At 38.1% G+C, this 55,225-nt stretch overlaps 4 protein-coding genes and 2 long non-coding RNA genes across 10 annotated transcripts in view; 2 read left to right on the forward strand and 4 right to left on the reverse strand.

Moving 5' to 3' along the window:
* The first annotated feature begins 1,029 nt into the window (after nucleotides 1-1,029).
* LOC131311163 (uncharacterized) lies at nucleotides 1,030-6,067 on the forward strand. The gene is made up of 2 exons (XR_009195421.1): nucleotides 1,030-1,339; nucleotides 3,260-6,067. It is a non-coding gene; the product is annotated as an uncharacterized LOC131311163 (long non-coding RNA).
* LOC131311161 (transcription factor MYB124-like) lies at nucleotides 1,514-8,185 on the reverse strand. Of its 2 annotated transcripts, none has more exons than XM_058338505.1 (12): nucleotides 7,492-8,185; nucleotides 7,345-7,391; nucleotides 6,817-6,873; nucleotides 6,651-6,723; nucleotides 6,262-6,317; nucleotides 6,006-6,185; nucleotides 5,741-5,925; nucleotides 5,375-5,520; nucleotides 4,825-4,967; nucleotides 4,525-4,742; nucleotides 4,265-4,410; nucleotides 1,514-2,302 (listed from the first exon to the last, which is right to left on the reverse strand). In XM_058338505.1, the coding sequence occupies exons 1-12, from the start codon at nucleotides 7,537-7,539 to the stop codon at nucleotides 2,192-2,194; spliced, it is 1,410 nt and encodes a 469-aa protein (XP_058194488.1). In that variant the 5' UTR covers nucleotides 7,540-8,185; the 3' UTR covers nucleotides 1,514-2,191. The 2 variants fall into 2 exon arrangements, with proteins under 2 accessions (XP_058194488.1, XP_058194487.1); XM_058338504.1 differs by having other exon boundaries at nucleotides 5,375-5,526.
* Nucleotides 8,186-12,778: 4,593 nt separating this feature from the next.
* LOC131311478 (uncharacterized) lies at nucleotides 12,779-24,524 on the reverse strand. Of its 2 annotated transcripts, none has more exons than XM_058338966.1 (2): nucleotides 23,848-24,524; nucleotides 12,779-12,856 (listed from the first exon to the last, which is right to left on the reverse strand). In XM_058338966.1, the coding sequence occupies exon 1, from the start codon at nucleotides 24,461-24,463 to the stop codon at nucleotides 23,876-23,878; it is 588 nt and encodes a 195-aa protein (XP_058194949.1). In that variant the 5' UTR covers nucleotides 24,464-24,524; the 3' UTR covers nucleotides 12,779-12,856; nucleotides 23,848-23,875. The 2 variants fall into 2 exon arrangements, with proteins under 2 accessions (XP_058194949.1, XP_058194948.1); XM_058338965.1 differs by lacking the exon at nucleotides 12,779-12,856 and adding an exon at nucleotides 18,731-19,414.
* Nucleotides 24,525-36,632: 12,108 nt separating this feature from the next.
* Nucleotides 36,633-37,445, forward strand: LOC131311500 (uncharacterized). Its single transcript, XR_009195495.1, has 2 exons — nucleotides 36,633-36,792; nucleotides 36,909-37,445. It is a non-coding gene; the product is annotated as an uncharacterized LOC131311500 (long non-coding RNA).
* Nucleotides 37,076-40,048, reverse strand: LOC131311499 (homeobox-leucine zipper protein ATHB-13-like). The gene is made up of 3 exons (XM_058338994.1): nucleotides 39,620-40,048; nucleotides 38,902-39,302; nucleotides 37,076-38,015 (listed from the first exon to the last, which is right to left on the reverse strand). The coding sequence occupies exons 1-3, from the start codon at nucleotides 39,747-39,749 to the stop codon at nucleotides 37,590-37,592; spliced, it is 957 nt and encodes a 318-aa protein (XP_058194977.1). The 5' UTR covers nucleotides 39,750-40,048; the 3' UTR covers nucleotides 37,076-37,589.
* Nucleotides 40,049-55,143: 15,095 nt separating this feature from the next.
* Nucleotides 55,144-55,225, reverse strand: part of LOC131311057 (sucrose transport protein SUC3) — a 9,308-nt gene continuing 9,226 nt past the window's right edge. For all 3 annotated transcript variants that reach the window (XM_058338374.1, XM_058338375.1, XM_058338377.1), the window contains one exon: nucleotides 55,144-55,225. This exon is cut by the window's right edge and continues 510 nt beyond it. The gene's annotated coding sequence lies outside the window, so the exon portion shown is untranslated.

Below are 55,225 nucleotides of genomic sequence, written 5' to 3' on the forward strand. Positions count from 1 at the left end.
TCTCAATCTCCTTTTTAGAGTCTAGTATTCTATTTTGAGTTGTCCCTTAATAACTGTCCATTTTGTAAAATTGGTGAATAAAAATTAGTGCATTTTTCATTTTGTTCCTAAAAGTAAGTTTCATTTGAAAAATTAGTGAATAAAAAAAGTGTAATGATGATGTCTTTATAGAGGGTAAGCAGAGAAAGTGTAGGTAAAAGTTGATGTAAAATGTGCAATGATACGTTTCCTTAATAAGTCGGAGTTACGAAGCTGTACATTTAAAAAGAAACAGAGAGAGTAATAAATTGCATGCAAGAAAATTCATTTGTTCTTAAAATTTTCTTTTGCAGCGCGACTCCACTTTCTAATCTTCACTTTCTAGGGAAACTTTTTGGAAAACTTTTAGGACACATTACATTAGTACTATATATAAACCAAAGGTAAATCATACATTGATAACCACGTTATAGTGATACATCTGTCTTCCAATTTATATTTGCATAATGATTCTAACCCATTCAAAAACTTTAGAACAAATGTTTCCCTGCCTAATGTCATAAATTCTATTGCTATTTGGCATCACCGCGTCGTTGGAAACTCGCAGTGAGTATCAATAGCGAGTTCTTAGTTTATATATATAATTTCATCTCTTACTTGGTGGCCTCGCTCGTCGAGTGAATCCTAGTTCCGTCCCTGGCCAATCCTATTTCCGGTCCCTGACCAATGATGACAAAGAGAATCAAGAGATGTATTCTAACAGTTACACATGCAAGGGAGCCCCATGTTTCGGCCATTCTTTTGACCCAATATATTTTATGAGCTTTATCTTCAAAGGAATGGAAGAGGCATTTAATTGATCCAGTGGCAATCCTCACTTTTTCCTTAAAGTTGCCTAAACATTAGGTACGATTCTTGAGTGGTTGGGCCATGCCGGAGGGACCATGAAGCCAGTCCATTTACCTGTTTATCCCTACATCTACCATTGAAAGTTTTCATCACAAGGTCAAAATGAGTCATCTTGTACATACCATTTTCTACAGAGAGAGAGAGAGAGAGAGAGAGAGAGAGAGAGAGAGAGAGAGAGCATCACTTTATTTTGTACAGGGTTCCCTCCCTCTTTAACCCAAAGCTTTTGCTTTGGTCATAATAATGACACTTGTCGACCACCACCATGCCCATGGCTGACCAGCTTAAATTCACAAGATTTCTCAGACCCCTCTCCTCCCCCACAACACAGCCCCAATCAGAGATCTCAGAGAACTTCAAAGTGGGAAGAAAGAAAACAAAAAACAGAGAGGAAAAGCAAAGTTTCTATCCCATGGCCATGGCCATGCATCTTTACATGATTTTCATGTCTGTAAGTTCCATTTTGCTTATCTTCCTCTTCTTATAACTTGAACTTCCAATGTAATTTTTCAGTCTCAGAATTGTCCCAAATTTCTATCATTTTGTCTTGAGCTGTTATTTTTCTGATCCTGATATTAGATTGATCTCAATTCTCAGGTAAGTGCATAAGTAGACAAGAGTAAAATTTCTGCACACACAAAACCATCTCGCATTCTCCACTTCAACCAAGAATGTAATAAGTCACATTACATGAAAACGTTTGAACAAAAAACCCAGAAAAAACTTATTCTATACCTCTGCACACCTAAAAAAAAAAAATCAAAAAATAGGAGTTCAATCAACTTATTGATCCTCCTTTCCACACCCCTATCCTCAAGGGGCTTATATAGGCGACGTGCCGTTGTGTAATTACAATCTCAAATAGTAGGACACACTGTAGGTTCTGTACAGAAAGAAACCCAAAACCAAAAACTATTGTGGGAAGAGGAACACCCTTATCCAAAATCCCAACATTGAAGAATAAAATGGGATGACACACTCTGAAAGGGCTAGTAACTAATGTGAATATCAGGGATGGTAGTTCTAATAAGAACGCAGAACATACCATTAGATCTGTGATGTAGTGCCAGAATGAATGTGCCGTAGCATTCAAAACTGGAACGCAGATCTTGATCTGTGACACAATACCAGAATGAATGCACCGTAGCATTCGAGACTGAAGCAGATCTTTAAAGGCCTCTTTGGAGAGGGGAAAAACAAAACTCAGGTTGAATCACTGCGATCCATAGGAAATGGAACTGAGAAAGAGAAGGAATAAGGATGGCTGAAAACTTTTGTAAGTGGTTACAATCAGTAAGATTGATTATAGACTCTGGAGGAGAGCCCTTCTGCAGGGTGGAGGTTGTGAAGCATTGTTGGTTGGATTACAGGATGGTGACTCCATTCGAAGTGCTTTCAGAAGGAATTGCCTCTCCTGGACAATACATCAAAATATATGTTGTCATTTAACACAAACTGACATGATGAAGGTATGCAGAGTTTACAACAAATATGAAATATCATAATCCACAGGTAAACAAGGATTTTGACTGTTAACAAGGTGTGAATAAAAAGTGGTGGGGGGGTAGGGTTGGAAAGAGCAAAGGAAAGGAGTATTGAATACTATCCGACTTAATCTTTTAGCTGCAACTTACTCAGAACATGGGGCAAGCATGCAGACCAGTGCTTGAAATAATTGACCATCTTTAATTTATGAGATCTTTTACTTCTTTAATATGATTTTGTTAAACTTAAGAACGCTTATTTGAGTCACTCGATTGCAAAAAAGTAAGATAACCAATTATGTTGAGACAATGGCTGAAACAGGAAGCAAACAATCACAATGCCATAAACCTACTCAACTTACTATACTGTTGTGTAATGTAATATGGATGTAAAATAATCCAACTCAACATCAAGCAATGAATGAATAGGGCACTCAAGGTCATACTGATACACTAGATTTGGAGGTGATGATTAAGACAAATCAAGCTAACAATGTCCAACTCACTATAACATGTGTTATTTGCTATGTTGTCCAACAAGAAGAACCAAGTCACAACAATCGTTTGTCAATGTATGGGACACAACACGTGACGTGTCCACCATATTTTAAAATTTCGGTTGGTTGGACATCTTGGGGACCCAACAGGGTGAGTTTTATTAATTTTAAAAGCTTTTGTACAGTAAATATTTATAACTTCAACTGTATTGGGCCAAAGGTGTAGTATAAACCATGTGTATGTGTACAAGCATACACCAGCGGTTGACAATACAAACGACAGGAGACCAAACTTGAATATTTAGCGGTTATAATGTAGGGTTGCATAACTAAAAATATTGTTTCCAACATTTGTTGCGTCTCCGACCGTATATGTGCTGTACATTCCAGGTCTCAACAAACAACTACTTGGAATTGACTACATGGATACCTATCCTGCAGCTGACTCTATCGAAAAGGGCAATTCATCACCAGTTAAGTCGCCTCTGCAAAGTGGGAAGATGAAGAATTTTTTGAGAAGAATGTTACTCTTATTTTACTACTGACTAAGCTTTATCAGTGATACTTTCTTCACTAATAATGTTTGCTAATCTCTGCAGACCTGTGAAAAGTCGTGAGTTAGGTGAGATTACACTTAGAACACTGCCTTATTAGATGACTTCATGCTACAAACAAAGGACTTTCTTATACTGATGCTTTTCACAAAGTTTAGTTTCTCTTTTGCCAATTGATTACTTTTATGCAGTGAAGTTCTGATAGATAGGTCATATGCATCTCCACTTCTTTTTTTCATTTGGTCAAAGGTGCATTTAGTACCCATTTCTGTGGGAAAGCAGGACCTTTTTGTATGGGTTGCTAGTTAATAGAAGATTATTCTAGACCAAAGGATTAGGCCATGCAAGTTTTCAGACTGAGCGGTCGTTTAAACTATACAACTTGTAAAGTTGATCCCGGAACTTAGCATATGTTGGGGTCACATAGGGGTCTGCATGAACTCAGATAGCGGGCTGCATCTTATGCCAATGTCGGTTGCTTCTCTGTAATCATGTTAAGTGCTAATTATAAGTGCAATTGAGACAAGGGGCGGGACAACTGCTGTAAGCAGGTACAGGTACTTTCATGCCAACCCACAAGCAGGCTGAAGTCTTACCAATGGGAAGTGTATCAGCAAACAGAGTGTCCTAGTAGTATCACTATCAAAGGTTTGAAAACTCTATAAATGCTACTTCCGCCACTGGTGGTTTGACATCAAAAGCTATCTCGATATCTTTCAGTGTCATCATTTTTGTTTGTGCCCTGGTGACATGAAGCATACTGCTTCTGCTACTGCAGACTTAATAATAAACAAATACTTAACAGAAAGAAAAAAACAGATTATGATAGGACACAACTTACACTTTCTGAAAATTTTGGGCTGGGAACTGCTGTGGATAGGGATCTGAATATTGGTGTTACTTGGAGAGGAGAACCAAACTCTGTATTTGAGAAGGCAGCGATCATTCCATCATGATCATTTACATCATCACATGATGGCAACATATCTGCAGCAATTTGAGAACAAATCTGAAAACACTGCTGCAGTATTCTACCAAATACATGATAACAGAAATAAACTACTGTATGCCAGTGCTCACTAAATAAAAAGATACTAGTACCTTGAGCACAGGTCGCCCCAGAGAGAACCATTTCACAAACACCAATGCTATTTTGGTCTCCTATAGGAGTTGATTGCGACTCTAACAAAGTGTCCTGATTTTGTGCACATAGCTTGCCCTGACTGTGTCGCATTTTATCACCTGCTGTCTGGGCGATAAGGGTTGATCCTGTACTGAAGTCAGAGCTTCCTTGGGACTCCTCAAATAGATCCGGTTGTCTATAGTAACACACAAACATATTGTTTATATTACGAACAAAAAATGCTTCAAGCTGATCATTGGTGAGCTTCTCTTTCTTACCTCCAAGATGGCTGATTGCAATGACTACCACTTTTTAAGTCCTCTACCAAGTCTTTAAAATTCTCAAATTGAAAATCCATATCAGATAATTTGATACCGAGCATATCGCTCCCTTTGTTTTGATTGAGGAATTCTTGAAGAACCTGAATGCCACATATTTGGTGTATATTAGACTACATCTATGGTTTAGAACTTTAGCAATTAACATAGTCTATCAAAACCCTGGCAATACAACCCTACTTTTGACATATTTCTGATAGGAATCCACACAATAAGTACAATCCTTGAATGGTTCTATGACTATCAAAAATTAAACCAAACTGTTGCTAGATAATGGTTTCCATCAGTGTAAGTGTGCAACCAATAAGAATTAAGAAGTAGTTGATTGAAAGAAATGAATTGGCTTTGTTGCTCAATACCGTTGAAGCATTAAACTGACAGTGAATATCTGTCCAGTGTGCCTAGAGACTCGAGAAGTTTCCTTGCAATGGACGATCCAACGAATAGAACTACCAAAATGACAAGAAACCCGACCCCTACTTTTCCTCACCTTCCATGCATTTTCAAGACTCTGGTCTGTGTTCTCCATATTAACCTTGACTGCTAAAGAGCTGAGCAGTTCTGCTTGCTGCATCAATGCAAGTATCCTTGGATCATCCTTTTTGAGAAATGTCCCTTGAATCTTGTCATTAGTTACTGTACCTTGAAAAGAAAGGAAGATCCACATTGTCACATCTATTTAATCAAGGATGAGGAATAATTATCAAAGTCTAGCGTTTCTAAAAATACCAACTCCGAGAACTTTTGTTGCCTGTTCAATAAAATAACAGATGCAGTGATATGTACATGTTGCACAATGAACCATCTACTTTGACAAAATACTGAGTTCATTTTCCAAAAAGGTTTAGTGACTCACCATCAGTGGGGTTCTCCTTGGAGTTGCTGACATGATGCTGACTTGGCATGTTTCCTACATTGTGGAAGTTTTGCACCAGTACTGTGAATGGAGGTCTTAGCTGCTGATTTGTTGTTATTCCACATTCTCCAGTTAATGTTTCTCCATTGTTGCACTTCTCTGTCAGATCAGAGAGATGGGTCCTCCTAAATCACAACAATAGAGTTATTTTTGTAACATATTTTTGCATATTCTCTTGTAATTTGGGCATGCAACGCTATTGTACCTCATCTTCTTCAAAGATATTGCAGTATCTGATATTCCAGCTGGGTTGAACCCATCTTCTAAGATGACCCTTTTGTTATTCGAATTGATGTACAAGGTGGTATTCTCTTTTGCTAAGGCTTCATGTTTTGCTCTCTTCTTGCAAAGGGTGGAAAATCTATTCTTCACAGCGTTATCAGTTCTGTAAGCAGAAACTAGTTTAGACTACCACCAACTTTTCCATTGTAAAGCGAGAAACAAGTACTTATTTCATTTACCTCCCTGAAACGACCTTTGCTATTTCAGTCCATCTGTTACCAAATATTTTTTGAGCCTGCAGTTGATCTTAAGATGTTAGATTCCCAAAAGACTATGGGGAGGATATCCTCATCTGATTGAAAAGATATACATATATACACACCGGTGTTATCTGTTCCTAGATCTGGAAAGATTTCTAAATTTGGTCTAATACAGTTCAAACTCAAACCTTGCTCATGCTGTGAAAGCAGGTTAATTGACTAACTAATGGTTGGACAAATATAGTTCTACAGAGTTCCAAACAAAACCTGATACTGGTGTTAGAAAAGCATACTAGTTTGGCAGCATTGATATACAGCAACTTTGAGTCTAATAAGTTTGCAATGAACTGTGGAAAAACACCAATTACCTCACATAAGAGCACGTCTTCCTCTGGAGACCATCCCCCCTTCTTGAAATCAGAATTCAAATACGTGTACCATCTGCAATGGTAGGTTTGCATCCACATCTAAGAAACAAAAATCAAAAAAGTAATTGGAAAGGACAAAGGAGAGCATAATTGGTATTCCATTAACCTTCTTCTGCATTGCCTAGTTGTTTTATCCTTGAAATTTGAGGCAATGATTGCCCAACTGCACATATAAACACAATAAAAAAGCAATCACTCTCATAAACCAAGCTAGATTGATTCACATTTTCACTCCACCCATACAAAAATACTCCTAGAAGATAAATAACACGACAATTGTCAAATCATCCAACTCAAACCCAATTGACAATGATTGGAGAGGCCGTCCAGGCTCATATACTAGTTTTGGAGGTTATAATAAACCAACTTGAGACGAGCTCCAACACTCTCCCCGCACATGCGACCCTGAGGAGCACGTGGAGAGCGGGAGAGTTAACCAAAGGATCATAACATACACAACAAAACAAGGTGCCCTGAATGAACAAACAACGGGCAATCCATCAAAAGATTATTGTTCAAAAGCCTCCGAAAACCGCTCTGATACCATATGCCACCATATTACATAATACACTGGGAGGAACAAGTAGGATGCTAAAACCAAAAAACAAAAGGAAAAGGAAAAAAAAAGCTCTACTTTTCAGTTCCATGGATTTGAATTTGCTCGCGAAGTATATCATCCTCCTGCAAATCAAAAACTCCAAATCAGACATTTATCAGAATCAGTCAATGAGAACACACACACACAAAACAGAGGACCAAAAGAAGAAGAAGAAGAAGAGACCTCTTGAGACCAGGAAACGATGTGTCTCTCCTTTTTCATATTCTCCATTGCTGCTGCTTTGGTCTTTCTTCAACCAAGCTCCTCCTCATGCTAAAGTTAGAGAGTCTTTATACTAAGAGAAAAAGAACGCAACGCAAAAAGAGCTCGTTTTCCCTCTCCTTTTTTTCCCCTTTTACGGTGTTGCTTCAAAACGGAAATACCCAAAGGCTATGAGGAGGCCTTCTTTTAGGGCACCGAAATTGCCTCGGATTCGATCCTTTTTCCACTCGCCTTTGGGTCTAAACTTACACAGAATCTAAACAAAAACAGTTTACACACTAATTGTCATCAACCCTATTTATGATCCGATTGGAACAGTGATGTTTCAAAGTTTTTTTCCTCGAAAATCGAGAAAAAGGTAGAGGGTATGGGCATATACGCTTGTGTAAGTAATAAGTAGGAGCATACGAAATCCGATAGTAGACGTAGAGATCTAATAAGAGATTGAGATAACTACTACTAAAAGTGAGGAGGGGGGCTGGGATTGGAGGAGAGAGAAACGACCCACGCCGAGTGTGGAGGAAGAAGAGAGATGATGGATAGGGCGATCGGTTTGATTTTGATTATTTCATTCCATTTTTCTACTACTCTCTCTCTCTCTCTCTCTCTGAAAAAGGCTGGCTTTATTACTACAAGTAAAATACTCTCTCTCTCTGAACAGTCCAAAATATTGATGGAATATAAAGCAACGGATCCTTTGCTTTTGAGCGCGGGGTGTGAAGGGGAGTTTGAAAAATAACGCTGAAATCCACGAGAGTATAATGAATGAACCCACTTCACCACCAACACAGTGCTGCGCATTTTCTATTACTCAACTCTCGTGCGTGCGTGTGTACGTATTTGGAGATGGTTTTTTTTTTTTTTAACGGCTCATGTGTTTGGGCCGATTTTCGCGCACCTCGATTAATTCTCTGTGGATAATCTCATCATCTACTTGCAGAGAGGCTTAAACGGTGGAGAGATCTGAGAATATTAGAATTGAATTGAACGTGTGTCAGAAATGACGATCGAAGAAACTGAGCAATGAGAATTACAGTAGAAGGCAGCAGGTTTAGTTTGGAAAATAACTTACGGAAGATTTAAGGGTAAGTCATTTTCATTCAATTGATGAAAAATATTCTAATTTTTTACACAACCAAATACCGAAAAATAAGTAAAACATTTTACCGAAAAATATTTTATGCCCAAACAAACGGAGCCGTCGTCCAAATTTTTTAGTAAAAACGCCCCTAAATAAGTTTCAAGCCATTATCACTAGGCCCCTTGGGGTTGTTTCTTGAAATAGTACTGCCTCCCTGTTTTTTCTCGATGTCAAGCTTATGCGCACCCACAACTTATTTTGGGGACCAGTTTCATTGTTTACAGGCGATGTCTCAATTAAAATCAAAACAAAACTCAGTACAAACTGCCCCAAAGGAGATTTCAGTAGCACCTAAGAGATATCAAACCCGAAACCTTAGGAGGGGAAAAACTCTCAAGTCCCGGGCCTTAGACAGCCACGCCTCCCTGTTTTGTTTTTCAAAAAACAGTACATAACGTTCTTCGTGACTCAACCTCCACATCAATTAACTAAGTAAAAAGGTATTGATGAATTGTTTCATGAGTGAGTTTCCCTGTTGTTCACACGCTCCAGTGTGTGACTTTTTAAATTCGTGGCGTGAATGGATGGATGAAAATGAAGTGCGTTTTAGTTTTGCGTTTCAAATTTGGTGATATGGTCTTTGTTGTTTCGTTTTAATTTTTCTTATGAAGCACACAAACGTCCCACGATTCTATTTAACATTGTTAATCGTTTATTTTATAGGTCTCGATACAAGTATCCTTCATGCATAAAATTTGGTCAATCGTACATCAGTATCCGTCCATACGAAGCATTTATGTCAATAGAGCAATGCACGGGTAGACTCTGGCCATTCTTTCTTCCCCATTTTATTTTATTTTTTTGCAGAAAAATATAATTCGGCAAAAAAAAAAAATTGGTTTTCAATCAACTTGACTTTTAATAACTTAGACGATAAAAACATATTGAGACTTATAAAATGAACGGTTCTACTCGTTAAATGAAAACTTGGTAGGTTTCATTTCCCGCCACATGAGGAATCACACAAATGTTTGTCACACGAGAGGGGCTCAACTCGATTCCCGACATTCCTATTCTTTTCGGAAACAAAAATGCAAATGATCAAAACTACCGCGGAAGCAGAATTTCTGTTTTCATGGTAGAAATATCAATTAATGCTTGAAATTTCCCCTGATTTTTTTGACCTTTTGGGGTCGGTGGTAACATAATTCAACTGAATGATCGATGACAGCAAGGGATTGACTACAAATTCTCCCGATTATTGAGTGATTTAAGTAGGTGATGGGTACTGATGGTGAAACCATTGAATTTCTTGTCAATTATGGTTTGGCGATTGGTTGGGTTATAATATTTTTATTTGATTTGAATGTGAATTGACTTGATTTAGAGTCGTGTCTTTTTAGTGACACCTGTTCACCTTGGATGAACGCATCCTTTATGAACAAGTGGGTCATTTCCCTTGGGAACAGTCACCAGTTGGTTTATAAATAGAATGTTGCTCGTCATTCGCGATAGATTTGTAGAGGTGTTTATGTTCTTATTTTCATAGATTCAAAGTCAATTCATTTTGAGATAATACAAAACACGAATCTGTCTTTAAGTACAGAGTGTCACACACTAACACTCGCCTTGATCTCACCAATTTGTTTCCATAAGCTAGCATATGTTTCCAACAAGATGCAGCTCACTGTAGAACGATGCAGTGCACCGCCATAGCCATCCAAAAGTGTTTTTAATTGTCCGGATTAAAAACGAACTCTTTCATGGAAAAGTTTACTCTTCTCTGGAAGAGTTTGTTTTTAATCTAGACCATTAATTGTCAAGATAGACGGTCCTTGTGTCGAAATCCAAGGTCTCGACGCTATCTACAACTTTCATGGAGAATTTTGTATATTGTATAGTCGCTCATTGTTTATCAAATTAAGTCATGAATTTGGACTAGTTTTGGCGAAGATACACCTAATTATGCCTTTCAAACCATAATTTCATATCTATCTATACGTTCTTGAAAAACATTTTCATACGTTTTGCCAACAATATGGAGGCTAACAAATTTTCATCCGACGTTAATATTTTACATTCAACATAATGTAAGGGCCTCACAAATCGAGCTCGCTTTTAGGCCATCAAGAATTCAGAACAGACCGTGATTATTGATATGACAATAAGAAAAAATAGCTAGGATACACTTTAACACGGACCCAAGACAAGACAAGACAAGTAATCTCAGTGCAAAATGGTCTTGGGATAATGATTCCCTAATCCATTGTAGTAACGAAACAAACAAACTCAAATAGTACTTAATTCCTAAATTAATCATTCATCTTATCTAACCCTACATGATTAATATTTGTGCCTCAAAAGGCCACTGCTTAATGCAGTTGGTCAGTCATTGCCTCTCCTTTGTGGAAGGTCTTGGGTTCGTGCCCCACAGAGGGCAGGCCCTTTAGGGGACCAGGGCTATGGATAGCTTCTGGTTTCTCCGTGCTAACTCTAACGCCCCCGCTGATGTATATCGCCGTGGCAAAAAAAAAAAAAAAAGGCCTGGGTGTCATTGTCAATGATCAGTTAAACCCATGACCCGTTAACAGGTCTTAATCCAATTTGAGTAGTTCGAAATTTGTCATCAATGGATGGGTTAGAATGATGAAGTTGTTTTCAATAAACTCTTACTAATACCACAAACTACGATCTACCTTCGGACTACATTACGATCACAACAATTTATTCGCTAACTGCCACACTAAAAATTACAATTGCCGATACAGAATTACTAACGATGCACCAAATTTTAATCTGCCGCACCAAAAAATACTAACGCCACACCAAATTTAATTGATGACACACCATCTTTTGTCGTATATGCATACATACACATACATAGTTGATATGCAATTAGAAGTGGAGTAATGGGTGTGTTGAATTTCAGTCTAAATAAATAGGTTGAGTTGAATATGAGTACGAAATATGAATAACCCAACCCCTCGATAACACACGTCCAAACCTACCCGTTGCACCCCTTACCAGCCGGCGAAAACTTGACTCTTTTTTTTCCTCTGACTGATCAAATTTGTCTGGCCTCCAACGAATAAAAAGTCCTCTGGGATGTGCTTTCACATTAGTATAGTTGACATTTTGTTTTTATTTTTTTCCGAAAGATAGGCAGCCAGCCGCTATGTTGGATACCAAATTAGCATAAGAATCAATTTGCCGTGTACAATCTTCCAAAAGAACTCATGAAGAAGTAGCCCTCCATTGCGCTATTAACAATATACTCTTAGCAAATTTCCTCTATCATGAATTGACCAACACCTAATTGTGAAGGAGTATTTTACTTCAGGTACTGTTGAGTGTGCATGTCAAAAGGGATTCTCTCTCTCTCTCTCTCTCTCTCTCTCTCTCTCTCTCAATCAAAAGGGGATGATATATATCTTGTCCATGCATCTTTTTGTAAGGGGAGCTGCTGTGAGCAAACACAGAAGCGTGCAGCTGTGTCCCATCTCACCGTCCGTCTCAGCAATCAATAGTTCGGATTTAAAAAAAAACTCTTCCAGGATTAACTCTTCCCTGAAAGAGTTCTCTTAAATCCGGACCGTCCCAAAGCACCTTTGGGTGGTAAGATTGTGCGCTGCTTTGTTTGCTCACGGCAGCCGCCCGCTTCCCATCTTTTCATACGGCCAGATGGGTGGAGCCATGCCATGGTGCGAATGAGAAATACTCCCATTGGAATTGTGCAAATGGCCCCGTCCTATTTGTCTCTTTTCTTGACAGCGAAGTCTCCCGCCAAAAGAGATTCATTGATTCAAGCAAGGAAGTTTTAAAAAACAAAGAAATATATATATATACATATAGACAAGTAGCTAGTCCCTTCCATACACGTCAATCAATTAATGATGAAGATGAATATACAATGCAGGGGCAGGGGATGTGGGCATACAAACAAATATGCTTTTGGAACAGGGGAATCAAAAAATGTTGATGCAAAAGGGTGGAAGAAGATAGAGAGGACTGAGAGGGGGGGAAAGACTAAAGAGTGAAGAAGGGTCGGTGGTATTTGTCCCACAAAAATTAAAGTTTTTCCTGGCCCCTAACAAAAGGATTCAGCTAGGGAACCCCCAAATGGAGTACTAAAAGAAATCAAAAGCTAGCACCAACACATAAGACCACCACCAAACAGCCTTTGTCACTCAAATGTGCCATATATGTATGGCTCATCAGTCAGTCCACCATCACTGCGCCGTGCAACTGTTTCATGATCACTAGAATTGTCATATCACACTGTAAAGTAGATATATGCACGTACTAATGTTTAATGTTATGATCTTTTATGCATAAGTTATGAACTCAAAGCGATTCAAGAGGCGCATACGGTACGCACATTCAAACATGGGGGTTTATAGAATTCCTAAATACATAATTAACTACAGTTTATATTATAATAATAGACGCACGGTAGGGCCTACAACGGCGGTGGTGCTTCCACCCACCGTTTCCCCTGCCGGTGGAAAGAATTTAATCTCTATATCTAGAGTACAATACTCTCGATCGAAAGGCTCCATACCATAAGAAAGCAGCCATCAAAGAGCCAAACACATCCACCCCATATAAAAACAAAGACTCGACCTTATTGAGAGAACCCTATGCAAAATTGCTTTCCTATATTTTCTCCTTCACTTTTCAAAGTTGAAAAAAATGACCTACACAGAGCCACTTCTAACCCTACACGAGCTCTCATTTTCAAAAGGGAAAAATTCCTCTCTCCACTTCCCTCCTTCCTTTCATTATGCCTTAATTTTGTCATCTTCCAGTCTCTGTCTCTGATTGAACAAATTAATACGTAAGCCATTTAGCCCTTGAATCCTGGGTCGTCCCTCTTGTCCGGGCTCGAAAAAAGTATATTATATACTAATCTCTCTTTTAGTATGTGATTTGGTTATATATTCATTCTTCATTATTCAAAGGAAATGAGAAAAGTGATCAGTATATATTCAAACCATTCCAATTCTTGGAGCCCAATGTAGTGATGATGAGGTTGAATGTGATCATGGCATTCCTAGTTTAAGTACCAGGAGCTGATGAACAATTGAGCATTCTGATGGCATCTCTCTGTTCTCTAGGTGTCCGTCTTGGGTACATAATGAATAATCACTTTTCGCTCATGAGTTTACTACTATTTCACAGATGGGTAAAACTTGGAGAGAGAGAGAGAGAGAGAGAGAGAGAGAGAGAGAGAGAGAGTAGAAACACAATACAGAAACAGAATAATATAAGACCCTGTGCAACCAACAAATAGTCAAAAAAAAATTATTGGAAAATGTAAAAAAGCTTCTTTGTGCTCTCTTCCTTTTTCTCACTAAGGTTTGTGACAAACAGTATTGCGGGTAATTTACGCTCACTTTGGACGACAGTAATTTTAATGGAGAATGGGAATGTGATTCCATTTTTTCATGATTCTTGCATTTGGAACCGACTAGAATGGAAATGTATTCAACCAGAAATCACATGATCAAATTAAGTAAGAATCTGATCCCTACCATCCCTCAAGGAAATCCTAGATTCCTCGCTCAATCCATTATAAAACCAAAAAAAAAAAAGGGGAAATGTTTGACTCTGGAAAATTTTCAAATAGCTAACTAGTAGATAAACTGAATTAGTACAAACACCAGAATAGAATTACTTCGGGTATCGAATTACAAGAGTTACTCTCTCTGGGTATCGAATTACAAGGAATTTGTTTCCCAATAATCAAATTCATATTCCAACCGAATATCATGGGCATCCAAACATAGCCATTAGAGTACTAGAAATAAAACCAGATCAAGGAGTTAGTAAACCAGTAGGTCATCATAGAAATTAATAGCTATAAATACATCTGTAAGAGCATCTGCAATGGGAATAATCAAAATCGATAACCAAAATGTGTCACGTCAGCATTTGATTATCCATTTAGTTTATAATCAAACCTAACAAACTTGATCTCCACATTGGTTATTTTTGTATCCCTATAAAAAAAAACCCCTACAATACGCAATGCATCTATGTCCAATTGCAAACGAGTTCCAATCACGCACCCGACCACACCAAATTATTCGTCTCGATGAGACGATTCTAATGTGAGGTGTTTTTAATTTTTTTGTTTTAAATTTGGTTATTGGGTTTAGTTATTGAGTTTTGGTTATTGGTAAAAGTTGTTAAGTTTGGTTATTCAAAGGTCAAAATTTGATGAGTTGCTAAGAGGTTGCTAAGTTTGGTTATTACAATGTGAGCACTTTTTTGAGCAAACATTGCTAACTTTAGCAACCTTTTAGTTTTGATTATTACATTGTGGATGCTAATAAGCCTAATCACAGAGTGTTTAATTTATTTTCAGTTTCCACCATCCTTGTGCATAAAATTGAAGCCAGAAAAATGAAGGTATATATGATTAATCAATAGGGAAGAGGGGGTGAGTGGAGCTCAGTGGGGAGGACCAAGTTCCCAAAAGATTATAGCCAGCATTAGTGTGGGGCTTAGGGCGTAATCTCTCTTTTGATAAACTGCTCATTATGTCAAGTGACGCGGCCACCCCACGAATTCGAGAGTGCCAAGTGTCTCCGCGCCTTCCCTCGGGCACTTTTTGTTTTTTTTTTTAAGACAAAAAAGGGAAAACTAAGAAAACATGTGGGCCTTTTCTAGAGCTAACACTGTAAACATAAAGGTAATCAAATAATGATTTAGTACTTGGTATTCAATGAGCTTATCATAACCTTGGATTGATTTGGTCCAAGTTTGGCAGGTTTTAGGCGTTGGGGTCTAGATCGCTCTTCATCACTAATCATGTCTATTGAATGTTTTGTAATCAATAGCACATCTAAGAATCCTAATAGCTATGATAATCCTCAAAATGAAGGTTTTCATGGAGTAATTATTAATTTATTTAGGTTCATCATAAACCCAGGACTTTTGATTAGGAGATTTAAGAGTTTACTCCTTCCTAAGGTTAGCTTTGAAATCTAATCACCAAGGTTCTACAAAATCTTATGGGGTCAGTCCATACGGGCTTTTGCCCCGTCTTTAATCGAACTCTCTAGTTGATAGTGGGATGAGGAATTAATTGAGGTACGCGTAAACTCGCCCAAAAAAAATCATCTATATCATTATGATAGATAGTCTAGATGATTATACTCACTATCTATAAATTCCTTTTCTACCCTTGATACATTTAGATAATATAGAACTTCCTTTCTATTGCCACTGCCCATATTCTAAGAACAGAGGAGTATGCACTCATGCATAGGTTGAGGGCCGTAAACAAGCCGAGCCAAGCTTTGTTGAGCTCAAGCTTGGCTTGGCTCGTTTATTAAACGAGCTAAAAATTTGGGCGGCTCGTTAAGGCATTTACTAAACGAGCCTCTTTACTAGTGCCGAGCCTCCCTTAACGAGCCGAGCTTTTGTCGAACGGGGCTCCGCTCGTTTACTAAACGAGGTTGAGCCAAGCCAAGCCAAGCTTCCGAGCTGCTCAGTTCCTTTACAGGCCCAGGTCAACCTCATCTTCCCATAACCTTACTCGCACAACAAGTAAACCACGAGAGAGCAAAATACATTTTGGTTATGTTGTTTTGATGTCGCTAATGCAACACATTTTGCTGCTTTCCAGTTCTTTACTGTCTTTGTAGGGGTACAAAGTTCCCTTTGTGACTCCAAAATTCTATTTTCACCGCAATCTCATAAAAGGGTCCGACCATTGCTTATCTTTCTACTCTCTAGTCTTCGAAGCGCAAAAGGAGATCGGAAAAAAAAAATGGAACAAAAAGAAAAAGAGAAAGGAAAAATTAAAGCGCAAAAAAGTAGCCAATATGAATCCAGAAAGAACAAAAAGATTTGGCACAACTTAACCTCTAACAATTGATAAGAACAGTGCCTCTAATATCTGCCGTACCAATGCTACCATTCAACTCCAAAATTCAAACGTCTCGTGTGGGAGAAAATTTGATCTATTTTCAACGGACGCACAAGCTGGTCCGGACATCCGGTCATCAAAAACTGGCGAGAAATGGATGCTTGAAGCTACAACACACGTTTTTCAGAAAGGAAAACAAATTGTCTGGGACAACTTCGTTCAATCAAACTACCTTAACAAAGAGTACAAGGCAAATCCTGTGCAATTCTTATCCAATGAAACTCATAAGCAATTCATGTAATTTCTTATAATACTCCATAAAACATAACTTTCCAAAGGGTAAATCCCTCTTTTCTCCGTATAGGGCCCTTTTAAGCAGTCTAATTGGTGCTCCCATAGCTATTTCTTTTTTGCTCAATCAACGTAGAAAGAAAGACAATATGATAACAAAGTGGGCAGGAAAAGAGACTAATATTTTTACCCTACAAAATAAAGGATGATCATGTAGAACAAAGAAATTAACAAGGCAAAACAACGGGTACAAGTCACTTTCTGCGTTTTCTTTTTCTCTTTTCCCTTCTCCCAGCCTTCTTTCTTTCACGCGGCTTAATTTTATCACATCCTAATTTGACCTTGTTTCTCTGCTGGCCACATGATAAATTGAAAAAAAGTACGAATATTTTAGGTGTTTTTGTGCGATATTAGTACGTCTCAAAACTTGGTTCTATCGATTTTCTGGACTACTATTATTCAGATATTTTGGGTGGGAAACCAGAGGACAATCTTAAGAATTATGAAGCAAAAGATTGGGTTTATCTTCGCTTAGTTTCAGCTCATTCTGATATCGGTAAGCCCTTGATCGACTCATTCATTTTATCCTGTCATCATCAAGGATGAATACCGAACAAGCCCGTATATATAGGAGTTACTTAGGTATTTAACCCCACCATCAGACCTGACTCCGCACCTGTTTGTAGTGGATCTTTTTGTTGTAAGATTAAGGGGGTTGAAACTTCAAAGTTGGCAAAGTCAAGAGTGCGAGCCAACACATACAAAAGAAAAAAAAAAATCAAAAAACACATAGCTAGGCCATGCTAGAATACTTAGGTTTCCTTTTGTTTCTACTAGTACTTTGTTTTACCTAAAGTAAAAGGAAAACATTTGAAAATATACTTAATCCCAAATAAAGGGGGAGGAGAAAAGGGGGAATCAAAACAAAAGACCCCACGTGTGGAATGAAGTACTGGAGGAGGAGCTTAAGGAATTATTCTCTTCTTTATCCATTTTTAACTTTATCTTAGTGTAGGGTTATTCTGCTTGGGATTCCTACATCTGGGTGGGGCAGCCCCTGAGAGCAACCTTTTCTGGAGGGGATGTGTGGGATCTCAACTGCACTCACTTTCTCTTCCCAATCTTATATGCATCTTTTTCTGCAAACCACGCTCTTGTTAAAGAGAAAGGTTTTGGGAATCCTATGCCTCCCCTCTCCCTTCATAATCCTATCTCTCCTTTTTTCCGACTCTAAGACAGCTTATGCGCACCTCGACTAGCTCCCTCTCCGGTCCAATCAAAGGAAAGGCCATCTACGCCGAGATTGGAGATTTCTTAAGAAATTCTTTTTCTCCAGTTTGACCCCAAGAATAAAACTCCGGTTGTGTGGGGAGCAAATTCACCGACCAACCAGTCTAACCCTTAGGGCTATGTTACCATCACTTGGCTCTTAGTGTTGTATACCTTTCGAGGTAACCAGATTCCTATAAATATTATAACAACAGTATATTTGTCCCTCTCTTTTCAGTTCTAAACTTCTGATAAACTTAATTTCGTCACGCATAAGAGATACTGAGAGTAGCCTCATTTTCATGATGGCAAAGCACAATTTTCCTCAACTCCAGATATTTTTTTATGTGTATCGAGACTCTTATGATGTGCAAGTATATCACAGATAAGAGAGCAAAAGACCATACAATGCAAATGCTTCACACAGCAGACAAGTAGATATTACACTGTTGTGTAACTTAGGTATGTTATTGTTAGTACATTGGACAGGCCATTCGTGTTTTCAAATGACTAGTCCGGTCCGGCTTCAATTTCATAATCAAGGACTCCGGAGCACTTTTACAACCAGTTACGATACAAACGTCTCGAATTGATCCTGTTTAATCCAAGGTTTGTATTGTTTGGTATTTGCTGCTTTCACCTATCCACGATGGACCAACAACCTATTTGAGGATGGGATGCATATAAACCACATAAGTAACACAGAGCCCTTGACAAAAATGAGTATGTTGCATCATACATGTGGTTGATACTTGATGCTTGTCTTGAAAAGGAAAGTTTGTTACATAATAGAGCCTGGAAGGGGTAAAGTTACTGAGACCAACATACTATTTCTTTCTAAAAATGGGTCTCTCTCTCTTTAACATCTTTTAATAAAGATGTACTCCAATGCAGGACACGTCTAACTGTACCAACCTGCTCTGCCACAAGTTGGTCATTTTTCTTTTCTTTTTTTATAACTAGATGTCTGGACCAGATTACGCCGCCGGTCCTAAAGTTAACGACCGGACAAACCAACCGGTTGCAGCAATGTTTGGAATGTTTGGCACAGAGGATTCGAACTTGCTCTACACCTCTACCACAAACTTGACTAGACACCACCTCAAATCCCAAAAGAATATTGTACTTGTGCTTTTTCAGGGAGGTAACCCAACCAAAAAAATTTCTCTATATAACAGAAAACGAAAAGAAATACTGAGCAGTGGTCAAAAATCAAAGTGAATCAGTAAGCCCCAGCCCTACCTCTTTTAAGATTTTTTGTTGGCCCATTTTTCTCCTTTCATCTAATTTTTCACTGGCAGAATATGTAGGGATGACAACAACTCATCAACTTGGAACAGAATCCATGTGATAATAACAGATAGCTTTAGGCCGATCCAAAAAAAAAAACAAAAACAGATGGCTTTAGACTTCAATACTTAATTTACTTTTTAAACACAAAATATGAAATTAGGCTGAGGGGAAGGACCCGGGATGCCACCACTCTAGGATTTTGAATTGGGAGGGGTTAGAAAATAATTATAAACAATTAAGCAAGAAAAATGTAATGTAATAGCTAACAACATGCAGTAATATCACTTGGAACCATATTAATTTTTATATTGTGAGCACAACGAAAACCATTAGAAGGATCTCTTAATAAATGAGCAGAAGCCTTATTTGTCATAGACTAAGAAGCAAGGATACGGATACAGACACAGGACACCACAATTCTAAACAAATGGGGACACGGACACAACGGGAGACACGGCAAAAGTTATGTGAACATATCAAAGGCATGATGATAGTAGGGTCAGGGATATCCCTGCCCTCCGAACCGGACGTGAAGGTCTCCCCTCATCTGGCTCTCTGCAGGGTAATCTCCACTCACTGCTTCCCCTAATAGGTCAGACTGTCTAATGACATTACATTCCCCTCTCCAATTTCCATGGACCACGGCTCAAACTCAAGTGAGAGATACGCATTTGGAGCTCAAGCCTATGTGCTTTTCAGCTTTACTCTACAAACATAGAACTTAAGAACTTCAGTCACGTGACCGGTTTTCAATAACTACTTACTTTTACAGTGAATCAAATATGGTTAGGTCCTAAGCAGTTAAAATTACCATAGCTCAGATGTATATCACTGAAGTAGATAGGTAGTACTGATTGAGCTTTTTAATTTCCATTATTCTGTAGTTGATGACAGTTTAATGACATTACATTTCCCTCTCCAAGCTCCGTGGACCACTACTCAAACTTCAGTCACGTGACCGGTTTTCAATAACTACTTACTTTTACAGCGAATCAATATGGTTAGGTCCTAAGCAGTTAAAATTACCATAGCTCAGATGTATATCACTGAAGTAGATAGGTAGTTCTGATTGAGCTTTTTAATTTCCATATTCTGTAGTTGATGTCAGTCTAATGACATTACATTCCCCTCTCCAAGCTCCGTGGGCCACCACTCAAACTCAAGTGAGAGATACACCTTTGCAGCTCAAGCTAATGTGCTTTTCAGCTTTACTCTACCAACACGCCACTTAAGAACTTCACTCATGATATTTATGCAGGTAGTAATGATGGAGCCAGGGGTTGAACCCCGTGTGCCATTTGTTGGCATAGGGTCCATGGAATACGAAGAGTTATGAAGACAAAACCATGATGGTCAAGTAGTGATCATGCCTTGTTCATACTGCGCATATTTAAGCTTATATACCATCCAATGGTTAGACTAGGACTGTGTCTGCATATCCATACGTAGCAATGAAATTGAGTCAGATTGGCTGCTTATGCTCCAAGGTTCAGACATAATTAACTAAGATGTTCATACGAGTGTTCCTGCTTCACGTATCCGTGTCAGGCACAAACAAGTCCAGACACGCACTGGCGATGCCATACATTAGTTTATGGGGTCAAATGGTCAATTGATCCCTTCAACTTTTGAATTCAAACTACAAATATTATGTATATTTTGTAAATTCTGAATGAAATTTCTCATTTGACCCATTAATCTATGTACACAAGTATGTCATAATACGATATTTGGGTTAGTATATACTTTCTATGTACAAATGTATGGTACCAAAGTATTGTACACGTTAGAGACATGCTAGGGACATGCTATGATTCCCTCAAGACATGAGAGGGTATGGTAGGAACTCTGATGACATGTTACAGACACGTCAGAATGCAATTTTTAAAAGGTTTGGGTAGAGGGTCATCCATATGAATAGGTTGCCAATTCCTTAAGCTTTACAATTATGACCGAATCGTGTTAAAATTGCATTCAGACCTATTACACTCATTCAAATATACTTTTTCATGTACTTTAGAGATCATGAACAAAACAGAGTGATTCACGATTTTATTTGATCCACGATTCAGAAAAGGACCATTTCGATTATCGATTTGATTCGACAACCTTGCTCTATGCATAACACTAAATATTAGTTACAAACTCATGACACAATGTACCAAGTGCATGGCAAATTCATCGACCGGTAGATGATGGAGAGTAGTACAATTTTGCCAAAGCCTGGATATGTTACTCATTTAATGCTAAAATTGTCAAATAATAAGAAATAGAACCGCTGGCTAGTCACCGCCTACCTGATTGATCCCCGTCTAATTCCCGATTAATGTACAAAACACTTGCGCCAAAGGGAGAAAAAAAGAGTCAAGTTGCGAGACTTTCGACAGACCCAATTGTTAACTTTCATAAGCCGGGTCGTTTCCGTATCTTCTTCCATCTCCTTGGGATCTTTATTTCCAGTTACCTACTTTTTAGTGGACCTGATCAACCCCTTGACCCTAAAATCTAAGCGTTGGGTGGCCACCTTGTGCATAGGCCGACTTTTAGAACACTGATTGGCATTAGCCTATACTTCCTATGTACAAAAGTATCATAAATGCTAGGGACATGCTATGATACGCTGGAGACATGAGAGGATAGGTTAGGAACATGGGAGGACATGTTACAGGCACATTAGAATGCAAATTTTAAGGGGTTTGGGCAGAGGGTCGTCGATAGGAATAGGTTGCCTATTCCTTAAGCTTTACAATCATAACCAAATCATATAGTATTGCATTATGAAATTTAACACTCATTTCAAATATACTTTTGCATGTATTCTCAAATTCATGACAGAATCACAGCAATAACTCTTCGAAATGATTCACGATTCAGAAAAGGATCATTTTGATTCTCGATTTCATTCACGATTTGAAATCCTTGCACTATGCACAACATTAAAACTTAGTTACAAGCTCATGACACAACGTGCCAAGCCCATGGCAAATCCATGGACCGATGGGTGCTGGAGAGTAATACAATTTTGCCAAAGCCTATATCTAGTATTCTTCTCACACAGTCACCTCTCCTCTCAGTTAATATTGTTGGAAAATTTCCAGATTAGTGAATGGAAATTGGGGCACACGGAGGATCAACGAGGCAACTGAAGGGTCCCTCTTTTGGGTTCATTGTATCCGGACGAGTACTCTAATTTCCAGCAATTTTCAGCTAGTTATTGGCCTCATAATGCATGGTTTATGGCAAAATTGAATCACCAATTCATTCAACAGTTTTTTCTCTATTCAAAGCTATGTATTCAAGGCCCAGAATTGAATTTCAGGCTGTTACAAGAGTCACCTGAGGTATATATATTGTGCAATCCCGTATTGCATTCTTCACTAGTCGACGAAATATTCCAAGTCCATTCCGATATTGTTCTTGTATGAGAGAGAGGCAAACGTAGCATTCAGTTCGCCAAGGCGGCTTTCCGGTGGTGTTCTGATAGCCGTGGTCTAACCGTTCTATCCTGAGAGACAGACGCATGTCAACCTCCAACACCCAACAGTGAGGCGGTAATCTGTTTTAAGGAGACCGATTCAGGGTTTGGTTCGGTGTTACAATTATCTTTACATTTCGTTTTCTGTTCATGTAACTTGTAATCTGTAATTCATTTATATTGTTAATGGAATTGTACTCTAGAATTTCTGATCCTATCACAATTTTGGTAACAAATATTTCATCCGAAACCAAGCCTGTAAAACTAACATTGAAGTACTCCGCTAGTAAACAAGTGACTTAAGTACACATTTTTAACTAGTCTTCCTGTTATGGCTAAACAAACACATGGGTTAGAGCCGCAAGGGCCCAATTATCAAAGATATTGGAGGCACTATATTATGGTTAATCTCATAGTATCGCAATATTTTCAACCTCAAGTGTCAGCCACATTCCTTCCTAAGCAATATTTTTGAAACGAGGGATCAGCTTCAACATAATTTGCAGGTAAAAACTAGTCCAATTGCCATCTATATATTGGCACTCGCCTCTGTTATTAGTCATTCTTTGTTAGGACCACCTATTTTGTATTACAACAAAAGAAACATGTACCATTGGACCTACAGCTCGTTCAGATGGTGAGAAAGGGAGTGATAAGAAACGGGAGCCCTTCCTCACTAAATCTCATCATTTTTGGTGAGATTGGGTGAGAAACGGGAAGGGCCAATCAAAACATTTCTTTTTCGTACTTTTCTCTCCATTTCCTACCAAAATGTTCAATCCAAATGAGGGCTTTCACAAGAAAACATAACCCTTTCTTTTCTCATGAAACCCCTTCATGAAACCCCTCCATCCAAAGGGGCTGTTAGGCATGAACAACACAAGGTTTGGGAATTCCTACTGACAGAGACAATCCCACCTCTTAACAACCCAAAACCAAGCAAAACCCCAAAGCGCATAATTACACAAGAATTACCAAAATTCAACTGCTTCACCAAATTAGCAATAAATTGAAAAGCAATTTACATACCTCATTGAAAAAAAAGGAACCAAAATCATCAAACCCCTTTGGTCCCACTTTGTTTCAACACAGCAGGTATCTTGGCCAACTCAAGACAGTACTTGGCAATCTCCCTAAACTTGGGCACACTCCTCAAGTCCACCTTGGTCCCATCCTTCAAGGTAATGATAACGTCACCCCACTCCCCCACGAACCTCGGCACCACCTGCACGTCCTTGATCACGACGTACGAGAAATCGCTCCTTTCTTGCCCCGTCAAGCCCGAAATGACCGTCACCCTCACGTTAGTGAACCTGTACCTCAGAAAGAAGGCCCGGAACACCGCGGCCAGGGTGAGGGGGAGCCACAGGAGAGTGAAACCCAGGAGGAGGTTGGCCACCAGGTCGCCATAGTGGGCCCCGCCGTCGAAGTAGATGGTTTCTCCGGCGGGTTTGGGGGCGCCGGCGGCGGAGGTGGGTTTGGAAGTGGGTTTGGAGGAAACGTGGAGGTGAGTGATTGGTTTGCGGGTTTTGTTCCTTTCAGAGGGGAACTTGGTGGAGGGTAGTTTGGGAATGTTGGGGAGAGTATGTGAGGGGTGGTGGGTGGTGGGGGAGAGGAGGAGGGCGGAGGCGGAGGTGGAGACCATGGCCGTGGCTTATCCGTTGGGAGGATAAGAGAGAGCGTGTGTGTTGATGGATAGTATTGTGAATAATTTCTTTTTTGTTTTGATTAATATTTTTTTTTTTTTTTGTAGGAGAGAGCTTGCGTGGCAGTTCATTGGCCAATGGTTTTGTTAATTTGCAGTCCACCGCATGTTAGTATTATGGAAGAGAAATTACTATTATTTTGAGAAATAATTTTGCCACTCTTTTTTTTAATGTCACTTTCCTGTAAATATATTTTTGGTGCAAAAATATATTTGCAGGAGAGTGACATTAACAAAAAAAAGAGTGGCAAAATCAGCGGCCATTATTTTCTCAAAGATGTTAGGAAACAACATCAAACACAACCGCGCGCATACATATGGCACCAACACATACTACTGTGTGTGGGCTCCATATGTATATAAGTGAATGTTGTATTTGAATGATTATGTATGTAACACTTTTAAATCATTCTTTGCTCTTGGAGCAAGGACATGTGCCGCTACCAAATTTGCTATTACTTCAAATACTTACATCACACACACTCGCAAGTAAGGTAGGCTCCATATAATTAATTGAGATGGGACCCACCTCATTTGTGAGTATGTACGCAAGTGTTTGTAGGATTGTTCGCAGTTGGAGAGTTTTTTTGTGCCCTTACATGTGATGTGTTGTGATTGATATGAAATATTGCTCCAAGAACACTCAATAACATTTCCGATACAGAAGAGCTCAAGCAAATGAGTAGTTGTTAAGTGCCCCAAAGTTCCTCTTTAATGAACTCAAGTTACATTGGAGCTCGAGCTCAATAAAAATTTGATGAGCTAAGCTCACTAGATTTGAATCAAGCTCAAATATGTTCATGAATCTTAACAAGCCAAAAAAATTAAATATTTGTACTACAATATAGGAGTAGGTCTCAACTGCAAACAATTTTTATATTATCTACATAAATGGGTTCACCATGTATAAAATTATAAAAACATATAAAGTAGTAGTTAACAACACTTATAAAATTACATATGAGTTGTGAATTATCGTGGATGATCCACTTGTGAGACAAAGCTTTAAATTGGTAGATAAATGTATAGTTAGAATAGTATTCATATTTATGGCTCCTTTTGAAAGGTTGCCTCTAAAACAGTTGGTTCCGATGTATTGAGACACATCGAGTTTAAGAAAAATAAATAAAGAGCAAAAACGAGAAAACAACGATATGATATAACAAGTCCTCAAGATCTATTTGCTTTTGATAGTTTTTGAAGTAACTATTTTTCTATATATTTGTGTCTACTTCTTTATTTTGTTTCTCCAAAGTTTATTTCATATATTACACCATGTACAAGTTTAAAAAATTTCAATATGCTACTACATACATACTTAGATTGTGCACAAAACAGGTTAGTAGGGCCTACTTTGGGTCTCTACAAACGATTCAAGCCGTTCATTAACTTTTAAAATGATTTTTTGAGCCACCTAATCGAAAATCTGCTCAATTGAATACCTGTCAATGTTTGATCCAATCGTCTAACTTCTATCAAAATCCGAGATCCTAAGTTCTAAATGAACATTTGAACGATTGGATCAAGCATTTATAAGTATATCCGATTGAGCTATTTTTTTTGACGGCATGACTTGAAAAATCATTTTAAAGTAATGAACTGTTTGGATCCTTTGTGGGCTTCTCTCTTTAATTTTTGGCACATGCTGCTGCATGTATGCTTCAATTGATTTTGTTCAATCGATGCGTTTTCAACGGCCGTAACAACATCAAGCACAAATACAAATAATTTCTCTCCCTTCTCTCTTACTTTCTCTCTCTAAAAACTAGCTCTTAGGGTTTCGGCTTGGGGAGGGGCGGCACCTCCCCCTCCCCCCCCCCCCCCCACCACTCGCCTCCTCCCTCCTCCTCCGTCCTGTGTCGCCTCCCCGGTGGTGGGTTTGTGAAGTGCAACCGGCGAAAGGGTCACGGCCAGTGGCTATTTCGGCCTGTTTTCGGTTTGGTTTCGTCCAAATCCTCTCTAATCTGGAAGGCAGCGGTCATCGGTGGTGATTTGGGCCAATAACGCTGTGGGTGAGTTTGGGGTTTTGTTTTAGTTTTGTCTCCGGCTTGTTCCGGTTCTACCGGCTGGTTTCCCCAGTCCGACTCTGTTTCCGGTCTGGGGTTTCCCAGATTTGGAGGGTGTGGTGGTGGGCGAATAAGCCTAGGTTAGTTTTTTGTTTTCTGCTCTGTTTTTCTCCATTTCTAGAGTATGGCTGTTCATCTTCACCGGTGAAATGGGTTGCGCCGGTGCGGTGCGGTCTGTGGCAGTGGTGCAGTCGGCGCCTGTTCTGGTTTTGGAGCAGATTTCATCCGTGCTTAGAGCTATGGTTTGAGCTGGGCGTCCCTTTGAGCTCTGCTACTAAAATCGGAGACGGGTTCATTACCCTGCATTTTATGTATGATCTGCCTTCGGCAGAATGTGCTTAGGAGCCTCCTAGTGGATGCGCTTCGTGTCTAGGTTTTAGTAGTTTTAGTTCTTTCCTGTATTTTTTGATGAAATCGTTGTAGCCTTTGGGCTTTTACCTTCGGGTATTGTGGAATGAATTGACTGATCAAAAAAAAAATTTGCCGTAGCAACAATTGTGTTGAATCGTACTCCTATCCATCTAACTTTCTCTCTCTCTCTCTCTCTCTCTCTCTAGAAAAAGAAAGTCCCAAAGCAGATCTGGTTTTGGTGGAGGGAGGGCCACCTCCTCCTCCGCCCTCCTCCCGCTCCCCTTCGCCCCTCCTCTCCCTTTTCCCTCCTCCTCTCTCCTCTTCGTCGGTGTATCTTCTCATCGGTTTAGGAACATGTGTTGCAGTGCTCGTGGTGACCTTGTTTCAGGTGTTCCGACCTCCGGCTGGTGACCTGTGGGCTGGATTCGTCACGGCTCCACCTTGTCTTCCCAGAATCCGAAGCTTAGTGGCCATCGGAGAAGGTAATAATGGCAGTTTGGGGTTAGACTCTTATGGGGTTTGGGTTTTTTTTTGTTTTTTCTGTTTTTCGGGCCGTTTGGCTCAAGTTCTACCGGCTGAGTCTCCCCCAGTTTGGTTTGTACTGGTCTAGTTCTCTAGATCCGGTGGGTGTTGGGTGGTGGGCAAATAATTTTAGTTAGGGTTTGGTAGGTGTTCGGAGTGAGGTCTGCGGTGGTTGGCGGCGGTGTCAGTGGTGCTTCTTGGGGGTTTCCGGCAGTGGTAACAGTGACGCCGTTGTTGAGGTTTTCCGGTAGCAGCCCTGGCCTGTTTTGCTCGCCGGCGTTGTTCCTTGTTCTGGGCCGTCAACGACAGTTTCAGGCGTGAAGCAGTGTTTGGTCTCCAGCCCGGAATTAGATTTTTTCTTCTTTCGCTTGTGATCTGTTTGTTGTTTGATTACATCTGTTATTATTGTTTACTGGTTTGTATTGGGATTTTGTTTGATTTCTCTCTGCCTAGTCCCGGATGGAATTCTCATATCGGCACCTAATGTTGATTTGCTTTTGCAGGGTGTTTTGTAATCCCAGAGTAGGTAGTTTGGTACAATCTTGTATTTTACGATGTAATCTTTGCCTTCGGGCTTGAATGAATTGACTGTTTTCAAAAAAACTGCGGTAACAATAGCTGCAATGTGGGCCAGAAACCTAATTAACCTGCCCCTCTTTATTTGGGCCAGAAAAATACTTATTGCTGCAATGTGGCTTTGGCCCAGATATTAAGCCCCCACTAGCAATTAGGTTTGGGGAGCGTTTTCGCCAAAGCGTTAAGTTTCGGACTACTTCTTTTAGTTCATAAACATGAAGTTGTTTCCACTAAACTTTAAGTCCTAGAAAATATGTTGGATTAGTAGAAGAAAATGTGTTGAATATTTCAGTTTAGTAGAAACAATTCAACTTTTGATTAGAAATTTAAGTTTAGTATGAAAAACTTCACAAAAGTCAATAAATTGTAGTGCAAAATTTTTAGTAAAAACGGAGCCTTTTTGGACTGAAATATCCCCCATTTTTTGGGAAAAAGACGGCCAAGGACGTGTTTTGATAATTAATACCAGTCAAGGATGTTTTCAGCATTAACAAATATTCTCAGCATGTCTTTGACGAGTATTAATTATCTAAACACATCATGAGTCGTCATTTTCCCCCTTTTTTTTCATGTCATAGATGGAATCTATTCCCAGCCCACATTACCATCGAACCAATGAACAAGGCTGGGATACCCAATATTTTGTGACTAGCCCACGTTACCATCGAACCAATGGAAAATACTAGCCCATTTTGATTAAAAGCAACCAATTATTGGGCCGGAACACCAATTGTTTTAAAAATAACCGGAGAATCGAACTCGAGACTCTAGGAGTTTGCAAGTTCCGTAAGTCTCAGGCCAAAACCTTGATCGGGATGGCAAACGCTGAATGTTTTTCTCAAGCCACTTGGCCAAACCCCTTGAGATCTAACAGAACACCTATTACTAATTAATTCGTGTGATTTACCAATCAATGATTGGTGATTCATGTAATGCCAAAGTAACAATTACTAAAAATATATTTAAGTATAGACACATATATGTTTCATGAATCACATATATTAATAAACTTTTTATAGAAATTTTTTATCTACACTTTTTATAGATATGAATGCATCTTTTCCACATTATAGGTGATTGGTTAACATTTTTCAGATATCATCAATACATCTTTTCCACACTTAATGTGTGAGAGTTTGTGTGTGTAAGTGTTTGTGGTCGTAGATTTATTGTTATATGTATAATGGAGTACACAAGTCAGAATTCTATTCTATAAAAATAATCAAATATAAATTTAGGTCTTGTTCTGCTAAGATTCTTATATTTTTTAAGTACTTATTTTTCGCTTCACGAGATACACCATTTTTTTTTGCTCGGCACGAGGTAGACCATTTTCTCACAATACATCACCTTTTATTAAAAAATAAGGGTACTTATTTTAGTTAATGGAAAACACCCTAAATTCTTTTGAGTCTACCTCGGATGAAGTCTCAAAAAAAAATAAAAAAAAATTTACTGTAAAGAAAAAGGAACGATTCTGAAGTACTCCAATAATTAAAAGTAACCACCGAAGGTGGTAGCCTAGTGGGTAGGGTGCCCTTCATCCCCAGGTAAGACTCAGTTTTGAGTCTTGCCAATGGCAAGAGGGTGTGGGGGTAAACACTTATGCCTACTTGTACCTAGGTGGTGCTGTGGCAACAACTTGTCCTCTCGGACAGTAGCTATGGCTCGAACCGGACATTCCACAGTAGGTAGGGAGCTCCTGTGATCACGCCCAAGGAAGGTTGCTACGTTGGTCGCCCCCTCCCACCCTTTTTGTTAATAAAAAAAAAATTTTCAAAAGTAGCTAGAGTCCAAATTAAAGCACCACTTGAACACATGATTAGGTTGGTAACACATGGTTTAGTGTCATAAATATGGACTAATTAATTACTGTAATTAAGTACACCTCCCACATCAACCTCGAAGTTTGACAAAAGTGTTTGTTCTACTATTTGATTTGTAGTACGGATTAGTTCCAAATCTATTCCGAAACTAATTATCTCTATTTATATATACTTTGCTTTAAAAAAAATTTATCCTAAAATTAAGTAGAAATAATAATGTTACTCGTTGACGGGAACCCACCTACATAATAAATAACTTCATAAAGCATCCTTAGGTGTACCATATTGCGCTCACCACATGATCTCTCCCAGTTCTGGTAAAATTAACTGCCCACATGCCTGTTAAGTGGGGGAAAAAAGAAGATTATTCTGCTTAACGAAATTGATTTCCCTCACAAGAGTATTATTATAAATTTGGTGGGGCGCTAGTATTTTTGGTGCGGCGCTAGCAATTTGGTGTGCCAGATCGAGTAAAGTTAAATTGGTGCATGGTCAGTAATTTTGTATCGGCAATAGTATTTTTTTGGTGTAGCTATAGTAAATAATTAAGTTGTTTTAATAGTAAGGTAGTGTGGAGAGGTAGGTTGTAGTTTGTGGTATTTGGTAAAAAAATAATTGAGTTAAAATAATAGTTTGACCATTTTAACCCCATCTACTAAGGACAAATTTGAGACTACTCAAATTGGGATTAGGACATGTTATAACCCATAATTGAGTGAACTTAGAAGGGGTGACTTTGAATTGATTCATGGGTTTGACTATTGGAGTTCGTTTGTTTTGTTAGATTGGAATAGGGAAATTTTTATCCTAAGACCATTTGTACTGAGATTATTTTTTTCGAGTCTATTTTAAAGTGTATCCTATATGTTCTTATTGTACATACGTTAATTATCACGGCCTGCCCTAGATTTAAAGCGAGCTTGAAACGTGAGGCCCTTACATATGTTAATTGAATGTAAAATACTAACGCCCGATGAAAATTTGTTATCCTCCACATGTTTGCAAAACGTATAAAAATGTTCTTCAAGATTGTGCAAATACTTATGAAAAATGTATGAAAATGATTTGAAAAGTTCGAAACATGCATGCCTTTGAAATAAGATTTTTTTTGGGTGTATCTTCGCCAAAACTAGTCATATCAATATTTTTGTGCATAAAGGGGCACAAATAAGATTATTATAAGAACTTTTTATTGCTTCATATTCGATGGGGATAAATGAAAATCTATCAAATTTATAGGGATGCAAGTGTAAGAATTGGAAACACAGGGGACACTTGACCCCCTGGGCATAAGGTGGATCCTCCCCTGGTACAACCTCGGATGACACGTGTTTGTCTGATTAAAGTAATTGTAATTAAATTAACACTTAATGCCACTTAGCAAAAAAAAAGAAGGTAAATTAACATTGCTACACAGCCTACACCCCTCTTGGTTACTCACATCGTGCGATTATTTATCTTATTAACTAATGATAATGATACGGATCAGTTTTTATAAACATAATTATGGGCAAATCATTTGCCAAACAACAAAGGTGCGTGCTTTTAGACGCCCATCTTTTTAATTACTTTTTAGTTATGGGTTGGTGGAAAATTAATGATGTCAAGACTGGAGAATTGGGCTCTGATAAGACATTAGCAGATCGATGGTAATCATGATTCTGAGCTTTTGGTACTGAAATTTTACTACTCCGTACTATATATACGTATTGATCGATACTCGCTAAATATCGGTCGATACATTGTATCTCGGTCTACATCTTTCATTTACTGAAGGTGCTAGAGAATTTGGCATCCAGTTCTTATATTTACTTTCCAATCGAACTGCACCAATTCATTGTAAATAAATCAATATTCTAAAATTGTAGCATACATACAAGTGACTTTTGCCTTATAAATAATAACAAAAGAAGATAAAACCCTGATAAAGGATTTATAGTCAAGTGGTAAGGAAAACAACAAGAAGACTTCGTTTTTGGGTCTCTAAAATTAATCCCTCATTATAAAATAAATAAATAAATAAAAATTAACTCTTTTGTTGCGCACGGTCTACAATAAGTTTTCTCTCCAGATTCTAATTATTATTCTTATTTATCTATCTATCTATATATCTCTACTCATTAGCCTAAAAATCTCTCACATGTTTGACTCCCTCATGCAAAGTATATACAAACATTCCAAATCTTGAAACTACTGGAGGATTTGCGTGTTCATTAACTTCAGGACCCTAGAAATAATTGAGTTATGCGTAAGCTAGCCTGAATATTCGGTTATCGAAACAAAAAATGAAGAGTTAAAGGACACTAGGCACAGATCAAATCAACGGTGGAAGCACTAATGGGCTGCCTTAGGCTGTAGCTCAGGTGAGCTCCAAAAAACACACACACAAAAAAAAATTATATGTAAATTTGTGGTCAAAATGAGTTTAGCCCAACTCACCATCTTCCCATTTAGCCCAGCCCAGCCCACCATCCCTTTGAATCAGCACGGAGATGTTATTTTTCTGATCATTTTATTCTAAAGAATTATAATTAATTTTTGTCTCTCTGATAATTAATCAAATATTTGCTCTTTATTTGGGATCCTATAGAGCAGATACTTGATTATGAGAGCCCAAGAAACATATATTAACTATGACCCTTTAGAATAATATAATCAGAAAAATAAGATTTTCGCACCCGTTCAAACGAATTGAAAATTGAAGCACTTAATTTTTTTAGACTGTTTATATATTAAAAATATGATTAAAAATTAAATACTCTAATTTTTAATCTATTTGAACCAGTGGAGAGATCTTATTTTTTGATCATTTTTATTCTAAAGGGTTATAATTAATTTTTCTCTCTAAGGCTCGAATAATCAAGTATCTACTCTACAGATTCCCAAATAAAGAGCGGATACTTAATTATGTGAGTCCTAGAGACAGAAATTAATTATGACCCTTTAAAATAATATGATCAGAAAAATAAAATCTTTCTACCGGTTCAAATAGATTAAAAAGTGTAGCACTTAATTTTTTTGAGACGTTTTTAATAATATAAGAGAAATCAGGAGAGACAAGTGAAATATATATAATATAAAAGGGATTGCTTATGAACAGTAGTTCGGTATATATACCAAAGTATTGTAGTGAAATGTATTTTACCTAAGTTTTTACCAGCAGGTGGGTTTTCTCGGTTTTAAATAGCTATAATAGCTAATATTCCCTTCTTGCTACTCTATCGTACATGCATGCCTAATGGAACAACAAAATAAAAAGAGAGAAAAAAACTCTTTAATCGTTCTTCAAACTCTTTTGTACTTTTTTTATGTTTATTTTTTAACATTTATATATTTATGTATGAGTTTACCTCTTTTTGGTTCATATATATAAATTTTGATTAGCCCAGGACGGAATAGATTCCTAGTTCCGCCCTTGGATCAAATTTTTAATTCCTGGTTCCATATGGGAATGACATGAGAGTTGTTTGAATGAAACTTTTGAAGAAACCAATGATCAGTAAGCAGGGCCGGCTCAAAGGGGAGGCAAGAAAGCGACCGCTTCTAGCTTCCAAATTTTGGTCTAAAATTGAGGCTCTACTGTAATGTAACTTGCATATTAATATTAGAATATTTTCAAATAAAAACACAATTGTATCTTATTTTCTTCAAAATCTTTTGCAATCATATATATCTTTTTACATTGATATTGTCATAATTGTATCATTTTAGTTTGATTTTTTTTTTTCCGTACTTTTATCATTTTCTTAAGAAATTCATGAATACGTAAGGGGTTCAATATAAGAAACTCGCTTCGGGCCTCCAAAATATATGAGCCGTCCCTGTCAATAAGAAAAGTGGGGTTTCTTTTAGCAGCAAGCTGTTCAGTGCTTAATACTATATAATTACGCACTCCATGCATTCACCCATTGGTTAATTTATTTAATTAATTTCTTCAAACCCCTGGGCTGGGCTATTCCATTCTTGGAAAAAAAGGCATGCAATTGATTGGCCTCAACTTCTTTTCAAAGTAGTGAAAAGAAACTTTAGGGCTCTCTCTCTCTCTCTGAATTGTGAATTGTTTAAGGAATCTACTGATATGACGAAGGGAAGAAGATAAAGCATAACAAGAGAAATATTTTAAAAAATGCTAAGAAGATATATATAGTGCGGTGTAAAAAAATAGTAATTTTTTCTGCCATTTCTTTTGTATTTTCAATATCAGCAAGACTACCCCATTACCACTTAATATTCACCGCCCGCTCAATACCTCACCATTCATCTCAACAATTAATGATTCGGATTTTCAAAAAATTCTCTCCTAAAAGTGTTTTTTAAAATCCCGACCATAAAAATTGAGAGCAATAGGAGGAACGATAAGGCTACAATGTTTTAATATCGTCATCTACAAGTTTGTGATGGATGTTACTGGACGTGAAAAGATGTTGATCAAATGTGACTTTAGAGTACAGAGAAAGAACGTGAAAGGAAACCCGAAAGGGTCGGCAAAGTTGCCATGTGAAAGCAATAAGTACTTGATTATGAGGTCACATGTTCGAATACCACGGAGATTAATCATCCCAAATTTTGGATCATTGGGGGTTATATCCGGTCATTATCTTTAAGATTCAAAAAATTAGTCGAGGTGCGTATAAACTGGCCCAGGTATCCGGTTATAAAAAAAAAAGTTGCGTGAAAGGATGGAGATTGGAAAAAAGAGATGTGTGAACTAGACGTGGGGTTGAAACAAGAAAGGAAGGGTGAAAGGATAGTGTTAGATGGGACTATTGGTACATTTGATTTTGTACAAATTGTGTGCTTATGGCCCACATCAGCTTCCCCACTAAAGATCTATATTAAGTTTATAGGAACACTTTTACCGATCACTTTTCTCTCATAAATGTGTGAAATTCATTAATTATGGGATTGACACATATATGGATGAGGAATGGTCGAGAAGTAGTCGGTAGGAGTATATGTAGCATATATTGTTAGATCTACAATGTTTGTTTTGTAAAGAATACTATTTTGAATCTATCTTATAAAACAGGAGGGTCTTTGAGAATATTCTTTCAACGGTTCAGATTGCTGATTTTATTTACTCATACAAATAAATCCAACGGTCCAGATTTTTTTACCCTTCACATACAAGCTAATGGCATGTTTTCTAAATAGTGTGCAATCCTGGGGCTAATTATTCAATAATGGAAAACAACTATACTGAGCCTATTGATTGAGGCACGAATGGTGGAGATAAAGGAAAACCTTTTTTTTTTCAAAATGAAGGAAACCTAATTTGATTTTTATGGTAAAGATGGATAAATTGTTGGGATTAAATTACAAAAAATACAAACTTCAGTTTCTCATTTTCTTAAAGTACACCATATTGATTTACATAAGTTTCCTATCTTAAGAAAGAAGTTATGTTAGATGGCCTAAGACATGTGATTTTGCATCCTATATTGCAATCAAATTTTAGCATACATGAGTTCGACTTAGTTTATTTATTTTTGGCTGAATGAGACAAAAATTATTGAGATTGATTGTGGAGTATTCAACAATGCAAGGGCTGAATAAATTCTTCAGATTGAGATTGAATTGATTTCTGCATATGTTATCACTCTTAAATTTTTGTGTCACTAAGAAGAGGATCACATACTACACACTAATATTTGAGCCATTAGCTAGCAAGTGTCGTAGGCACGAACAATTCCAATCAGAGTGCGTAGTGCCGTCGGCACGGACAAACACTAGTAAACTTATAAATGGAGTATGACATAGGTAAGTACTTGATTGATTTTGTCCAATTTTTTATTTTAAATTTTGGACTGCTAATTTTAGAATTTCTAAAGTTAGTAGAATTGATCAAATTTTATTGATCGACATTTGATTGAACTTATTTTTTTGTATAAGAGAGATTCAAAAATTATTCTCTACAAACGTCTCAAATCATCTGTGTTATTAGCCCTTCGCTAAGTACCACATATATACCGTACTTTTTTTGTTCTTTTTGATTAAAACATTAAAAAAATTTGAGAGACCGGAAGATAGATTGAAAATTTGCGAAAAGTCTACGGCCACAGAAAGCAGAATGTGGTGGCAGGCCACTGCACGCCTTGAGAATCCACTCCGGACCCCGCACGGATGATCTGAGCCGGATCATCCATGTGCAAACGGCATGCGGTGGCTGACAACCGCATTTTGCCTTCGGTGGCTGTAGTCTCTCTCGAAAATTTGTGAGTAGCAGCAGTAGAAGTATTGTGCACTCTGTTTATTCGTACCGATCTCAAATGATCTATATGTAAGACCCGATCGAAAGAGGCCTCACACAAGGACCGGTGCAATTTATATTTTTGCTGCACACCCGATCAGACGTGATTTCGGATGGCTGGATGCTAACTAAGAGGAAGTGGGTGACAGTGGATCACATAAACTTTTTCTACTAACACTGCGTGTAAGTTGACTCAAGACATCCTGCATTATAAATAAAAAAAAAACTCGGAGAGAGAGGGAGGGAGAGAGAGAGAGGTGCCAAAAGAGTGGTGCGGGGTGGGGTACGTGTGTTTGATTCCATACCCAATCCTTTTCAGCACAGTTAACTCTGCATGCCAAACGTCCTCTTCACAAGAATGACCATTTCCAACTCCCCTTGTTTTCTTCCTTCCTATCCCCATCTATTTGTCCTCTTCCCCACTTGAAATGTGTGTCCGATACCCTCTGTCTCTGTCTCTGTCTCTCTCTCTCTCTCTCTCTCTCTCTCTCTCTAAATGTACGTATATATATGAACGACATTGGGGACTTCAAGTAGATTTTGTTCACGATCTGAGCCGTGGAGATGATCAGTGTGACCACCTTAGTGGTGGTGGTCCTGGTGAAGCTAGGAATTGGGAAGTACTATTTTGTTGGATTAAGTGTCGTCCCATCCTTAATTTCTCACGTGGTTGCAGGGGTATAGAATTCGTTCATAGTACTACTAACCTTTGAGTGAATTTAGATATGCCGTGTGTGCATCAGTGCATGCATGATTTGCTAGTACTTACTAGTACTTAGTAATTCTCTTTACAGGTTTTTCTAGACGAAAAACATGCCGTCTAGGTTGTTGAGAGCAGCTTCGTGATTTGCAATTGCAATCGGGTGTCTGAGTAAGATCGGACAAAGCAGTCCTTGAGACGACGGCGTTGAGAGGGGCTCTCTAGATGAGGCTACTCCAGACGAGGAATAGGCGCAACAAATTTTTTTTTGAACGGCAATTTTTTTTTATTAATCTTTGAAATTGTTACAAAAATTAAAAAGATAAGAGACGACGACATCAAATCCTAAGCAAAGCTAAAACTATCCTATGCCCCAAATACATGATTCCAAAGCAAGAAAAGGAGGACAACTAAAAGGATTGAAATTTCAAATGGCAGAATCACTTTTTAAAATTTTTTGTCCCATGATAGAACTGAAAAGTCACTGGCAAAAACCAAAAAAAAAAAAAAAAACTTTTTTACTCCATGTGCGTCACAAGGATATATAAATATATATAGCTACCTGAATTTGATAAAACATTAGTACTATATAGTATTAAAAAAAAAAAAAAAAGTGAAAAGACACCAGACCCTTTTATTCCTCCATAAAAAAATTTGCAGAAAAAACCCACCTTAAATTGAGCTTGATATATACTACTTTCTTTACACACCAAAACTCAACAATTAAGGTGTTTTTTTTTTAAATTCCGCCTCGTAAAATTTGTTGAATGAAAATTCAGTTGTAATGCTGCTGCTCCAGCCATGGCCAGAACCCACTCTGGTCATCAATCCCACAAAACATGTTGCAAAAGCTGCCTTCTTCCTTGACTGTGTGGTCTGTGGAATTCTTTTGCTGGCATGGGAGCTGGTGGTCTGCAGGCCTTGAAGAAGAAGAAGAAGAAGGGTAGTTTTGGAACAGAACTTGGGCCACCGCACCAGTAGTGGTAGTAGTACTGCTGGGCCTCATCGGTGGTGGGAAGAGTAGCCTGCTTGAAGATAGTGGGCTGTCAATTGCTGGTGGTGTCCTTGAGATCATCATATCCAGCTTCATTATATTATCAGAGCTGTTTTCGCTTCTGTTGCTGCTGCATCCTTCTGTCTCTTTGTTCAGGTTTATAGACTCATCATTTGGCTGATCTCTATTTTTTTTCAGTGCCATTATCTGCATTCATTTCGCCGAAAAATACGAATAAGATCAGAAAGGCCATCACTGAGGAAAAACGATGCAATAGCTTCGGTTAGAGCAAAGCCCAAAGCTGAAGGATTCAGTATACAACATATGTGCAAATGCAGCCCATTAGATATTGTTGTCAGTTGAAACTTAGTGGACAAATATGTTTTTAACTAATTATGGCCATCTAAAATGAATTAAAATTAGATTAACTCCAAGGGTTTGGCCAAGTAGTCATGAGAAAGGAACTGAAGGGTTTGTCCGGAGAGGTTGCAAGTTTGAATTCCACAAAAGCTAAACATTTCAAATCTTAGGGCCACTAAAGGTTTGTGACCCGATCATTAACTTCAGAACTCCAAAATTAACCGAAGTTCGCTCAAGCTAGCACGGATATCCGATTAGACAAGCTATACACATAAAATGGTTGTCCATAACATCTTATATTATATGTTACAACTTGGTGGTGTTTAATTTATTGTTCTTCAGTTTAAGAACAATAATACATTGAAATCACATTGGTGATTCGTTCTCCATATTCAAAACCAATTAAAAGAGAAGTTAAGGCCATGCGAATCTGTGATACAAACTTAATTTTCGTACAGAATTCTCATAGACATTAAACGATTTTGTGTCCAGATTTGTTCGATATAGCGATGCACGAGAGCTTACATACATCAAACGATTCCAAACACAACTGTCTGGAGTTGTGTTCTTAGACTTTTTGTAATAATAATTAAATTGTTGGAATCAAATGGGTCAAATTAAACAAGAGGATGCAATCATGCAAACAGTATGATGGTAAATAGATGCAGGAAACAAGGGGGGCAAAAAAGGAAAAGGGGAAAAAAAAAAAAAACATGGATTTGACAAAAGTAACCTCTGCTTGAAGTTTTTGGTTCTGGAATTTGAGGGAATCATTATCAGCTTTGACAGCATCAAACTGTCCCTTGAGGAGTTGATAGTCTTTCTCCAGTTGCTTGGTCTTCCACCTAGCCCTCCTGTTCTGGAACCATATAGCAATCTGCCTGGGCTGCAGCCCAAGAGCCCTGGCCAACTGCATTTTCCTCTCAGGCTCAAGCTTGTTCCCCAGCTCAAAGTTCTTCTCAAGCGTCTTGACTTGTTCCATGTTCAGCCTCCTCTTTCTCTCTCCGGCTAGTAGCAAATTCGATCCATCGTCGGACAAATCATCATCCCCATTGGCATTATTGATTTCCTGATGATCACATATGTCTATGCCTGAAAATGACATGGATCTCTTCCCCAGCAGTGAAGCAACACCTATAAACACCACCATTAAAATGCTTTTAGAACCCACATTTACATGATAGTATTAAAATTGGCTAATTATGTCAGCACAATATTTTGATACGTATGGACCAATCGATACGTTAGCGACATCTCTGGAGTGATTATTTAGAGGCCCTGGACATCATCATGCCCTAGAGTAGTTCACCTCCACTACACATTGATGTGGAGCCGGTACACATAGTCCTACGTCCAGCGTCAATGTGTGGTGGAAAATTGGTGCTCAGCTTTTAGAGCACTGAATAATTTTTCGTATTTGTATATGCGTTGGGGAGACAGAGGGGGAGTACCATGGAAGTCTTGAGAAGTGCATGGGGGTAGGATTGGGGAGAGAGAGGTAGGAGGTTGGTGCTCATCTTCACGAGGAGTTTGTAGCATGAAATTGGCTTGGAAGAAGGCCATTTCATTAATGAAGGTCATGACCTAGACTACTTCCACCAATCAAGAAAATTGTGGTGTTGATCTACTGACATGTTTTGAGAGAGAGAGAGAGAGAGAGAGAGAGAGGGGTTTCAATGTGAAAGGGGAGTGAAGAGAGAGAGAGAGAGTTTAATACATGACCCAACAAGTTTCTTTCTCGCATTAGATTAAAGAAAAATGATAATTTTCAATTGGATAGGGAGAGGCATTCCTTGATGCATAATGGATTGCTTGCATACATTATCAGCTCCAAGGTCTATTTTTTCAGAGAGAGAGAGAGAGAGATGTCACTTTCCCTTATGGTGAGGTGGGATTTTATTCAACTTTACACTTCTTTGTTAGACAGCTGATTTTGTTACTTTTCTATTTGTTTTTATTAGTTTTTATTAGGTGAATTTACCAAAATACTCTTGCACTTTATTTGGTATCATAAAATGCAAGGGTGTTTTAATAAATTCACCTAATAAAAATAAGAAGGGGAGTGACGTTAACAAATAGGAGAGTAACAAAATTAATTGCCTTTTGCTATTGAGCATATGGTCATTTTCGTAACTATGCATTTTTTTTTTCAATGTACCTTCTAGTAACTTGCCCTGTTCGGCGGTTTGGAGTCTCAAAATTTCTGAGTACGGTCTCCAATTAATTTTTTCTATCTATCTTTTTCTACTCATTACTCTCAAAAACCTCTCTCAAAATCCAAACCGAACATGGCAGGTTACTTAGTTGACAAAGACAGGTACGTACATAAACAAAATGCATAGCCGTCCTTGGATATATAAATTATAAGATTTCTTTTTTTTGTGTAGGTTGATTCCTCCACTAAAGGAGAGAGAAAATGGGTTCCATATTACGTGCTTTTTGAAGCAAGAAGTGGGTGATTTAGAAGGAAAAAGAAATGCGCACTTTGATTTTTAAACCCCTAATCTAATGCCTTCAGATGGGTGGGGTTAATCTTTTTTATAGACAATAAAATTTTATTAAAAACTCGACAAGGGTACATCGAGTGGGAGAAAGAGGGAGGGAAATCGAACCAAGGGTTGGATGGAAAACAAACAAACCATTGATCCGGCCCAAACCAAGATCTAAAACCTAACCCTAATCTCAACAGCTTCACCACCACCACCACCGCCATCTGCCCTTCACCGGTTGTCATTGTGCACTGGGATGAATTCCTCACCCGCCCATGAAAATCGACCGGACAGTCCAATTTGTTGGCCCTTTCCGGGCTCACTTTAATGGTCCAAATCGTTCACATTTTAAAGCTCGTCGAGAATATTAGCCACCCAAAAAGTCATGTTGAGCGGATATCGTTTGACATGATTTCGCAACATATTGGTCCTAGAACATAACAAGATTATTACACCAACCAGAACCCGTTAAACTCATTTATCTCAAGACAAATACATTCCGGTCAATCTATTTTTGACGTGACAAACATCTCGACTAAACTTTAGACTACGAATAGTTTGAATCATCGAAGTGGATCCAAAAAGGGCCCATAAAACAAAAAAGCCAGAGAATCCAGTTCATTTTCATGGATAAAACTTTCCATCAATTTTTAGATCGTATTCATCCGCAGAAATAAATTGTTCTCAAGAATTCACAAAATATCTTATTTGATGTCTTTCTATAAGAATGATATATTTGTAAATTATTCCCCTGTAAAACAAACCTACTACTGTATTTCAAAACAAATTTACAAGAACAATACCAAAATTCTTGCGTAATTAGGAAAGGACTTGGATGTGTGTACATTTTAGAGTTTTGTGACAAAGAGCCAAACAAGTTACTTAAGAGAAGAGAGAAATGAGTTGGCAATATCTTTTAGCTAGGCCTTTGAAAGTTTCCGGAGAGAGAGAGAGAGAGAGAGAGAGAGAGAGGGGGCAGGAATCTGGGGATGGGTCCAATGGGGGGCAGGAGTTGCCACCTAACCCACCAACAGGGTATCGTGCATCCTGGACGAAGCCCTTCCCATCGACTAATTATTCAGTGGTCTTGGGTATATCTTTACGTGATGACTAGCCAGACATTCTTCACCATATATTTTCATGGTGTACTTGGTTCGACTAATTATTCAGTGTTATCTTGGGGTATCCTTACGTGATGACTTGCCCAACAAACTTTTCCACCATATATTTTCATGGTATGCTTTCGGTACCGAACCCCATAGTAATGTTGAAAAAGTTGAATTGTTTGGTAACGTACCGTTTCAGGTGAAAATCTTGTTATTTAGAAGAGTAGAAGAGTAAGAAGCACACTGTTGTTGCTCGATCTAGTGCAGCAGTAGAGTACAGATGCATGGTTCACACTACGTGTGAGAATGTAATGCACTCCTTAGTTTCTTGAGAAGATGAGAGTTTGGTACCTTTGAATTGTATTATGATAATCAAGTAGCAACCCACATTGTTTTTAACCTAGTTTTTTATGAGAGGGCGAAGCATATAATTACGGGTTGATTGTCATCTCTTTTTGGAGAAAAGATGGATAGTGGTACGATGACTTTTCCTTTTTGTGTTCAATCAGCTAATACCTTTACAAAAACGTCATGTAAAAGTTATGACTAGAGTCACTATGTATTAATAAGTTGGGCATTTGAGATATTTATCTCCTACTTGGGGCGAGTATTACAAGTTAGTATATGAATTCAGAGCAATAAGAGAAGGCATATATACTAGTCATTAAATTGTGATATCCATTTTATCGTCAACTAGCGGGAGGCCAATTTTAGCCCGGAACGTATAAACCCGTTTCATATATCACCACATTTGGGTTCTTGAGGACTACATCCTTCTGGCGGTGTTCTTGAGGACTACATCGATGGCCGGTGATAGAAGAGTTGTCAAATGTTATCTTTTTGATGGGTAAATCGTTTAATTTTTTCCCCTGGTGATGTGTAAATCATTGGCTCTGCCTTCATTTTTTTGGGAAACAAAAAATGGCAGTCTAGGTATGGTGGTACCTCATCACCTCCGCCATGGAGTATTGCTCCGTCACACCACTATCTATAGGTTACCCTATTGCACCTATGTCTGAGCCAAAACTAAAGTCTCACTACGTGAGGATGGTGCTAAGAATATGTTTAGTTTAGACCTAATAAGGGACTATGGGTAATTGAAGGGACTATGGTAATCGAACATGAGCCTTGTCTAGCCAGTTTCAGAATTTTCACTGTTGAACCAACCTCTCATTGGTTGGCTGCCTTAATTCAAGGAACATGATCCTCTTTTCCGGTCCCTTTAAAGGACTAGTTGGTTCGTCCAGGTCATTTCACGGTCCTTCCCTGGTCCGTATCGATGATTGAGACCGTATCGATGATTGAGACCGTTTATTTTAGACCTTGTTCAGAACATTAGGCAACTCAAAACATATTTTTCAACACATTTATCTCGCTGAAAATCAGATTTTATTGCTTATAAAAAAAAAAATCAGATTTTATCCAGTGTTGCAATTTTTCTAGACCTATTTTTCTTTAGATAAATGTTTTTCAATACTGATATTAAACGGTATTCGAATAACATGAATTTTGACATGTCTAATGTCCCCGATGCGATCTAAAATACAAGCAGTCTCGATCATCATAACGAAGGGCCCAAAAATGACCCGGACAAGACCATCCGGTCCCTTTAGAGCTAGGGACCCTGTTCCTTATTCAACAATGTAGACATCTACCATATGTAAGAAAAGAAATGGGGGACCCCAAGAGTTAGTTCAATTGGTTTGTAGGTTTGCTCCCCACACAATTGATTATGGTTCAATTCTTGAGGTAACATTGCAAAAACAAAAACAAAAAGTTACTCCCTCTGTCCCTTATTTAGAATCTAGTATTCCATTTTGGGTTGTCCCTTAATAAGTGTCCATTTTATAAAGTTAGTGGGTAAAAGTTGGTGCATTGTCTATTTTATCCTAAAAAATAGATTTCATTTTGAAAAGTTAGTGAGTAAAAGTGTAATGATGATGGATAAGTAGGGAAAGTAGAAGAAAAAGTTAATGTGAAATGTAAAATTGTAATTACAAAGCAGAACACTTAAAAAGGAATAGAGAGAGTCGTATTTCTTGTGAGTTTCTCCTGTCCCAACGAGGATGGCTTGTTTTTAACCGAACTGAATAGTGGACTAGTTGAGGTGGACCCTGATCGTAAAAAAGAGAGAGGAGGGAATGGGGGACCCATACCTATCTTTATACTAGTGATGATGTTGTGATTTGGGTCCCACAAACTGGGTGATTTTCCTTTTATATTGGCCAAAGACAGAGACTCATCACATGACTGCATTAGTTGGAAGCAGCTGAAAGGATTTGGAATGAGATGGATCCATGTTCTTACCCTTGTTCTCCTCATCAATGTACTATTTTATTCATGTGCAAAGATTATTATGCAATATACTGTACATATATTTTAGATACTCCTTCAACAAAATCACATAAATAGATATTCAATTAGTATTAGTAGTAAAAAATAAACAAACTGAATCTTCTCTTCTCATCCACATGCCCTCCTGCTTCTTTTCTTGTAGAAAATCTGAACCCCATGTGCATTCTTTGCTTGACGTCACTGTGTCTTTTCTCATCAGTTGGAGAGATTTTTTTTTGGGTGCTGGGTGGTGCCGAGCAGCGCATCCGGGCCGTCCAAAATTGTGTTTGGACGTACAATCTAGATTGAAACCCTCTCTCTCCTCTCACCCGACTACTCTCTCTTCTCTTTCTCTCTTCTTTTTCTCTCTCCAAGTTCGAGCCGTCCAGAACGGAATGGACGGCTGGGATGCATTGCTCGGGCACCACGTCGTGCTCACTCGGCACGGAAAAATTTCTCCATCAGTTCTTCAATTGATAATGATTGCTCAACAACTTGTTGATATGCTTTATTTACATATTTGTAGCTGTGGATGGGTTTGCTATTACTATGCGTTTGCTATTTTATACGACGGAAAATTAATCTTTTTTTCCATCTTCTGGCTTGAATGCACGTTTAGGTTTCAGTTGATCAAGTGTGGAAGTTAAGATGTTACACCATGTCTGCAGGTGATCAAATCGATGAATTTTAACGTACCTAATGTCCCCGATGCGATCTAAAATACAAGCGGTCTCAACCATCATAACGAAGGGCCTAGAAATGATCCGGACAAAACCAGCCAATCCCTTTAGAGCTAGGGGCCACCCTATTCCTTATTCAACAATGTAGACATCTACAATATGTAAGAAAAGAAATGGGGGAGCCCCAAGAGTTAGTCTGGTTGGTTGGTAAATTTGCTTTTCATGCGTTTATTCATTGGGCTCGTCAAGTATTTAAGTTGTCCTAAAAATAAACTTTAAGCGAACATACATGATCAGTGTGCATTTGTCTGGCAATTTATTGTTATGAAAAGCACAATAATCAATTGATTTTAAAAGAGACCTTACTTGATCACTTCAGATACCGACGTTCGATCAAACTAATATGAATGGTTCTAATAGTCAATGTGCCTCGGTGGATTAAATTTGGCTTTCAAGCACAATGATTTGTTCATTGGGCGCAACACACACTGAATGTTCATGTATATACCCTCTAATAAGTCACTAAATTTTTGGAAAATGTAGAAAGAAGAGAAATTGCTATTCAATCGCCTAAACATACTAGACAAATGGTGCAGCAGAGTGAGATCCGACTTGGCTCACCCATCCATCGTCCTTGGTCATTAGTATTATTCTCATGTTTTTTTTTTAATCTCATCTCTTCTGTTACCCAAATTATGCAACCTAGAGGGGGGGTGAATAGGATTGCTAGTAATAATTACCAATAAAAATTTATCTCTAACAATATATGCAAACAATAAGTATGCAATCAAAATAGAGAGATAGAGAGATAAAACCCGTTTATAGTGGTTCGGTCCGGATTTGTCCACGGTCCGGCCCTACTCCACTTCTCCTCAAGCAATTACTTGAAGGTTAGACTAATCTTTAAAAGATTACAACTTGTAAGTCTTGCGGGTGCTTACAAGAACCGAATGCCTCTAGCTTTCCCGAGGAGCTAGCACAACCGCAAGAATTTTCTCCGAAAACTTCTCAAAAACAATAACACCCAAATTCCAACCCGAATTTGGTCTTCTAAGCTTTCAAGTGTTTGACTCAAACACTCACTTAGGAAATACAAGTATGTGAAGAAGGTATGAAAATTATCGCTCACGACTTGTACAAATTTTCTCTCAAGAATAATATGAAAGTGGAAGAACAATGAGAATTTTTGGCTTTGATCTTTTGAGAATTTGCTCTTGCAATAATATGGAATGTTGTAGCTTGTGTATGTACTCATTAATGAGTTCTTGATGCCTTATATAGCCATCCATATGCTTCCTAGCCGTTGGAAACTAGCCGTTGGAACTAGCCGTTGGAAACTAGCCGTTGGAAACTAGCCGTTGGAAACTAGCCGTTTGAAACTAGCCGTTTGAAACTAGCCGTTTGAAACTAGCCGTTTGAAACTAGCCGTTGGAAACTAGCCGTTTGATAGAATGGTCATCCGGGTGGTCGTCCGGTTGTCACAGCTTTCTGTTCAGACAGCCGGCTTGTCAGCCGGTTCGTCAACCTGTGGCTCACAATTTCATCTAAATAAATCGTTAAAGCATGTATTGAGCTCAATAAAGTCTTTGTAAATATAAATCATGAATCCAAGAGACTTTATGCTATATTTCAAGGTCACGAAAATATTTAATTCGGGAATCGACTTTTCGATAATTTTGTATTTGCCGAATAAAAATATCATTGAATTAATCATCAAAATAATTAATAGAGATGCATATAAATTTTCACAAATTATAATGCATACATTTTTCAACAATCTCCCCCTTTTTGATGATGACACAAAATGATAGTTTTTATTCAAGTAGGAGTTATGCCAATCTCCCCCTTAATACATGCACCAAAGCAGTTATCTATGATCAACGAGTAATAGCAATAATCATCAGATCATAGCAAGCAATTTTTTAAATTTGCCCAAAATGGCAAGATAGATCAATTAAAACTTGGCTTTTTCTCCCCCTGTGACATCATAAAAAAAAACTAAAAAGAGAAAAACAATAGGGCCATGGTTCCAGCACCATGCCGCTCTTGCCCTGTAGCACTCTATCTTCGTTCATTGAGAGCTTGGCGTCCTTGATTTTCGTATTCTCGAATAATGGCTGCTACAACGGCAGCTATAATGCCAATCCAATACCACAGAGTATCCACATTTACATTCCATCCGAACCATGGTGGTATTCTCATGGTAAGTAACGCACACAGCAGAATGAAGATAAAGAGTTGCATCCAAATGGTTTGGATAAACAACCTGAACTCTGCTCGTTCGGCATCTCTTTCGTAAAACTCAAACGGTAACCCTTGCGGTATGTTTGCCATTGCTTGATGAGAGATTTAGGCCGAGAGAGAAGGAAAGATAGATAGATGAAGAGATAGAGAGAGTGTTGTTGAATTTATAGAGTATGAGAGAAGTGTTTGAGGATAAGGGATAGAGATGCGGCGCCGAATAGAGATAGGATAGGGGCGGTGCCGAATAGAGATAGGATAGGGGTGGCGCCGAATAGAGATAGGATAGGGGTGGCGCCGAAAAGAACAAGAATAGGGGAAGAAAATTGTGTTCGGGTGTTTATTGTTGTGTCCCCTTAATACATGCTCCCCCTAAAAGAGAGCTTTTTAAAGAATGCGAGGGGTATTACCGAGAATGATTATCCCTGCAAGCTTAGAGACAAGAAATTCATATCGGCGAAGTATATAAGAGACAATTTAAGCACTAAGCCATGAAGTTCATACAAACTAAGTGTAACAGACTTAATAAATCAGAGTTAGCAACGCAAAAGCTTGAATAAGTCTCAACCTCACGGTTGTCCGGTTGGACATCCGCTTGGACATCCGACTGACAAATGCAGGTTAAGTCCAGAAAACGTTTAAGAGGAGTAGCATTAAAGACCATAAAACTGATTTTCTGCATACCAAACACAGGAAAATGAAACATATGATAAAATGTTTGGAGGGTGATTTCTTTATCAAGATCATTTGTACTCTCCATCAAGTATGATATTTACGAATTCAATCAACTCAACATTGAATCCAAAAAAAAACTTTTGACATCAAGAACACAACTTTTTCATAAATGATTAGACATGCCGAGTTCTCGTCGAATGAAACAAAATTGTTCTTCACCAAGGGGTTTTGTGAAAATGTCCGCCAATTGCTTGTCGGTACTAATAAAGTTAAGTTCAATATCCCCTTTTTGAACATGATCTCTTATAAAATGATGTCTAATCTCAATATGTTTTGTTCGAGAATGTTGAATTGGATTCTTGGTTAAGCTAATTGCACTAGTATTATCACATTTAATAGGAATATGATCATATTGCAAATTGAAATCCTCCATTTGTTGTTTGATCCACAATATTTGGGCACAACAACTTCCGGCCGCTACATATTCCGCCTCGGCGGTAGATAGAGCTACGGAATTTTGTTTCTTGCTATGCCAAGACACTAGAGAGTGCCCTAGAAATTGGCAAGTCCCACTTGTACTTTTACGATCAACTTTGAAACCTCCAAAATCCGCATCTGAATAACCAATTAAATCAAATGCAACTCCACGTGGATAAAACAATCCTAAGTCATGAGAACCGGCAACATATTTAAAAATACGTTTAATAGCTTTTAAATGCGATTCTTTAGGACATGATTGAAATCTAGCACACATGCAGACACTAAACATTATATCAGGTCTACTTGCCGTGAGATAAAGTAATGAGCCGATCATACCTCGATACATCTTTTCATTGACGGCCTTACCATTCTCATCTTTGTCTAGCTTAGTTGATGTGCTCATTGGTGTGCTCGTTGGCTTTGATCCTTCCATGCCAAACTTCTTAATAAGTTCTTTCGCATACTTGGCTTGGTTGATTAGGATCCCCTCATTAGTTTGCTTGATTTGAAGTCCGAGGAAGAAGTTAAGCTCCCCCATCATACTCATTTCAAATTCACCTTGCATACACTTAGCAAACTCTTTGCACATATTATCATTAGTGGCACCAAAGACAATATCATCAACATATATTTGAATAATGAGCATATCTTTACCTTTGGCTTTAATGAAAAGAGTAGTATCAATTTTTCCACGAGTAAAGCCATTGTCAAGCAAGAATGAACTAAGTCTATCATACCATGCACGTGGTGCTTGCTTCAAACCATATAAAGCTTTTGAGAGTTTAAAAACATGATCGGGGTATACATGATCTTCAAAGCCGGGAGGTTGTTTGACATAAACTTGTTCATTTATGAACCCATTCAAAAATGCACTTTTCACATCCATTTGATAAAGCTTGAAATTTTTGAAAGATGCAAAGGCAAGTAATATGCGAATAGCCTCTAATCTAGCTACCGGTGCAAAAGTTTCTTCAAAATCAATACCTTCTTCTTGATTATAACCTTGAGCAACAAGTCTAGCTTTATTCCTAACAATATTTCCGGATTCATCTAGCTTGTTACGAAAAACCCATTTAGTACCTATTATAGTGTGATCAAGAGGCTTAGGTACTAATGCCCAAACTTTATTCCTTTCAAATTGATTTAACTCATCTTGCATGGCCAAAATCCAATTTTCATCATCTTGAGCTTCCGGAAAGTTTTTAGGCTCAATTTGAGAAACAAAAGCTTGATTTTCACAAAAATTTCTATGAGACGAGCGAGTGGTTACCCCTTTCGAAACTTCTCCAAGAATCAAGTCCTTTGGATGGTTTTGCACGAATCTCCAATCCTTAGAAAGATCTTGGTTGTCTCCCATGGCATCTTGAGGTTGATTAATAACTTCATCTTCTTTGATTTGAGAGCTTTCTACTTGAGTATCACCATCAACTTTTTCTTGAATTTTCAAGTCATGAATCTTATGTGTAATCTCTAAGTCATCATTATCAACAACATCCTTAGTAGCACAAGGATTAGATTCATCAAAGGAAACGTGAATAGATTCTTCAACAAGATTAGTGCGCTTATTATAAATTCTATATGCTTTGCTAGTAAGAGAGTAACCAATAAAGATGCCTTCATCCGATTTTGAATCAAATTTACCCAAGTTATCTTTTCCATTGTTTAATACATAACATTTACAACCGAAGGCATGAAAGTAATTAATGTTGGGTATTCTACCATTCCAAAGCTCATAAGGAGTTTTCTTGAGGATAGGCCTAATTAAAACTCGATTCAAAATATAGCATGAGGTATTAACGGCTTCCGCCCAAAAATATTTTGGCAAAGAGTTTTCACAAAGCATAGTGCGGGCCATTTCTTCCAAAGTACGATTTTTTCTCTCTACTACTCCATTTTGTTGAGGAGTACGAGGTACGGAAAAGTTATGACCAATACCATGTTCATCACAAAACTTTTCATATAAAGAATTGTCAAGTTCTTTTCCATGATCCGTACGAATGTTAGAAATAACAAAGCCTTTTTCATTTTGAACTCTTCTACAAAGTTTAGTGAAATTAGGATAAGCCTCATTCTTATGAGCTAGGAACATCACCCATGTATATCTAGAGAAATCATCAACAACAACAAGACAATAATAGTTTCCACAAAGACTTGGAGAGCGAGTTGGTCCAAACAAATCCATATGAAGTAATTGCAAAGGTCTAGTAGTTGAGACAACATTTTTGGACTTAAAAGAAACCTTGGTTTGTTTTCCTTGTTGGCAAGGACCACAAAGTCTATCTTTTTCAAATTTGATTTTAGGAAGACCTTTTACCAAATTTTTTCTAGAGAGTTTTGAAATAGCATCCATACTTGCATGTCCTAGGCGCCTATGCCAAAGCCAACTATTTTCACTCAAAGCGGAAAAACATTTTATATCACAATTACTTAAATCATTGAGATTAAAAACATATACATTTTCAAATCTTTGTCCAACGAAGAGTGTCTTGTTGCTTTTGTCATTTTCAATGATACATTTGGATTTTTCAAAGATAACACGATTTCCTCTATCACATAATTGACTTATGCTAAGAAGATTGTGTTTTAAACCATTAACAAGTAAAACATCTTCAATAATAGGAGAATTACCTATATTGCCGATTCCTATGATTTTACCTTTGTTGTTGTCTCCAAATGTGACATGTCCACCATCTTTAGACGAAAGAGAATTGAAAGCCCTCTTGTCACCGGTCATGTGTCTTGAACATCCACTATCAAGGTACCAACTTCCTTCCTTGAGAGAACTTTTGAAGCATACCTACAATAGCACATCAATTCTTGACTTTTGGTACCCAAATCATCTTGGGTCCTTGAAGGTTAGCATTGATACGGTTCTTAGGAACCCAGACCTTTTTTGCATTAGAAGATGAGTATCCTTTCATAGGACAAGTAGGAGAAATATGACCAATTTTACCACAATAATGACATGTCAATTTAGAATGGCTAGAAGGAGGAACATCTTTTCCAAAAAGATTTTTGTGTTGAGTGGGATTATAACCAATTCCGGCCTTGTGAAAAGAAACCATTTGTTTTCCAAGAAGAATGTCTAAACTTTCTTTTCCATTAGTGAGTTTTGAAAGAGAATTAGTTAAATCATCAATTTGTTTTTCTAAAGATTCGTTTTTGGAAGTATCCTTCAAATACTCTTTTTCTTTTTCCAAAGAGGTTCTTAAACTTTCATTTTCTTCCTCCAAAATATCTTTCTCTTCAATTAAATCATCTATTTCTAGTGAAAGATCTTTAGCAACCTTTTTAAGAAATTTGTTTTTAGAAACAACCTTTTCAAATTCTACTTTCAACTCTTTATAGGCAATAAATAATTCATCAAAGGAATAGGATGAGTCGAGATCTACCTCGTTTTCTTCGATGGCCATGAAACACAAGTTAGCGACCTCTTGTTGCTCATCGTCCTCATCGGAGCTACTATCGTCACTATTGTCCCATGCGGCCATCATAGCTCTCTTTTTGTCCTTCTTTGAATATTTTTTTGCATATGGACATTCACTTTTGATGTGGCCGGGCTTCTTGCACTCGTAGCAAATGATTGGATCCTTTTTACTATTTTCTTCTTTGCCTCCATCTTTTCTTGAAAATCCTCTGCCTTTGTGAGATGATCTATTTTTGAGGAGTTTCTTGAACGTTTTTGTGATGAGCGCCATTTCATCATCCTCACTTTCGTTGCTTGAATCCTCATTGCTTTTTGATTTGCTTGTTGTACTTTTGAAGGCAAGATCCTTAACTTTCTTCTCTTTTTCACCCTTGAGGTTGTGATGCATTTCCTCCGTCATGAGAGATCCCATGAGCTTGTCCATCGTGTATGTTGAGAAATCTTTGGATTGTAGGATGATGGAGGTGGTAGTGTCCCAATTGGTTGGCATGGAACGGAGCACCTTCCTTGTCATTTCGGATTGACTGTAAATCTTTCCAAGAGCTTTTAAACCGTTAGTAATACTAGCAAATCTAGCAAACATTTGAGATATAGATTCATCCGGTTTCATTTTGAAGAGCTCATAGCTATGCACAAGAATATCAATTTTGGACTCCTTAACTTGACTATCTCCTTCATGTGACATTTCTAACTTATCCCATATTTCTTTAGCCGATTCACATGCGGAAACACAATCATATTCATTGGGAGTAATAGCACAAAAAAGAAGGTTCATAGCTCTATAGTTCTTTTCTATTGAAGCCTTTTCCAAATGACTCCACTCATAATCTAGTTTAGGCATAGTCTCTTCTCCAACTTTCTTAGTAGGAATAATGGGACCATTTTTGATAATTTTCCATAGATCATAATCCGTGGATTGAATAAAGATCATCATTCTATTTTTCCAATGAGAGTAATTTTCTCCGGTGAACAAGGGAGGTCTATTGGACGATTGACCTTCGATACAAGAAACATTACTAGTGGTTGCCATGGATCTTAACTCTTAGATGGTTAAATCTACAAACAAGAGCCGAGGCTCTGATACCAATTGTTACCCAAATTATGCAACCTAGAGGGGGGGTGAATAGGATTGCTAGTAATAATTACCAATAAAAATTTATCTCTAACAATATATGCAAACAATAAGTATGCAATCAAAATAGAGAGATAGAGAGATAAAACCCGTTTATAGTGGTTCGGTCCGGATTTGTCCACGGTCCGGCCCTACTCCACTTCTCCTCAAGCAATTACTTGAAGGTTAGACTAATCTTTAAAAGATTACAACTTGTAAGTCTTGCGGGTGCTTACAAGAACCGAATGCCTCTAGCTTTCCCGAGGAGCTAGCACAACCGCAAGAATTTTCTCCGAAAACTTCTCAAAAACAATAACACCCAAATTCCAACCCGAATTTGGTCTTCTAAGCTTTCAAGTGTTTGACTCAAACACTCACTTAGGAAATACAAGTATGTGAAGAAGGTATGAAAATTATCGCTCACGACTTGTACAAATTTTCTCTCAAGAATAATATGAAAGTGGAAGAACAATGAGAATTTTTGGCTTTGATCTTTTGAGAATTTGCTCTTGCAATAATATGGAATGTTGTAGCTTGTGTATGTACTCATTAATGAGTTCTTGATGCCTTATATAGCCATCCATATGCTTCCTAGCCGTTGGAAACTAGCCGTTGGAACTAGCCGTTGGAAACTAGCCGTTGGAAACTAGCCGTTTGAAACTAGCCGTTTGAAACTAGCCGTTGGAAACTAGCCGTTTGAAACTAGCCGTTGGAAACTAGCCGTTTGATAGAATGGTCATCCGGGTGGTCGTCCGGTTGTCACAGCTTTCTGTTCAGACAGCCGGCTTGTCAGCCGGTTCGTCAACCTGTGGCTCACAATTTCATCTAAATAAATCGTTAAAGCATGTATTGAGCTCAATAAAGTCTTTGTAAATATAAATCATGAATCCAAGAGACTTTATGCTATATTTCAAGGTCACGAAAATATTTAATTCGGGAATCGACTTTTCGATAATTTTGTATTTGCCGAATAAAAATATCATTGAATTAATCATCAAAATAATTAATAGAGATGCATATAAATTTTCACAAATTATAATGCATACATTTTTCAACATCTTCAAATTTCCAATTTTCCTTCTTTTTTAAATCATTCATTCATTGCAGTTGTTTAGTGGGTGGCTACCTTTTTTTTTTAATAGGGAAAAATGCTACTTATATTGATAAAATTATAGTATACAAATTGGGGGTCCATAGGCTTAAAAACAACAAAATGCATCCAAGGACGGATGGCTACTTAATACCAAGACACTTATAACATTCGGTCCCGAGCGCTTGGGCGAATGAATTGGGTTACCAGTAACTAGAGTCTTACGCGGTGTATTCATCACTTCATCATAAATTTTTAACGTCTTTTTACCTATTCATTTCAATGCAGGCTTAAAATTGATATGCATTCAAATTTCCCATGTATACGGACACATTTTGAGCAATGTCTAGCCCTTGTGTAGTCCGGTGACAAGCACATGTCGTGTCATGCCTTACCTAGCCCAGTGACATGCCATTGTCGTGCCAAGGCTTTAAAAGGCCTTGCACAATGTAGGACTATGTGATTTCTGAGAAGGGTTCAAATGTGAACATGTCTGTCGAGACCTGAGACCTGAAAGATGGTGTGCTTATCATCGGGGTAAGTTAATATTGAATTTACCAAATAACTATTATCGTCCAAAAGCAACACCTGTCTACAAAATTGCACACTGTTGATCGAATCTCTGCATCTATTACCGGTACAAATGGCTTTTTGCAGCCATATACATTTCCAGACTTCGGGTTGATGTTGTGTAGTGAGTCGCACAGTACCGTGCTGCGCACCTCCGAGCCGTCGGATCGTGCATTCGACGGCTCGAATCTCATCTCGGCACATTGGTTGCCGAGATAACATGCCGAGATGAGATCTGAACCGTCGGATGCACAATCCGACGGCTCAGAGGTGCACAGCACGGTGGTGCACACACCACTGCACAACACCATCCCCCTATTGTACATTTCCATACAGTGAATTGTGCTATATATATGCTGGTAACTCGGTAGCCAAAAGGGATGGTTTAACTTCTGCCAAAGATAACAATTGACGCCAGAAAATTCTTATGGGAACAAAAAGCAAGTTAAAAATGAAACAGTCCTAGGAAATGCTCATTCACCCCAACTAAAAACGGAAATTCCGTTATTAAATGCCGCTCATTGTGTCCTCGCAAGGACTCCAGAGTAACACCTCAACTAACTAGCTAACTCACCCTAGGGTTTTTTGGAACCTAGGGAAAATAATTTTCCCTTGTTTGGTTTGAAGAGTAAACAGTGAAGAAAATAACAAAACAAAGAATCAACCAAGTTTTCTTTTCCTTTCTTTTCTTTTCCTCGAGTTCCAACAGGGCAACAGGGCATTAAGACGGTTGAACATGGGAACAAGAGAAGGAGAAAGAAAGCAATCACAGTGATGATGGAAACAAATCTATATGTGTTCACTATCATATTACACGAAGGTAAATAACAGCTGAATTATAGAGCATCATTGAG

This window comes from Rhododendron vialii, chromosome 12a (assembly GCF_030253575.1).
Source record: "Rhododendron vialii isolate Sample 1 chromosome 12a, ASM3025357v1".
Classification (NCBI taxonomy): domain Eukaryota; kingdom Viridiplantae; phylum Streptophyta; class Magnoliopsida; order Ericales; family Ericaceae; genus Rhododendron; species Rhododendron vialii.

What these genes read in the sequence shown, in the direction of transcription:
- LOC131311161 (XM_058338504.1), bottom strand. Translation starts at nt 7,539, where the DNA reads ATGGAGAATATGAAAAAGGAGAGACACATCGTTTCCTGGTCTCAAGAG. An exon ending in CAAATCCATGGAACTGAAAA is followed by an intron (nt 6,874 to 7,344) that starts GTAGAGCTTTTT and finishes TTATATGTGCAG; the next exon opens with TTGGGCAATCATTGCCTCAA. An exon ending in TGCAATCAGCCATCTTGGAG is followed by an intron (nt 4,743 to 4,824) that starts GTAAGAAAGAGA and finishes GTGTTACTATAG; the next exon opens with ACAACCGGATCTATTTGAGG.
- LOC131311478 (XM_058338966.1), bottom strand. Translation starts at nt 24,463, where the DNA reads ATGGTCTCCACCTCCGCCTCCGCCCTCCTCCTCTCCCCCACCACCCAC.
- LOC131311499 (XM_058338994.1), bottom strand. Translation starts at nt 39,749, where the DNA reads ATGACCTTCATTAATGAAATGGCCTTCTTCCAAGCCAATTTCATGCTA. An exon ending in CACTTCTCAAGACTTCCATG is followed by an intron (nt 39,303 to 39,619) that starts GTACTCCCCCTC and finishes TGGTGTTTATAG; the next exon opens with GTGTTGCTTCACTGCTGGGG. An exon ending in ACCAAAAACTTCAAGCAGAG is followed by an intron (nt 38,016 to 38,901) that starts GTTACTTTTGTC and finishes AAATGAATGCAG; the next exon opens with ATAATGGCACTGAAAAAAAA.